Here is a 71,428-nt window from a genome sequence, read left to right on the forward strand (position 1 = left end):
ACTTACTAGATCACTGCTTATTACCAAGGATACAATTCAAGAGCAGCCCAAGGGCAGGTGTGCACAGGGCCAGGTGTGGGGAAAGGACTCAGGTCTTTCTTGCCTCTAGTCCTACTTTCCCCAAACCTCTGTGTTCTCCTATCCTTTTGTGTTTTTCATGGGGGCATCCTGCATGATTGATTCAATCGTTAACTACTGGTGGTCAATTCAACCTCCGGCCCCTTCCTCCTCCAGGAGGTTGAGGAGGTGGGCCTGAAAGTTCCAACCCCCTAATCAGGGGGCTGGTTCCCTTGGCAACCAGCCCCATTCTTTGTTTACACAGTGCTCTTTCAAAAGTCATCTCATTGACATAACAAAGACACCCTCAATGCTGAGGAAATTCCAAGTATCTTAGCATCTCCAGGAACAGATGAAGATGAAATACAGATTTCTGATTATAAATCATGATATCCTAATGCTATTCCCTCTCCCTGGAAAGCCCTGTTTTTCCCTTCCTACTTGACCCCCTACTTCTGGCAAGTATTCTTGCCCTCAAGCAGCAGACACCCTGAAGAGCACCTCCCTCTGCTCCATAGCCTTCTAAGCAGACCTCCGAGATGCCATGGTGTCCATAGAGACTAGAAGTTCCATGGACCACTCTGTTGGGCCTGTTCCCCCAAAACCAGTGGGGTTCTGGGCACAGAGTGAGACCCTGGCATCAGCCCAGCGTGTACATGCGGCCTAAACCTTTCACATCTAAAAAGTTAGAAGTTTGGGGAGAAGAGATGAATGACTTTCTGAATGAAGCATGTGGGTCTCCCCCTCAAAAAAAAACAAAAAAACAACTCTCAAACTGAGAATCACTTATTAGAACAGAATCCAGGTTCCATAAAGAAAAAGTTTTCCTGGTGTTATGGTGTCAAGACATTGATAGGATTTAATAGCTAGTGTTTACTAAGATCTTATTACAGTAGGGCCAAATGAGGTTGCCCTTCTCATCAGAGTCCCTAGTGACTGCATGGGTTGCAGGTCTGCCATGGAGCCAGCCCTGCCTATTGATAAGACAACGCCATGCATTGCTGGCAGGATAAGAAAAAGTATTCTCAACAGGGCCTTAGCTATAGGTCTCAGCTTGTAAAGAATCCACCTGCAATGTGGGAGACTTGGGCTCGATCCCTGGGTTGGGAAGATCCCCTGGAGAAGGGAACGGCTACCCACTCAAGTATTATGGCCTGGAGAACTCCATGGACTGTATAGTCTGTGGGGTCACCAAGGGTTGGACATAAATGAGAAATGTTCACTTCACAGAGTGGGAGGGACATTTAGTGGGATATTTAGTGACATTTTTATTTTTTGGCTGCACGGCCCAGCTTATGAGATCTTAGTTCCCTCACCAGGAATCAAACCTATGCCCCCTGACCTGGAAGCATGGAACCCTAACCACTGGACAACCAGTGGCACTTTTTAAAAATTCTGGCTGCACACAGGGGCATTTGAGACCTTAGTTCCCTAACCAGGAATCAAACCCACCACCCCTGCATTGAAAGGCAGAGTCTTAACCTCTGGAAGTTGCACATATTTGAAGTGTGATTTGAAGTGGGTCTTTTAATGTGCTTGGGATTGGGCAAGGATTATGATATCACAGTTTGGGATTAGAGGGTATAGAGAGGTAAGGCTCTGAAGGTAAGGAATTCTCAGAGTTCCGGGTATAAACTGTCATGATGCTTTCTGTTAAAGAATGTTCAGCATTTATTGAAAGTTCTTGGAGGGAACTAGATGTTACTTGTGGAAATGAAAAAATGTTGCCCACTCTTCCAGTTCTACAACAGCACACCCTGAAAGGAATTCAGGATGAAGCACCCTGTGTTCTGGGTACATGGGCCTCTAGACAGTTAAGATGCATATCTAGGGAAGAATTTTGATGACCCCAGATTTTCTGCACTTCCCATGTAGAACAAAGTACTAAAATCATTAACCAGAGATATCTGGTTCTTGGGATTGGCAGTCGTCTTTTACCAAGATGTAGGCTTCCCTGGTGGCTCAGTGGTAAAAGAATTTTCCTGCCAGTATGGGAGATGCGGGTTCAGTCCCTGGGTTGGGAAGATCCCCTGGAGAAGGAAATAGCCACCCACTCAAGTATTCTTGCCTGGGGAATCCCATCGACAGAGGAGCCTGGCAGGCTACAGTTCAAGGGGTTGCAAAAGAGTCAGGCATGATTTAGCAACTAAACAACAACAGCAAGGCTTGACTACATGTATTTCCCAGTCAAAAATTTTCATATACATTCTCCTCCTACTCTAAACTCTGGTAGTTTCTCAGAGCTAGCTGAGAGACTGCCTCCCAGGCTATAGTCCTCAGTATGATGACTGAGTAAAATTCAACTTACAGCTCTTATGTTGAGCTTTTTTTTTTCTTTCCCAGTTGACTCCTGCAACTTATATCTTTCTGGGCCAGTCTCCTGGGCATAGTAAAGCAATACTGATGAGGCCAGTCATGTCTTCACCCAGCCACATCTTGGCAGGCAAGCCTTGGTGCAAGGAAAGGGGTCAGGAGAGAGACAGGTGTGAACAATGAAGCACCGAAAGGAGAGAAACTGTGTCAAACAAGACTCTGCCATTCCTAATCCTGTGACTCTAGGCAAACAATCATGACCTCTCTGTATCTCAATTTCATCAAAAAAGGAGAGAATCACGAAATTAACGCGAGACCCAGTGCTTAGTACAATCACTGAGCCCAAGGAATGCTCTGCAAGCCCCCTCCCTCCCATCACTGTGATCAGTTAGCTTGTCTGTGTTCCCTGAGTACCTAAGTGCCACAGAAGATCCTACTACTTCCTGCCCCACCCCCACAGCTGGATCCTCCCCTCCTTCCAGTGCCCCAGGCCCAGCTCCAGATGCAACAATCTCACACTCACTCCTGCTGAGCAGTCCCTGTTTAACAAGTGTTTGGGGAATTTCTCATGACCATTATGACGGAGATGAGAGCAGACTTTCCCTTCTTCTAATCCTTCTGCAGCTTTTCTTCTCCCTGGAACACAGCAAATCCCTGGATTTGCCTGGACCTGTTGCACCCGGGAGAGCTCCTTAAATACCAGCAGCCAGCCTTTGTCTTGTCCTTGTCTTCAGCCCCACCACCCCGGCAGGAAAAGCAGGCTGAAAGCATCGTGGAGAGTCGGAGAGCAGGTGCCATCCGAAGTGAACCAACCATCGCTGAGATGAGAGACATGAGTGACGACGAGAGCACTGGGGATACTGTGTCAGCCCTGGGGGTAAGCCTGCCCTGGCCGGGCACAGAGCTGGGAGAACTCGGGGCTGGGTGTCTGGGGAGAGTCGCTTTCAGGCAAAGCACGGAGGGGTGCTTCTGACTTTCCTGAGAGCCAGGACCACCTGGGCTTCTGGTTAAAATGCAGGTTCTGATTTGAGCAGGTCTGGGAACTTCTCACAAGCTCCCAGGTGAGATGGCTGCTGCCAGTCCACAGAACTGGGAGACCTAGAGGAACTCTGGTTGCAGGGTCTTCAAGAGCGTGGTCAGATGCTTGCAGAGTTTGGCTTCCAGGGGGACTTAAGTGGCTAGGCAGCACCCACTGGGCTGCTGGCTTCCATAACATGCTCCTCAAGATCCTAGTTGTGTTGCTGGACAAAATCTTGGCTTTCTCTGCCCCCTGAAGCCGAATGAAAAATACGGAGACAGAGTCTGGAGGAAATAGAAAGGCTTTAATTCTCAGCCAGCGGAGAGGGGAACACAGGTTCATGCCTCAAAAACTGTGCCCCCTGCTTGAGGAGTCTAGAGGTTTATATAAGATGAGGGCTTGCAGTCAGGAGTCAGTGATGAGGAACAAAGGTGTTAGGATCTTGATGGCTTTCTCTGGCATTGTTTCCAAGACAGTCGTGGGCTGGCGCCAGTGACCCAGTGACTGAGTCTGGCAGTTTGGTAGCTCTGCGGCCTTCTTTCTGATGTGTAACTACCAGGGGAAGGGTGTTTTAAGGGTAAACACCAGATACAGGGTGTATTTAGCATACAGTCAAAGGATAATAGGTGTGAAATGTAACTCCTGCCGAGTTAGGGAGCAGAAAAGCAAACTTCGTTACAGACATGCAGAGTTAGGAGCAGTTAAAGTGAAAAAACTAGGAATGTTCAGGCCTGCTTACCATTGTCTTGACCTTCTTTGTTCTCAGAATTGGGAAAGAAAAAAACTCATTCCTCTTTTTCCCTTTTCGCTGCAACAGTTGGAAATGTAAAAACCTGTTATCTGGTCCTGGGACACCATGTGGCACCAGATTCTGCGGGATGCCCTAAACTACCCAGTCACAGACCAACTGGAGGCGAGCGTGGCACTGATTTAGAGACTTTGCTGATGTCGACTAAAAACTACACTCACAACCTGAAAGTAGAGAGTTATTTTATTTGGTGAAAATGTTTAGGGCTCTGAGCCTGGGAGACAGCATCTCAGTAGCTCTGAGAAAACTGCTCCAAGGACGCAGGAGGGGGAGTCAGGCTGTTTGTAGCAAAGGCAGCAGCCAATCTGAACATGGAAGATCAGGTGTTAAGTTAAGGAGTTTGGCATTCTTGGTATGGGAAGCTGCAAGCCTCTGGGCTCACTGAATTCGTTCCTTTCATATGCACCTCAGCTATCTGGGGCCAAATCCTATTTCCTTGGTCACCTTAAGGAGTGAGGATGTGGCAGATGGCTGCTTCTTGCATTCCCCCAGCTCCTCAGCAATCACCGTGGGGGGTGGCAGCATCCATGGGGCCCTCATTCACGTTTGGAGGCCAGAAATCGCTGATGGCTGTGACATTTCTTGTTTAGTGATATGGCAGGATATGTCTTCACTTCACACTGTTGTCTGTGATGCTCCCACCAAGATTGATTTCAAACAACTGTAGGAAAAAGCATGTGCTTCAGTGTAAAGTCGTGCGTTGCTCACAGTGTACTTCCTGTTGGCACAAGGCTCTACCCCTGTCCTACCTTTGAGCTTACAGTTCTGCAAGTTGTAGGTGCCTGATGCTGGAACTCACACAGTTCAACATCCAAAAAAAAAAAAAAAAAATTCCAATACCAAATTTTCAAATAGGCAGAGGATCTGAATAGACATTGTATTTCCAAGACATACAGATGACCAACAGACACATGAGAAGATACTCAAGGTTGCTAATCATCAAGGAAATTCAAGCCAAAGCCACCATGAGATATCACCTTATACCTCTCTGAGCAGCTATTAGCAAAAAGACAACAAAGAAGTGTTGATGTGGATGCAGGGAGAAGGGAACCCTTGCTCTGTTGGTGGGAATGTAAATTGGTACAACAATTGTTGCTGGCTGAAATCTTGGCTTTCTCTGCCAATCGAGCTGAATAAAAATAATACAGAGTGTGGGGGAAATAAAAAGGTGACTTTCATTCTCAGTTGGCAGAGAGGGGAACCCAGTGCACCCATGCCTCAGGAACTGTGCCCCCCACCATGAGGAGTCTAGGGGCTTATACAAGATGAGGGCTCACAGTCAGGGGTCGGTGATGAGGAACAAAGGTTTTAAGATCTTGTCTCCTTCCTCTTCCATTGTTTAAAAAGCAGTCTTGGGCTGTCAGTAACCCAGTAATTAAGTCTGGCAGTTTGGTGGCTCTGGAGCCTTCTTTATGGTATGTAGAAAAGAACTACAAAGGGAGGAGATAATAGCTGTGAAATGTAGCTCCTACAGAGTCGGGGGCAGAAAAAGCAAACTCAGTTACAGACATGCAGAGCTTGGAGCAGTTAAAGTAAAAAAAACTAGGAATGTTCAGGCCTGCTCACTGTTCTCTTTATCTTCTTTGTTCTCAGGGATGGGAAAGAAAAAAACTCATTCCTCTTTTTCCTTTTCACTGCAACATTATGGAAAACACTATGGAAGTGCCTTGAAAAATTAAAAACAGCACTACTGTATAATCCAGCAATTCTACTCCTGGGTATTTATCCAACAAAAATGAAAACACTAATTTGAAAAGATATATGAATCCCTGTGTTCACTGTGGGATTTCCTGATGGCTTGGTGGTAAGGAATCTGCCTGCCAATACAAGAGATGGGTGTTCAATCTCTGGTCCAGGAAGATCCCCTGGAGATGGAAATGGCCACCCACTCCAGTATTCTTGCCTTGGGAAATCCCATGGACAGAGAGGAGCCTGGCAGGCTACAGAACACGGGGTCACAAAAGTCAGACACAACTTAGTAGCTAAACAACAACAACATGTTCACTGCCGCATTATTTACAACAGCCAATATACGGAAGCACCCCAAGTGTCCACTGATTAAGGAATAGATGAAGAAGTGGTAGGAATTCACTGGTGTTGCAGTGGCTAAGACTCCGCACTTTCACCGCCAAGGGCTTGGGTTCAATTCTTGACCAGGAAGCTAAGATCCTCCAAGCCGTACAGCATGGCCAAAAAGAAGAAGTGGTACACACAGACACACACACGCACACACACTGGAATACTTCTTAGCCATAAGAGAGAATGGAATCTTGCCGATAGAACTAGACGATAATACCGTGAAATTAAATTTGACTTAATCCTAAGTGAAACAAGTCAGACAGAGAAAGACAAATCCTGTTATGCTTTCACTTACACGTGGAATCTAGAAGATGAAACAAATGAAGAAACATAAGAAAAGAGAATCAGAGTCATAGATACAGAGAACAAACAGGCAGTCGCCCGAGGGGGTAAAAGGTGAGAGGAAGAGAGGAACAGGTGAGGGACAGTAAGAGGTAAAAAAATGAATGAATCACAGGCATGGAAGGTGCAATGTGGAGAGCAGAGTCCATAACTATGTAATGTCTTTGTAGGGTGACATACTGTAACTAGATCATTTTGAAAAGTATAGAAATAGAGAGTCACTGGGTTATGCACCAGGAACAAACACAATGCTGTAGTTCAATTACACTTCAAAAACAAACTCATGGGGAAAGAGATTAGATGAGTGGCTGCCAGAGGCTGGAAAAGAGGAATTGGATGAAAGTGACCAAAAGGTACAAACTTCCAGTTTCAAAAGAAATAAGTGCTAGGGGTATAAAATACAGCAAGGTAAATAAAATTAACAACACTGTATGTTACACATGAAGATTGAGAATTGAGTAAATCCTAAGCATTCTTATCATAAGGAACATTTTTTTTTCTTTCATTTTGCATCTGTATGAGATGATGGATGTTCACTAAACTTATTGTGATAATTGTTTCATGATGTATGTAAGTCAGATCGTTATGCTGTACACCGTAAGCAGTGCTGTCTGTATGTCAACTACATCTCAATAAAACTGGAAGGAAAAAAGTCAGAATTTTCACTTTTTTTCAAAAGTTTCCTTTTTTTTTTGGCTGCACAGCATGCAGGATCTTTGTTCCCCACCCCGGGATCAAATCCTTGCCCCCTGCAGTGAAAGTGCAGAATCTTAACCACTGTACTGCCCGGGAAGTCCCTGAAAATTATCCTGTAACACTATTAATATGAGGTGAAAACTACAGAGTCAGAGATGGGCGGTGGCATACCATTCTAGAGAATTTCAGCATTTATTCCTTTGCTTTTCATTTTATTTTTTAAAATTTTGTATATTTACTCACTTTTGCTTGCTGGGTCTCTGTCGTCTGGAGGGCTTTTCTCTAGCTGTGGTGAGCAGGGGTTACTCTCTAGTTGTGACATGCAGGATCCTCATTGCGGTGGCTTCTCTTGTTGTGGGGCATGGGCTGCAGGGTGTCTGGGCTTCAGCAGTTGTGGCTCCTGGGCTCTAGAGCACAGGCTCAGTAGCTGTGGCACGTGGGCTCATTTGCCCCGAAGCATGTGGGATCTTCTCGGATCAGGGAGAGAACCCTTGTCTCCTGCACTGGCAAGTGGATTCTTTACCACTGAACCACCAGGGAAGCCCTATTCCCTTGTTTTGTTTTGTTTTTTTAAGGAGAAATTCACATAAAATTAACCTTTTTAAAGTGTACAATTTAGTTGCGTTTAGTACCTTCACAATATTGTATAATCACCACTCTATCTAGTTCCAAAGCATTTTCATCACCCTCAAAGGAAAACTCACATCTATTAAACAGTCATTCCCCCTTCTTCTCTCCCCCCAGCCCCTGGCAACCACCCATCTGCTCTCTGTCTCTATGGATTTACCTTTTCTGAATTTCCAGTGTGAGTAGAATCCTACAACATGTGACATTTTTGTGCCTGGCTTCTTTCACCTATCATAATGCTTTCGAGCTAATGTAGCTTGTGTCAGTACTTCATTTCTTTTTATAGCTGCATGATCCATTGTGTGTATATATCACAATCTGTTTATTCATTCATCCATTGGTGGAAGTGTGGGCTGTTTCCACCTTCTGGTTATAGTAAATAGCGTTATTATGAATATGCATATTCATATCTCTGCTTGAATGCCAGTTTTTTTTAAAATTCTTTTAGAATTAGAATATATTTAGGAGTAGAATTGCTGAGTCATAAGGTAATTCTATTTTTAACTTCTTAAGAAACCACCAAACTGTTTTCCAACAGCAGTTGCCCCATTTTACATTCCCACGGGCAGCCTACAACGGTTCCAATTTCTCTGCATCCTTGCCCATACGCAGATGAACCTTGAAGACATTATGCTAAGTGAAATAAGACAGTCAAAAAGACAAATCCTCCAAGATTCCACTTATATGGAACAGCTAAAGCAGTCAGGTTCACAGAAACAAAAAGTAGAATGGAGGTTGCCAGAGCTGGGGAATATTAGTGTTTGTTGGATATAGAGCTTTAGTTTGCAAGATGAGAAAGTGCTGGAAGTTGGTTGTACAACAGTGAATATACTTAGCACTACCCACTCCAGTGTTCTTGCCTGGAGAATCCCAGGGGCGGGGTCGGCTTGTGCGCTGGTGTCTATGGGGTCGCACAGAGTCCGACACAACTGAAGCAACTTAGCAGCAGCAGCAGCAGCAACTGAACCGTATGCCTAAAAATGGTCAATTTTATTATATGTTTGCTGTTTGTTTTTATTTTTAACACGATGTGGAAAAAAAAGAGTTGTCTACCCAGGGTAACGTGTAACCAACAGAAGCCACTCATGTCCCTGAGAAGCCTCGTGATCCCCTGTCTTTCACCCATCTTCTCCGTGATTCCCGAGGGTCACGCCCTTTACTGCATGGGCACCTTAATAGGTGAGGTCAAATTCTGTTCTTGGAAAGAAAACTTAGGAACCTTGTAATGTCTCTGAAGCTTACTCACCAGGTGTGTCAGCATGATTGGCAGCCTTTCTGCCTTGGAGGCATCTGATAAAATCTTGGGCCTGATTCAATGTATCATGGGCCTGATTCAATGACGGCAGAGTCTGACCTGCGGAGCGAGAAAGCTTGGATCTGGCATGTTCTCTCCCTCCTCCTTCCAGCCACGTTGCAGAGCTGGTTTCCAATGGCCAGAACCCAGCAGGCCTGGGCAAGGTGTAGTTGACCCCACTGCGCACCAGGCTTGGGAAGTCTTGTGTCAACCTCTCAGACCCCTGCACCAGTAGTGCTGCCTGTGTGGAGGGCTGGGTGCAAGCCGGGACCTGTTAATTACTCCTTCCTTATCTAGGCCTGGAATGGGGATGACCCAGAGCTGCTTCCTGCCTTCCTGCCCCTCCTCCCAATCAAACAGTGCACACACACCTTGGTAGCAGCCTCGCTTTGTGTCCTCCGAGACATGTGCAGGTACTCTAATGCGATATACATGTTCCTAAGGAAACCCCCATTCTATAACATAGCATACAAATAAAGTACAGAGCTTAAGAGGAAAACAGGGTTGAGGCGGACTGCCAGCAGTTTTAACCTCTGAACACAAACAAAAGCAAATGCAGTCTAAAAGACAACGGCCTGAATAAATCTTTACTGTTGTTTGTACCCAGCAGGCCACAGGGTGCTTGCTTGCTCCTTTAAAATGAGGGTCCTTAGGTGGTTTGCTTCTAGTAGAGAGCTGTTTCATCGCAATTTAAAATCTGATTGAAAATCCATGGTGGTCCAGTGGCTAGGACTCGATGCTTTCACTATCTGGGACCTGTGTCCAACCCCCTAGTTGGAGAAAGAAAATTCCACAAGCTGCACAGCTCAGGCAAAAAGTCAAACATCTGATTTTGACTGTAATCAATTAAAGCAAACAAACCAATATATCAGTTCAGTTCAGTCACTCAGTGGTGTCCGACTCTGCAACCTCATGGACTCCAGCATGCCAGGCTTCCCTGTCCATCACCAACTCCCGGAGCTTGCTCAAACTCATGTCCATCAAATCGGTGATGCCATGCAACCATCTCATCCTCTGTCATCCCCTTCTCCTCCTGCCTTCCATCTTTCCCAGCATTAGGGTCTTTTCCAATGAGTCAGTTCTTCATATCAGGTGGCCAAAGTATTGGAGTTTCAGCTTCAGCATCAGTTCTTCCAATGAATGTTTAGGACTGCTTTCCTTTAGGATTGACTGGTTTGATCTCCTTGAAGTCCCAGGGACTCTCAACAGTCTTCTCCAAAACCACAGTTCAAAAGCATCAATTCTTTGGCACTCAGCTTTCCTTATAGTCCAACTCACATCCATACATGACTACTGGAAAAACCATAGCTTTGACTATATGGACCTTTGCAGGCAAAGTAATGTCTCTGCTTTTTAATATGCTGTCTAGGTTGGTCATAGCTTTTCTTCCAAGGAGTAAGCATCTTTTAGTTTCATGCCTGCAGTCACTATCTTCAGGGATTTTGGAGCCCCCCAAAATAAAGTCTCTCACTGTTTCCATTGTTTCCTCATCTATTTGCTATGAAGTGATGGGACCAGATGCCATGATTTTCATTTTTTGAATGTTGAGTTTTAAACCAGCTTTTTCACTCTCCTCTTTCACTTTCAGCAAGAGTCTTTTTAGTTCCCCTTCACTTTCTGCCATAAGGGTAGTGTCATCTGCATATCTGAAGTTACTGATATTTCTCCCAGCAATCTTGATTCCAGCCTGTGCCTCATCCAGCCTTCATCCAGCCAGCACATCCATTTTGCATGATGTACTCTGCCTATAAGTTAAATAACCAGGGTGACAATATACAGCCTTACGTACTTCTTTCCCAGTTTGGAACCAGTCTGTTGTTTGGAACCATGTCCAGTTCTAACTGTTGCTTCTTGACCTGCATACAGATTTCTCAAGAGGCAGGTAAGGTGGTCTGGTATTCCCATCTCTGAAGAATTTTCCAGTTTGTTGTGATCCACACAGTCAAAGGCTTTGGTGTAGTCATTGATGAAGAAGTAGATGTTTTTCTGGAAATCTCTTATGTTTTCTTTTTCTATGATCCAATGGATGTTGGCAATTTGATCTCTGGTTTCTCTGCCTGTTCTAAATCCAGCATGAACATCTGGACGTTCACAGTTCATGTACTGTTGAAGGCTGGCTTGGAGAATTTTGAGCATTACTTTGCTAGTGTGTGAGATGAGTGCAGTTGTATGGTAGTTTGAACATTCTTTGGCATTGCCTTTCTTTGGGATTGGAATGAACACTGACCTTTTCCAGTCCTGTGGCCACTGCTGAATTTTCAAATTTGCTGGCATATTGAGTGCAGCACTTTCACAGCATCATCTTTTAGGGTTTGAAATAGCTCAACTGGAATTCCATCACCTCCACTAGCTTTGTACGTCGTGATGCTTCCTAAGGCCCACTTGACTTCAGGATGTCTGGCTTTAGATCAGTGATCACACCATCGTGGTTATCTGGGTCATGAAGATATTTTTTCTATAGTTCTTCTGTGTATTCTTGCCACCTCTTCTTAATATCTTCTGCTGCTGTTAGGTCCATACCATTTCTGTCCTTTCTTGTGCCCATCTTTGCATGAAATGTTCCCTTGGTATCTCTAATTTTCTTGAAGAGATCTCTAGTCTTTCCCATTCTACTGTTTTCCTCTATTTCTTTGCATTGATCTCTGAGGAAGGCTTTCTTATCTCTCCTTGCTATTCTTTGGAACTCTGCATTCACATGGGTATATCTCCTTTTCTCCTTTGCCTTTAGCTTCTCTTCTTTCTCCTCCACAGACAGCCATTTTGCCTTTTTGCATTTCTTTTTCTTGGGGATGGTCTTGATCATTGCTTCCTGTACAATGTCACAAACCTCTGTCCATAGTTCTTCAGGTACTCTATCAGATCTAATCCTTTGAATATATTTGTCACTTCCACTGTATAATCGTGAGGGATTTGATTTAGGTCATACCTGAATGGTCTAGTAGTTTTCCCTAGTTTCTTCAATTTAAGTCTGAATTTTGCAATAAGGTGTTCATGATCTGAGCCACAGTCCGCTCCCAGTCTTATTTTTGCTGACTGTATAGAGCTTCTCCATCTTCAGTTGCAAAGAATATACTCAATCTGATTTTGGTATTGACTAACTGGTGATGTCCATGTGCAGATTAGTCTCTTGTGTTGTTGGAAGAGAATGTTTGCTATGACCAATGCGTCTCTTTCCAAAACTCTGTTAGCCTTTGCCCTGCTGCATTCTGTATTCCAAGGCCAAACTTGCCTGTTACTCCAGGTGTCTCTTGACTTCCTACTTTTGCATTCCAGTCCCCTTATAATGAAAAGGACATCTTTTTGGGTGTTAGTTCTAGAAGGTCTTGTAGGTCTGCATAGCACTGTTCAACTTCAGCTTCTTCAGCGTTACTAGTTGGGGCATAGACTTGGATTACTGTGATATTGAGTGGTTTGCCTTGGAAAAAACAGAGATCATTCTGTCGTTTTTGAGATTGCACCCAAGTACTGGACTTCAGACTCTTTTGTTGACTATGAGGACTACTCCATTTCTTCTAAGGGATTCTTGCCCACAGTATATTCAGATATAATGAATAATTATAATTCAGATATAATGGTCATGTGAATCAAATTCGCCCTTTCCAGTCCATTTTAGTTCACTGATTCCTAAAATGTCGATGTTCACTCTTGCCATCTCCTGTTTTCCCACTTCCAATTTGCCTTGATTCATGAACATAACATTCCAGGTTCCTATGCAATGTTCTAAAGGAGATCAGCCCTGGGTGTTCTATGGAAGGAGTGATGCTAAAGCTGAAACTCCAGTACTTTGGCCACCTCATTCGAAAAGGAGAAGACTCATTGGAAAAGACTCTGATGCTGGGAGGGATTGGGGGCAGGAGGAAAAGGGGACGACAGAGGATGAGATGGCTGGATGGCATCACTGACTCGATGGACATGACTTTGAGTGAACTCAGGGAGTTGGTGATGGACAAGGAGGCCTGGTGTGCTGCGATTCATGGGGTCGCAAAGAGTCGGACACGACTGAGCGACTGAACTGAACTGATGCAATATTGTTCTTTATGCCATTGGACTGCATTTCCATCACCAGTCACATACACAGCTGGGAGTTGTTTATGCTTTGGCTCTGTTTCTTCATTCTTTCTGGAATTATTTCTCCACTCTTCTCCAGTAACATGTTGGGCACCTACCGACCTGGGAAGTTCATTTTTCAGTGCATATCTTTTGCCTTTTCATACTGTTCATGGGGTTCTCAAGGCAAGAATATTAAATTGGTTTGCCATTCCCTTCTCCAGTGGGCCAAGTTTTGTCAGAACTCTCCAATGACCCATCAGTCTTGTGTGGGCATACAAGGCATGGCTCATAGTTTCAGTGAGTTAAACAAGGCTGTGGTCCATGTGATCAGTTTGATTAGTTTTCTCTTATTGTGGTTTACATTCTCTCTGCCCTCTGACAGATAAGGAAAAGAGGCTTATGGAAGCTTCCTGACAGGAGAGACTTGACTGTGGGGGAAACTGGGTCTTGTTCTGATGGGCGAGGCTGTGCTCAGTAAATCTTTAATTCAACTTTCTGTTGGTGGGTGGGGCTGTGTTCCGTCCCTGTTGTTTAACCTGAGACCCAACTATGGTGGAGATGATGAAGATAACGGTGACCTCCGTCACAAGGTCCTCCCCACACTCTGCTGCACTCGGTGCCCGACCCTGCAGCAGGCCACCGCTGACCCACGGCTTCACTGAAGACCCCTGGACACTCACAGGCAAGTCTGGGTTGGTCTTCGGTGGGGTCGCTGCTCCTTTCTCCTGGGTCCTAGTGTGCACGAGACACAGGAGTCTGTTTCCCTAGTCCTGTGTAAGTTCGTCTGCTCAGCGGCTCTCTGGTGGGGTTAATGGCGGCCTCCTCCAAGAGGACGCATGCCACACCGACGACTGCTGCACCCAGAGCCCCTGCCCCTGTGGCAGGCCACTGCTGACCCATACCTCCCAGGAGACACTCACTCAAAGGCAGGTCTGGCTCAGTCTTGGTGGGGTCTCTGGATCCTGGTGCGCAGAAGATTTTGTTTGAGCCCTGCTAGCATTTGAGCTTCCCTCATAGCTCAGTTGCTAAAGAACCCGCCTGCAATGCAGGAGACATTGTTACGATTCCTGGGTTGGGAAGATCCACTGGAGAAGGGATAGGTTACCCACTCCAGTATTCTTGGGCTTCCCTGATGGCTCAGCTGGGAATGAATCTGCCTGCAACGTGGGAGTGAAGTGAAGTGAAGTCGCTCAGTCGTGTCCGACTCTTTGCGAACCCATAGACTGCAGCCTGCCAGGCTCCTCTGTCCATGGGATTTTCCAGGCAATAGTACTGGAGTGGATTGCCATTTCCTGCTCCAGGGGATCTTCCCTACCCAGGGCTCGAACCCAGGTCTCCTGCATTGTAGACAGACGCTTTACTGTCTGAGCCACCAGGAAAGTCGTGGGAGACCTGGGTTCAATCCCAGAGTTGGGAAGATCCCCTGGAGAAGGGAAAGGCTACCCACTCCAGTATTCTGGCCTTGAGAATTCCATGGACCATATAGACCATGTGGTTGCAAAGAGTCAGACACGACTGAGCAACTGTCACTTTCAGAGTGTCTCTGGGGGGTATGGAATTTGATTCTAAATGTGATTTCACCCCTCCTACTGTCGATGCTGTAAAGAGCAATATTGCATAGGAACTAGGAATGTCAGGTCCATGAATCAAGGCAAATTGGAAGTGGTCAAACAAGAGATGGCAAGGGTGAACGTCGACATTCTAGGAATCAGCTAACTAAAATGGACTGGAATGGGTGAATTTAACTCAGATGACCATTATATCTACTACTGCGGGCAGGAATCCCTCAGAAGAAATGGAGTAGCCATCATGGTCAACAAAAGAGTCCAAAATGCAGTACTTGGATGCAATCTCTAAAACGACAGAATGATCTCTGCTCGTTTCCAAGGCAAACCATTCAATATCACAGTAATCCTAGTCTATGCCCCAAGCAGTAACGCTGAAGAAACTGAAGTTGAACGGTTTTATGAAGACCTACAAGACGTTTTAGAACTAACACCCAAAAAAGATGTCCTTTTCATTATAGGGGACTGGAATGCAAAAGTAGGAAGTCAAGAAACACCTGGAGTAACAGGCAAATTTGGCCTTGGAATGTGGAATGAAGCAGGGCAAAGACTAATAGAGTTTTGCCAAGAAAACGCACTGGTCATAGCAAACACCCTCTTCCAACAACGCAAGAGAAGACTCTACACATGGACATCACCAGATGGTCAACACCGAAATCAGATTGATTATATTCTTTGCAGCCAAAGATGGAGAAGCTCTATACAGTCAACAAAAACAAGACCAGGAGGTGGCTCAGATCATGAACTCCTTATTGCCAAATTCAGACTCAAATTGAAGAATGTAGGGAAGACTGCTAGACCATTCAGGTATGACCTAAATCAAATCCCTTATGATTATACAGTGGAAGTGAGAAATAGATTTAAGAGCCTAGATCTGATAGATAGAGTGCCTGATGAACTAATGAATGAGGTTCGTGACATTGTACAGGAGACAGGGATTAAGACCCTCCCCATGGAAAAGAAATGCAAAAAAGCAAAATGGCTGTCTGGGGAGGCCTTACAAATAGCTGTGAAAAGAAGAGAAGCGAAAAACAAAGGAGAAAAGGAACGATATAAGCATCTGAATGCAGAGTTCCAAAGAATAGCAAGAAGAGATAAGAAAGCCTTCTTCAGCAATCAATGCAAAGAAATAGAGGAAAAGAACAGAATGGGAAAGACTAGAGATCTCTTCAAGAAAATTAGAGATACCAAGGGAACATTTCATGCAAAGATGGGCTCGATAAAGGACAGAAATGGTCTGGACCTAACAGAAGCAGGAGATATTAAGAGGTGGCAAGAATACACAGAAGAACTGTACAAAAAAGATCTTCACGACCTAGATAATCATGATGATGTGATCACTATAGAGCCAGACATCTTGTCAAGTGAAGTCAGGTGGGCCTTAGGAAGCATCACTACGAACAAAGCTAGCGGAGGTGATGGAATTCCAGTTGAGCTGTTTCAAATTCTGAGAGATGACGCTGTGAAAGTGCTGTACTCAATATGCCAGCAAATTTGGAAAACTCAGCAGTGGCCACAGGACTGGAAAAGGTCAGTTTTCATTCTAATCCCAAAGAAAGGCAATGCCAAAGAATGCTCAAACTACCGCCCAGCTGCACTCATCTCACATGCTAGGAAAGTAATGCTCAAAATTCTCCAAGCCAGGCTTTAGCAATATGTGAACCGTGAACTCCCTGATGTTCAAGCTGGTTTTAGAAAAGGCAGAGGAACCAGAGGTCAAATTGCCAACATCTGCTGGATCATGGAAAAAGCAAGAGAGTTCCAGAAAAACATCTATTTCTGCTTTAATGACTATGCCAAAGCCTTTGACTGTGTGGATCACAATAAACTGTGGAAAATTCTGAAAGCGATGGGAATACCAGACCACCTAACCTGCCTCTTGAGAAATCTGTATGCAGGTCAGGAAGCAACAGTTAGAACTGGACATGGAACAACAGACTGGTTCCAAATAGGAAAAGGAGTCCGTCAAGGCTGTATATTGTCACCCTGCTTATTTAACTTATGTGCAGGGTACATCATGAGAAACGCTGGACTGGAAGAAACACAAGCTGGCATCAAGATTGCCGGGAGAAATATCAATAACCTCAGATATGCAGATGACACCGCCCTTATGGCAGAAAGTGAAGAGGAGCTAAAAAGCCTCTTGATGCAAGTGAAAGAGGAGAGCGAAAAAGTTGGCTTAAAGCTGAACATTAAGAAAGCGAAGATCATGGCATCTGGTCCCATCACTTCATGGGTAATAGATGGGGAAACAGTAAAAACAGTGTCAGACTTTATTTTTGGGGGCTCCAAAATCACTGCAGATGGTGACTGCAGCCATGAAATTAAAGGACACTTACTCCTTGGAAGAAAAGTTATGACCAACCTAGATAGCATATTCAAAAGCAGAGAGATTACTTTGCCGACTAAGGTCCATCTAGTCAAGGCTATGGTTTTTCCTGTGGTCATGTATCGATGTGAGAATTGTACTGTGAAGAAGGCTGAGCGCTGAAGAATTGATGCTTTTGAACTGTGGTGTTGGAGAAGATTCTTGAGAGTCCCTTGGACTGCAAGGAGATCCAACCAGTCCATTCTGAAGGAGATCAGCCCTGGGATTTCTTTGGAAGGAATGATGCTAAAGCTGAAGCTCTAGTACTTTGGCAAAGTCATGTGAAGAGTTGACTCATTGGAAAAGACTCTGATGCTGGGAGGGATTGGGGGCAGGGGGAGAAAGGGACGACCAAGGATGAGATGGCTGGATGGCATCACAGACTCGATGGATGTGAATCTGAGTGAACTCCGGGAGTTGGTGATGGACAGGGAGGCCTGGCATGCTGCGATTCATGGGGTCACAAAGAGTCAGACACGACTGAGCGACTGAACTGAACTGAACTGTCTTGCTTGGGTTCTTCTTTGACCTTGGACATGGGTATCTTTTTTTGGTGGAATCCAATATTCTCCTGTTGATGATTGTTCATTAGCGAGTTGTAATTTTGGAGTTCTCAACAGGAGAAAATGAGCGCATGTCCTTCTACTTTGCCATCTTGAAAGCAAAAACCCATTGGTTTATACACACACATATATATACATAAGCTTATATATATATATGTATACATAGGCATATATATATATATACACACAGGTGTATATATATATTTATAGGCTTAGATATGTGGCAACCCACTACCGTACTCTTGCCTGGAGTATCCCTTGGACAGAGGAGCCTGGTGGGCTACAGTCCACAGGGTTGCAGAGTCAGTCACGACTGAGCGGCTGACACATACACACACATATATATATAGGCTTCCCAGGTGGCCCTAGTGGTAAAGAATCCACTTGCCAATGCAGGAAACCTAAGAGACACAGGCTCAGTTTCTGGATTGGGAAGATCCCTTGGAGGAAGGTCTTGCAACCTCCTCAAATATTCTTGCCTGAAGAATCCCACCGACAGAGGAGCCTGGCAGGCTACAGTCCACAGCTCGCAAAGAGTCGGACACGATTGAGTGTTCACTTTTCACTAGGGAACCTACAGCAGTCTCTGCAATAAAGGCCCACAACAAAACTTTAAATACTCCAGAACATTCCTAGTAGAGATGACATCAGCACTGTTCTGCAGCCCTGGTATCGTCGTCTGATCTCAGAATGATGCCTAAAACTCAGCCTCTGCACTAGCGCTGAATCTCAGAGACAGAGTTCTGAGTGAAGTAGAAAACAATAGCTTTATTGCTTTGCCAGGCAAAGAGGGACAGAGAGGACTCTTGCCCTTCACAAACTGTGTCCCAGCCCCAGAGCACTGGATGATGAGCTTTACAGCAATAGTTCAAGGAGGGGATTGCTGATAAAATTAGAGTGTGTGCCTAAACTCCTTTAAACTAGTCTCTGGTAATCTGATGGGTTTCTGTGGTTCCTTTAATCTAGAGAGCTTCTCTGGAATGAAGAATGCTGACATCTTCCATTTGTTGTGGAGTTTGGGTTCTACAAAGAGTTTAAAGATATCATTATGTGTATCCCTTGAGGCAGAACCAGGACCCTACCCCAAGGCTGTATTGTTATTTGTTGGCTGTTTCTCTTGTCTCTACTTTCCCTCCCTTCCCAGATTAGCAACAGCTCAGTTCTACCCTTTGGGACGCAGGGAAGGTCATGGAGGTTGGAGTCTGTTCCCTACAAACAAGAAATGGGGTACACAGAAAGGCTTTTGTGCCCAGGAGCTGCACAGGGTCCTGTTCAGTTTCAAGAACAGCCCAGGGATTTGCCACCCTGCTGCGTGATGCTAGTTCAACATCTCACATCTTGGTTACATTTTCCCATATAAACTTTTTCTTTTTAATTTCTGAAAAGCTTCATTTTCAGAAAGACCATTTTTATTTTTTGTTTGTATTACAACAGTAATACAAAGATCCTCTTAATTCCCTTTGGTGTCAGTCATCAAGTTTTGTCAATTTCCATCCTAAATCTCTCTCAAATGCATGTATTTCTCTAATCTCTGCCACCCTACAGTTCAAGCAACTGGCATCTCTGCCTGTGTCTGTGCTCAGTCACTTCAGTCATGTCTGACTCTTTGCAGACCTATGGACTGTAGCCTGCCAGACTTCTCTGTCCATGGAATTCTCCAGGCAAGAATACCAGAGTGGGTTGCCATTTCCTCCTCCAGGGGATCTACCTGACCCAGGGATTGAAACTGAGTCTCTTGTGTCTCCTGCATTGGCAGGTGGATTCTTGATCACTGGTGCCACCCGGGAAAGCCCATCTTTTGCCTGTTCAACAGCAAAGAATGAATCTCTCTTCTCTTCCCCAAATCCACTGGTCTCTTGTCTCCGCATCACTTCTCTTCTAGGCGGCCACAGTGAGCTTTTAAAAACACAGCTCTGATCACCCTCCATCCTCTCATGCCTTTTGTCTTCTCCTAGAACAAAACCCAAGCTCTGTCAGCCGGGCTATAAGTCTGGCCCTACCCACTTCCCCAGCCTCCTTCTTCATTCACTCTTTCTGTCTGATGCTCTTCAGCTATACTGACCTTGCCATTTCTCTTCTACCACAGGGCCTTGGCATTTACTGTTCCTTATCTGGAAGGATCTCTCCACCACCCCATCGCCATCTCATCCCCCTTTGGTTTGCTGTTGTTCAGCTGCTAAGTTGTGTCCGACTCTTTGGGACCTCATGGACTGCAGCACACCAGGCTTTCCTGTCCTCCATTATTTCCCAGAGCCTGCTCAAATTCACATCCATTGAGTCAGTGATGCCATCCAACCATCTCATCCTCTGTCACCCCTTCTTTTCCTCCCCTCAATCTTTCCCAGCATCAGGGTCTTTTCCAACATGACAGCTCTTCACATCAGGTGGCCAAAATGTTGGTGCTTCAGCTTCAGCACTGGTCTATTCATCTTTCTTTCCATTTCAGCTCAAGCTCACTTTTTTAGGGAAGACTTCCCTGACCAGCTCCCCAACCCTTCTTGAGAGCTCTTTTATAGTCACAAATTCATCAAGTGTTTTACCAGACTAAATTCTGCCTTCCCCGCTAGATTCTTAGCCACATGATATATTTACACTTTATATTAATGATGCTTAATAATAATATGTGTTAATAATGATGTGGGAATGAGATCTGGGACCCAAATTCTCTTGTCAGAATTCTTGGCAAACAAGTATTCTTAGCAAATACTTTCTCCATTGTGAGAGATTAGAGAGTACCTAATCTAGAGAAAAGGACCCCAAAATTAGTTTTGAGGTCCTTTTCTGGATAAAATCCTAATATAATTTCCCTGTAATGAATCAAACTGTATGGAAGGTGGAGAAGAGAAAATCGGGAAAGACCTGGCAGGGCTTGAGTCTGGCCACTTTTCCCTTTTACTTTATTTATTTTTTAAAATTAATGTTTATTGGAGTGTGGTTGATTTACAATGTTGTCTTAGTTTCTGCTGAAAAGCAAAGTGAATCACTTATACATATACATATATCCATCTTTTTTAGATTCTTTTCCCATATAGGTCGTTACAGAGTGCTGCAAGCTTCCTGTGCTATACGATAGGTTCTTTTAGTTATCTCCTTTTTGCTTTAAAAATGAAGGCTTCTTCATCAGAGGTAGTTTCAAGCACAGGTCAGTTTCTTGGAAACATTAGTACGTGTTCCCAGGACACGCCTTGGTCTGCTATGCGCTATTAGGCAAAATGTCCTTGGGTTAGTCAGTGTTGTTTATTATTGTCATTTTAAACCCCAAGACAAAATCGGATTTCAATCCGTAGTTTCCCTTCCTAGTTCATAAGGAGAGGAGAGCAGGGCGGGAGAGCAAGGGCCAGTGATGTAAAGAGGACACTCCCCTCCTCCCAGCTCCCCGACACCACCCCTCCACCTTCCCCCCAACCCCCACCCCACGCCTCCGTCTCCTTCTCCCAATCCCGGTTTTCAGCTCTCGAGGGTAATAAACATGGAAAGTTCAGTAAACCACCGACACTTGCAGAGGGCCATCTCAGGCCACACAGCAGGGACAGTCCCCGCCTCGGACCAGGGGGCCAGTCCGCGTTCTGATTCCCCATTATCCGTGGACGCCCAAAGGACCGCCCTCCTCCCACGGGCCTAAAGGGTCCTGAGGATCCCAGGCTGCTGGGCCCGGGGCGGGGCGGGGGGCGGGAAGGACCTGCCAGGGGACAGACACAGACGACCTGAGCGGGGACAATCCTGTTCCAGGCCCTCCGGGGTCCCCAGATGCCCTCGAGGGTCCTGGGCTGAAGAGGCTCCAGACAGGGGTGGGGGAATCCCTGGGCAAGGGTAAGGAGGGGACCGCGTTCTGCGCCCAGCGCACCCGCGGCACCCCCACCCCACCCAGCGCGTTCTCCGTTCTCCCGGCTCGCGCTGGGCTCCCGCCGCTGAGGCCGTGGTGAGAGGCGTTGAGGCACTGGTGGGAGGTGTTGAGGCCTTGGTGAGCTGGGCTCCCGCCGCTGAGGCGTTGGTGACGCCGCCCGTTGAGGCGTTGAGACGTTGGCGTTGAGGCGTTGGTGAGAGGCGTTGAGGCCTTGGTGAGAGGCGTTGAGGCGTTGGTGAGAGGCGTTGAGGCCTTGGTGAGAGGCGTTGAGGCCTTGGTGAGAGGCGTTGAGGCCTTGGTGAGCTGAGCTCCCGCCGCTGAGGCGTTGGTGACGCCGCCCGTTGAGGCGTTGAGACGTTGGCGTTGAGGCGTTGGTGAGAGGCGTTGAGGCGTTGGTGAGAGGCGTTGAGGCCTTGGTGAGAGGCGTTGAGGCCTTGGTGAGAGGCGTTGAGGCCTTGGTGAGAGGTGTTGAGGCCTTGGTGAGAGGCGTTGAGGCCTTGGTGAGAGGCGTTGAGGCCTTGGTGAGCTGAGCTCCCGCCGCTGAGGCGTTGGTGACGCCGCCGCGGTGGTGCCTGCCTGAGGCCTACAGAACAGGCCCCCCAACCCCACCCCATCCGGGGCCTGTACCGCTGTCTCCGCCGCCACCCCAACTCCAGGTGGGAGGTCAGGGCCGCAGGAAGAGGAGAGGTCTGTGTCCCCTCTCTCAGTTGTCAGCTCCCCGCCAGGCCCGCAGGGGGCCAAGTGGAAGCTTTGGGCCAAGAAGTGGTTCTCTTGATTTCCTCTGGGGCTGGCAATGACCCATGATGGCAAACTTCTGACACTGCTTTTGTTTTCCCCAACCTGTCCCCTTTCTTCACTCTCCCCTCCCCATCTGCCCCCAACTAAAGTGCATTTTCTTGGGAGAATTTTTCAAAACTCTTTTGAAATAATTGGAAACCTCTGGTCTTGCCAAACCTGAGTTGGAAATCATTGTATTAGGGCTGTGACCCAGAAGGGAAAACACAAAAAGTGAGGTTAGAGAGAGAAAATGGTCAATGCCCACCTCCCCACTTCCCCCCAGTACACCCCACGCAGATGTTAATGGGGAAGCAGGGACCACATACACACACATGGTCACTTTCCTCTGCAGCCTCCCACACAGAGGGACGTGAGCACAATTCCCCAGCTTGCCACTGATGCCAAGAACAGTGCCTGACACACAGTGGGCCCCCAGTTAACTGTTACTTGAAGGTAAACCAGGTCATGTGCCTATATTAACTGTGGGGTTTGTGCCACAGCAAATAAAACAGGGAATATGCCCTGTAAGGGTGAAAACGTTATGAGGCTTTGCTCTGGATTTTGGCTGCTTAACCTGGTGTGCCCCCATGATGGCTGAACACATGCTGAGCGCAGGAGGCCAACAATGGCCTGGCCATGAGTGAGGACCCAGACGAGCAGCTGTGACTCACTTTCCCTGCCCTGCAGATAAAGGGATTTGAAATATTTACTGCTTTTGCAATAGTGGCGATTACACAGAAAATCGCATCCCTTGGCCACCCTGAGTTCCTTAAAAAGAAAAATAAGAAACTTTCCGAGAAAGTGTTGCATGGTAATTTGGGCAAAAGCCGAGTCTCCAGCAGAGAGACTTGGCTGCAGGATTTCTGGCAGGGATCTCTTCTGAGAAGCCACTAATGACCCCATCTCTTGCCCCTGTGTTACCTGGAGTATTGTAGGGTCAGTGGCACCTGTTGCTTCCCATGTGTTTGTGACAGAAATAACCCTTCCAGTCACTCATCATGAGTCTGACTTTCGCAGTAAGAAAATACCGCAGACTGTCCCAATCAGGAAGGCATGGTGCCTACAGTCCCTGGGGGGTGCCCACTTGCTGAGCTAGACCCCAGACAGCTCCTTTCAAAAGAAGAAGTGAAAACAAGGCAAACGTCTGGGTTCCCGAAAGGGTTATTCTGCCTTAGACTGCCCATAAAAATGCTATTGGCTGTTACCTGGCTCGGCCAAAGTACATCCAGTATGTCTTCTCTCGCCATTCAGTGCATTTGGTATTTTGGCTGAAAGGAAACAAGCAGAACTCTGCACTTCCAGGGCAAAGATGGAGCCGCAAGATCCAGTCAAGAGGGAAGGGGTAAGTGTGCTATCAGGGAGGCAGTGAGGAGCAGCCCCATCACAGGACCTGTTCAGCATTGCTGGGGGATGCTCTTCAAAGCCGTGTGCACTGGGGGACCTCCCCCTCAGAGTTCACCCAACAGCTGGACTTTACAGGGACTAGAGAGAGGAGAGATTTAGAGACTTTTAGGTTTAAAGGTTCTTTGGGAAGCATTCTTCTGGAACAGCTTTTCAAAGTAGTTAGAGCAGAATTGATGGGACTCAAAAGGATTAATTTAGCACAACTTCCTTAAGAAGTTTAGGTGAAGGGCTTCTGAAATCAGCAACATTATCCTTACCCATGGCCCCTGAGAGATTTTTTTGATTTGATTTTGTCTTCTGGACATTTTTATTAACCTTTTCAGCAGGTAAATCAGCTAAGCCAGTATGCAAAGAAGATAGAAAGGATGTTGCAGGATTTGAATGTAACTCAGCTTGGTAGCAGAGATTTCCTACCTTTTCTTTAGAGACAAAAGATTTTTCTGGACTTCTCTTGAAGTGTGCTGCTGTATAATTGCTATTGTTATTTTTGATTGTCTCTTTCTGTACTTTTGATTATCTTTTGATTGAAGAAAATGCATAGGGACAGAAAGGTAACATAAAATTACTGACACTTTTAAGAAGTTTGTGTTTTATTCATTGCAACAGCATCTGCTTATATTGATGGGAGTAGATACATATCTGTGCAAATTACTGTTTATTCATAAATAATGAGACCCTTGCCATGGGCAAGTTGGACACATGTTCTGGAGTTAATAGATTAAAGCGGGTTTGGAAGGTAGAAATGCCTGAGATTCATTTCTGCTCCAGCCTATTCTAGCTGTGGGAACTTGGGCAAGTTATTTAACTACTTTGTGCCTCTGTTTTCTCATCTATAAAATGGGAATGATAGCCTTGCCACTCACAGAGGGCTGCTGGAACAACTCAATGAGATAATGCATGTAAATTACCTGGCACTGAGTAGATCCCCCATACATATTATTCTTTAAATTACTTTATTTTTGGCTGTACTGGGTCTTTGTTGCTGCACACAGGCCCTCTCTAGTTGCAGTGAGCAGGGGCTACTCTTCGTTGAGGTGCACAGGCTTCTCCTTGAAGTGGCTTCTCTTGTGAAGCACGGGTTCTAGGCACGCAGGCTTCAGGAATTGTGGTGCGTGGGCTCAGTAGTTGCATCACATAGGCTTAGTTGCTCCTCGGCATGGGGGATCTTCCCGGATCAGGGATCAAATCCGTGTCCTCTGCATTGATAGGCAGTTTCCCACCCACTGTCCCACCAGGGAAGTCCCCATGTTATTATGTTTTGATCATCCTTTAAAGCAGGGCGCTACTGACGTTCGGAGCTAGGTGGTTCTTTGCTGTGGGGCCGGGGAGGGGGTTTGTGGTGGCTGACCTGGGTGTTGTAGGTTGTTTAGCATCATCTCTGGTGTCTACTCACCAGATGCCAGTCTCACCCTCGCCCATGAGATTTCCTGCTTTAGAAATCAGTGTGTCACTCCACAGGGATTGTCTTGTGGACCTCATGGTAACAAGACCATGTTAGGTCAAATGTTATCTCCTCTATTTTACGGAGAAGAGACTGTGAGATAACAAGAACTTGGGGATTAGGGGATCAGGGGAAGCCCTGGTCCTTTCTGTGCCATCTCTTCAGAGAGTACTGCGCCACCCAACTGTGTCCCCAGGTGCGGCTGCAAAATAACAGAAATGCCCCACGTGGTGGTCCCTGAAAATGAACGATGCATTTTGAAAGGAAGTGATTAAACGGTTACATACAAAAACATAAGGGCTGATCATAGTCACCTGCTCCTGCGATCCCCCCCAGGAAGGAGGCCTCCTCCAGGTCCATCCCGGGGGATGCATGCTGCTCCCCTTCCAGGCTCCTGAGGGCAGACCTAGTCCTTTGGTAAATACGTGCTGGGGGACATCAAAACAGAACTATGCCGGTGGTGGCTGTGAAAAAGAACCTGCAAGTCACAAAGCAAAGCTGAGGGGGCATTTAGGAGCTGAGGAGAAGTGGGGGGGCAGTGAGTGAGGCCACAGAGTCTGGGCTGCCACCGTGGGTGGGGGTGCAGGCGCTGCTGGGCTGGTGGGAAGGGCCCAGCTCTCTTTCTCCCTGGTGGCTGTGCATGTGACCACAACCTGACTGGCCTTTGGGTTCCTCACCTGTAAAGAGAAAAGACACAAATTTGGTGTGCCTCAAGACTTCCCACGGGGAAAAAGAGATTCTTGGGCTTGAAAGACAAAATAAAATGGATTATAAAAATAAAATGCCAGAATGCTTTGGAAGATGAAAGCAGAGTGTTTTTGTGGCATGCCGCCACCACCAACTAGTTGAGTGTCATTGAGCAAGTAACTTCCCTCTGATTTGCATCGTTAATAATTAATATTGATAGCAAACCTCTGATGTAATGTGTAACGCTTGTAGTGTGTACCACAAGTCAGCTGTGGGTCTGAGCGTTTCACATGTATGAACTCATTTATTCCCCACATCCATCCTGTGAGGATGGCAGTATCATCATCTCCATTTTACAGATGAAGGAACAGAGAAGTGTAGGAGCTGGCCCAAGGCCACACAGCCAGCAGCAAGAAAGGCAGCTGTGAACTCCCACAGAGACAGGGCACCTCCAGTTTGTCTGTCTCTCCTCCCTTCAGCACTCAGACCTCAAGGAATGTTTGTGAAATTTTGGATTCCTTCCATAGTGTGATAAAGTGACTTACTGTGTTAATAATTCACAGGAACTCTTATTTTCCTGGGATATTTTTGTTCTGACTGGAGATGCCTGACAAGCAAAAGTCTTAGGCTTTAAGAGTGTCTCTCTGATGGTAGAAAAGAAATTGGGGCCAGATTCCTAAGAGGGATGGTTTGGGTGGGGCCTTCTTCCCAGAGACCTGGAATCACACCCTCTCAGAAGGCTTGCCCTGAGAGTGGCTGTCCTACTAGAGTTTCAAAATGTTCTCACCGTCATGAAAAACAGGAAGCCAGCTTACTGTGGGCATGAGGGAAGTGACCCCTAGCTTTTCTCTAAAGCACAAATCACAGCTCTCCCTGGGCTCGGACAACAGCCCCGTCTCATGTCTCGAGGGCGTTGAGCCACTTTTAATTTTTTTTGGCTGGGCTGGGTCTTGGAGCTTTCCTCTAGTTGCAGCAAGTGAGGCTACTCTTTGCTGCAATGCACAGGCTTCTCTTTGTAGGGGCTTCTCGTTGCGGAGCACAGTCTCTAGGGCACACGGGCTTCAGTAGCTGTGGCACATGGGTTCAGTTGCCCTGAAGCATCTGAAATCTTCCCAGGCCAGGGATCGAACCTGTGTCCCCTGCATTGACAGGCAGATTCTTAACCACTGGACAACCAGGGAAGTCCACCACAATCAATTTTACAAGATTTTCATCACCTTTAAAAAAAACTCCGTACCTATTGACAGTCACTCTGCATTTCCCCCATCTCCTCCTCTTCTCCTTCAACCCTGGGCAATCACTGATTGATCTCTGTCTCCGTGGGTCTGTCTATTCTGGACATTTCACACGGATTGAACCAGGTGATCTGTGACTGGCTTCTTTCACGTAGCCCATTTTATAGGTCTGTTCACTTTGTAGGCAGTAACAGTGCTTCATTCCTTTTCAAGGACATGTAATATTTCATTGAATGACTATTCCACGTTTTGCTTATCAGTTCATCAGTTCATGAACATTTGGGTTGTTTCTACTTTTTGAGTATGGTAAAAATGCTGCTATGACCATTTGTGATCAAGTTTGTGGGAACATATGTTTTCATTCTCTTGGGTATAAACCTAGGAGTGGATTTGCTGGGTCGTATACTTAACTCTACATTTAACTGTTTGAAGAACTGTTGGACTGTTTTCCAAAGTGGCTGCACCATTTTACATTCCCCCAGCAATGTGAGAGGGTTCTAATGTTCTCAACATCCTTGTCAACATTTATTATCTGTTTTGTTGGCTTTAATCATCCTAGTGAGTGAGCAGCAATATCACATTGTGGGTTTGATTTTCATTTTTCTCACAGAGTACCAAATCCTTTGATTTTGCTTCCTAAAATAATCCTCAAAGCTGGCACCTCTTGCCCCTGCCTCAGTCACTCCCCTACCCAAAGCCCCACCCTCTCTCAGTCACTTTCCTGACTTCCCTTTTTAACCACTTCCATGGATTTTCTACATAAACCTTGCTACAGTTCTAGTTTAAGTATTAAGTACTTAAAAAAAATGTCTTCCCATTGGACTACAGTCTTCTTGGGGGCAGGCATTTTGCTCAGCATTCTGTAGGGTGGTGCCTGGCTCATAGTTGGCTGTTGATAAATATTTGTTTAATGCATTGTCCATGAAAAATTAATCAACAGTCAATCTAAGAAAGACATGGAAATTTTTATTCACACCAGCTTGAGGATTATAACCTGGGAAACAGCCTTTCAGAGAGCTCTGGGGACTTTTCCTCCTGTTAGAAGTCAAAGCACAATTATGTAATTTCTGAGACAGAGAGTTATATACATCAGAGTCACATATTGATGGTTTACATAGCCTAGCAAGGCAAGTAGAGAGCTATTGTGACATCTTATAGGATTGAAGAAGGAATGTTATCTCCTAAGGTTTTATCTTGCTGGGGCCAGGAGGAAATTGCTTTTTTTCTTTTTTTTTAAATTTATCTATTTAGGAGTAGGCATTCCTGTGTTTTCTAAGGGGACCTAGTTAATGTGTAACACAGATGCACAATCCACCCTAAAGGGGAGGAGATAGTGACCCAAGCAACGAAGAAAATTTTACCTTAAATTTTTCTTTTCCTGCCTTAAGAATAATTCTGTTTCATCCAAAGGAAGGAATTTGGACCAGTAAAGTCAGTGAGGACTTACCAGAATGTCCTTGCTTTTTCCCCAAAGGGTGAGCTCTGATTCGCAAGGGTCCCTAGAATGTGACTGTGGCCTGAATTCAAGGAAGAAGCCAGGGACTAGAAGTTGAATCATGTGCTCCAGGCTTAGAGAATTGACAGCCTGAGATCCTTCTGATGAGTTTTACTAAGATCTTGTAAAAGCAGTCAGGGAGCTGTCTAGTCATCTGCCTGGCAAGATCCTCCCAATTTAGGGTATGAACTCAAGCCAGGGACTAGAAATTGAATCATGTGCTGCAGGCTTAGAGAATTGACAGCCTGAGATCCTTCTGATGAGTTTTGCTAGGATCCTGTAAAAGCAGGCAGGGAGCTGTCTAGTCATGTGCCTGGCAAGATCCTCCCAAGTTAGGGTATGAACTCAAGGCATCACTCAGCTCCCTGGCTGAGCTTTGCTAAGGACTTTAAATCTTAGGACTCATCAAAGCAGAATGTCGGAGTTGCCCCTGCAGAATGAATGAAACTGACTGCATTTATAGTTTTTCACTTACGGAGAAGACAATTGGAAGAAGAGACATTTTAATCAACATTTTTTCTTCCTTCCTTCCTCCCTTCCATCAAGTCAAGCAATAGGACAGCTATGAAGTGAAGTGAAATTCGCTCAGTTGTGTCCCTATGGACTATACAGTCTGTGGAATTCTCCAGGCCAGAATACTGGAGTGGGTAGCCATTCCCTTCTCCAGGGGATCTTCCCAACCCAGGGATCGAACCCAGGTCTCCCACATTGCAGGCGGATTCTTTACCAGCTGAACCACCAGGGAAGCTCAAGAATACTGGAGTGGGTAGCCTATCCCTTCTTCAGCTACAGGGGAGGGATCTTTCCTTTGTTCTCTACTAATTCTCTAGTACATAGGACCAGAACCATGCCTGACTCACAGTGGGTGCTCAATCTGTCAAATGAATGAGTGAATGATTACCCAGAGCACTTCGGGAGATGAGCTCAGTTGGCCCTATGCTACCTACTGAGTGGGGTTTTGGGGGTGGTGGTGGGTGTGCCTACCTGTGTACCCCTGTCTTTAGAAAACACCATGTAGCAACTGCCCTGGAACCCTTCTTCCCTCCTGGGCCCCATTGCCTGCTCCCCGACTTCCATCACCCACTGGCTCTACTGGCCCCAGGGAGTGGTGGGGCCTGAGCCCACTGCTCCTTGTCGGTGGCTCTCCTCATCGTCAGCAGAAACTTCCTGTGAACACAGTGTTTGTTAATTCATTCGGTGGAGGGAGGGTTCGGCTCTTAACCAGGGCCCTTGCGGGCCCCACTTGCTCTGTGGGGTGGGGGAGGGGTGTCACTAGCTTGCATGTCCCCTTCCGGGCACTAGGCAAGGCCCGGGTGACCACTTTTTCTCGGCCTGTCCTGTTTCTACTTGCCTCTCTCAAGAGGTCCTCCTTAGATCAGCAGGGATGTTGTTCAAGGAGATGTGAGGACCTCAGCTCAGCACAGGAGGTACTGAGTCCCATGTGCCAGGGATCTCAGTAGGAACGCAGGATGAAGTGCATCAACAGTGGGTTCTGAGAGCCACGCCCAGACTCACCCCCAGTCAGTGGATTCACCTTCAGGACTAGACGCTTCCATAAAATTAATCCTCGCAATAACTCCAAGGGTTGTCATTATCCTAATGCTAAAGATGAGGAAATTGAAGATCAAAGAAATTAAGCCAGAAAGTAGCAGTGAGCAAATTCAAACCGAGATCCATAGATTCTAATAGCAAAGGTCCTTCCACTTAATGAGTGTTCAGTTTCCCAAGGGTTAAAGGGGATATCACGGAATGTGTGTGTTTAAAGAGTCCCCCGAAATCTATATTTAAATTTTTTTCACTGTGCCTTCTGCTTCTTATAGCAAAGTCTAAAGGTTAAAGGAAATGAATCAGTGACCCTAAATAATTAAAAATTGTCACACTTTTTTCTCTCTGATTTTTAAGGGAGTTTGTGTCGGAGGCAACCCTTTAGACTACAGCCCACCAGGCTCCTCTGTCCTTGGGATTTTTCAGACAAGAATACTGGAGCGGGTTGTCATTTCCTCCTCCAGGGAATCTTCCTGAGCCAAGGATCAAACCTACATCTCTTGCATCTCCTGAGTTAAGTGAATTCTTAACTCCCTGAGCCATCGGGGAAGCCCAGGTGTCGTAGTGGTAAAGAAACCACCTGCCAGTGCAGGAGACATAAGAGATGTGGGCTCAGTCCTGGAGTCAGGAGGATCTCCTAGAAGAGGAAATGGCAACCCCTTTCAGTATTCTTGCTTGGAGAATCTCATGGACAGAGGAGACTGGCAGGCTGCAGTCCTTGGGATGGCAGAGTCAGACACGACCAAGCGACTAAACACAAACACACGCTTTAGCTACTAAACACACAAGCACTGTTGGAGGCAGTACTTGAGTGGATTTGCTGCAGGAGGCCAAGGCAGCTCCACAGCAGAAATGTCACAGAAGCAGCTCAGACATTGGATGGAGTGCTGGAACAGGTGACCCTTCAGTTTTGTTCTGACCCAGTGATTCTCAACCAGCGATGAGTCCCCACCTGCTCTGGGGACATTTAGCTACGTCTGGAGACATTTAGGTTGTCACAGATGGGGGAGGGCTGTCCCTACCGTGCACATAGGACAGCCCAGGACAACACAGGATTGTCCAAGCCTAAGCGCTACTGTTAAGGAACCCTGCTCTACCCAGGTGAGTGGAGGGTAGGTTTCCAGACATGGAGTGGTTGACAGACCATGGGTCTTCAAGTCCCATTACGTCCATCTTTCTACAAGACTCTGAGTAAGTCCTGAGTTCCCTGGAAGCCCGGGGCTGCTTCCTGACCTGAAGCTGTGATCTCGTCTCCTGCAGAGGCTGACACCCGTGATTGTTCTGGCGACACTGATAGCTGCCTTTGGGTCGTCCTTCCAGTATGGGTACAACGTGGCTACTATTAACTCTCCTTCTGAGGTAGGTCGCTGTGGTGGGCAAGGTGCAGCCCCCCAGGGAGCAGAGAGGCGGGTTTGGAGCAGCTGGTGTCTGGGTGGCTGCTTGGGTAGGGCTGCACACATGCTGAGGGCACACGGTGGGGCCTCGACTGAAGGGAGGGGTCACACCCAGGAGACAGCAGAACAGACTCAAGGAACCTGCAGGCATGGGGCCGTGGGGCTGCACCAGGTCCCCTGGCCTCAGATTCTTGTGGAGAGCCAGGCCTGGCTGGACACAAGGCGGGCCGGCCTCAGGGGTGGGCGGGGGGAGGTTTGAGAGGGCTCTGATCTTCTACAGACAGGGAATCCACAGCAGGGTCTGGATGGGGAAGGAATCATCCGACATTGATTCTGTGATTGGAACGCTGGAGTCATTCCTTTCTGCGGTTAGAAACATCCTGAGTGCTTTGGCTATCAGAGGCCTCGCAGCCTCCTGCCCCCGGCCCGTGGGTGCCCCCTGCTAATTGCTTTTAATCCTCACTCCCTCTCCTCCACTTCATCGTGTTGATGTCCGCATGCCCAGCTCATCCCATCGGGTGGCCCGACAGTTTCCATTGTTCTTTCTGCAAACCAGCTCGAATGATTCTGGTGTTCTGCTTTGCTCTGCTCTCCAGTTCATGAAAGACTTCTACAACTATACCTACTATGACAGAGTCGGTGAATACATGAACAAGTTCTACTTGACCTTGCTGTGGTCGGTTACTGTGTCCATGTTTCCCTTCGGAGGCTTCCTCGGCTCTCTCATGGTCGGCCCCTTGGTGAATAACCTAGGCAGGTAAGAGGCAGTGAGACTCACAGACTCCACCAGAGTTTAAAACCCAGACCAAAAAAAAAAAGTCTCACAGACTAATAAACTTATGGCTCCCATGGGGGAAGGATCCGGGCAAGGGATAGTTAGGGAGTCTGGGATGGATATGTACACACTGCGGTATTTAAACTGGGCATACTGTGTGGCACAGCGAGCTTTGCTCTGCCACATAGCATGGCAGCCTGGATAGGAGGGGAGTTTGGGAGAGAATGGACACATGGATATGTACGGCTCAGTCTCTTTGCTGTCCACCTGAAACTGTCACAACATTGTTGATCGGCTGTACTCCAATATAAAAGAAAAGGTTTCAAAAAAAGAAAAAAATTTTTTAAAGCCAAGCTTAAAGCAGAAATCATTATTGTAAAATTAAGTAATGACAACTGTGATGATTTTTGTTTTTTAATGGAGTTAAGAAGAAGACCTTGACCAAGTGTCTGGGGACTTAGGCGATGAAGGTCTCAAGGGTGGAGGTGGGTGAGGGTGACAGTTCTCTGGGCTCTGGGGTGGGCTTGGACAGAACAGAGAGTGCTTCAGAGATCAGGACTCACTCCCACTCTTGCCCTCTCTTGTCTTGAAATCTTACCACAGCGTCTTTCTGGCCTTTGGAAGAGTCAAGGGTAGGACAGCATGGCCAAGACATGGGGCCTAATGCTCCTAAACTCTGCCTCCTAAGTGAACATAAGCTAACCTGCTCTGTTCTTTTACATGGGGGTCCAGTAATATGCAAAATGTAGCCCAAGTTAAATTCCTGCAAAACTCTGCAATGGCTGAGATCAATGTCGAGCCCTTCCGGGTGAAACCATGTGGTCCCAGGGTGACCCTCATTGTGAGGGTCATGAATGCCGAGAGCAGAGCTTAAATCTTGCCTCTAACTCTAGACACATGAGAGATTCTGTATTTGATTCCCCCACTCCCTGGGTAAAAATCCACAGGCATGAGATAGCAGCCTTGTTATGAATAATGTTTTTAAGAGTTCCTCCCCTCCAACCTCCTCCCTCTGAGGATGGGCACACAGAGGCAGGTTGAGTTCAGGGCTCCATTCTCAGCCACAGATCTAGTGAGCTCAAGAGTCAAGGCCCGACTTTACAACTTGATTCCTTCCCCAGCCTTTTTCAAAAAGAATCGAAGGACTTCCTTGGTGGCTCAGAGGTAAAGAATCTGCCTGCCAACTCAGGAGACACTGTTTCAACCCCTGATCTGAGAAGATCCCATAGGCTGAGGAACAGCTAAGCCCATGTGACACAACTATTGAGCCTGTGCCCTATAGCTTGGGAGCCACAACTACTGAACCCGCGCGCCCTAGAGCCTGTGCTCCCCAACAAAAGGAGCCTCTGCAATGAGAAGCCACAACTAGAGAGTAGTCCCCTCACTGCAACTAGAGAAAAATGCTCGCAGCAAGGAAGACTCAGCACAGCCAAAAATAAATAAGTCAAGTTATATGTAAATATATATATTAAAAACACACACATGAATAGTAGAATCTGAGAATAGACACATACAAGCTGTGAATCGGGATCCAAGATCTGAAGTCTTTCTCAGTCTGGTGTTGGATGCACAGTTCTCCCTGTGGACCACCAGGGGGCAGGACATCAATCAGGCCACAGGTCTGCAGGGTGCTTCTCCTGAGTGAAGGACTAGCGTCTGGTGTGCAGATGGAGCTGACAGTTACAAGCCCAACTGAAGAGGTGATAAATACTGTTCAGTTGTTTGTGGTTTTCTTAAAGATTTGTCAGCGTTCCTTAAACATCAGTAGCAAGCTAACAATTTATTGATTTGTTTGTTTGTGCCAGGCTCTATCCTAAGTGCTTTTAGGGGATATTCAATTCACTTCAGTTCAGTCGCTCAGTCGTATCCAACTCTGCAATCCCATGGGCTGCTGCATGCCAGGCTTCCCTGTCCATAACCAACTCCGAGACTTTACCCAAACTCATGTCCATAGAGTCGGTGATGCCATCCAACCATCTCATCCTCTGTCTTCCCCTTCTCCTGCCTTCCCAGCAGCAGGGTCTTTTCCAATAAGTCAGCTCTTCACATCAGTTGGTCCAAGTATTGGAGCTTCAGCTTCAGCATCAGTCCTTCCAATGAATATTCAGGACTGATTTTCTTTAGGATTGACTGGTTTGATCTCCTTGCAGTCCAAGGGACTCTCAAAGAGTCTTCTCCAAATACTCTCAAGAGTATCAGTTCTTTGGCTTAGGGGATATTAAATCCACCAATCCTTAGAAAAGCCCCTTCCTCTTTTCACACTTGGGAAAAACAGACAAAGAAGGGTGCTGTAACTTACCCAGAATTACACAGCTGGGAGGAAATTGCACCTCTAAGCATGTGCAAGTAATGCCCACACTGGACTCTGTTATTTCAGGCACAGATATCTTCTCAATCTGTTGCTCTATTTTTAGTTGTACATAGTATTTTTTAAGCTTACTTTTGTTATGTGTTTAATGAATTAACTTATTCGTTTGCCTGTTCTGGGTCTTAGTTGCAGCTTGGGGGATCTTCGGTCTCCGTTGTGGCATGCAGGATCTTTAGTTGCAGCATATGGGATCTAGTTCCCTGACCAGGGATCGAACCTGGGCCCCTGCATTGCAAACTTGGAGCCTTAGCCACTGGACCACCAGGGAAGTCCCCATACAGTAAAAATTCAAAATCTTTAAATGTTCAAGTGGTCACATTTAACTTATTCATGATTTTTGCTTTTTGTGTCTTAAATAGTCTTTCCTACCAGATATCTAGGAGGGCATGGCAACTCCCATGGACAGAGGAGCCTGGTGGGCTACTGTCCATAGGGTTGGAAAGAGTTGGACACACTGAAGCAACTTAGCACACATGCATGCACCAGATGTCATACAGATAGTCTTCTATAATTTAAAAAATAATTTTACAACTTTGTCTTTCCCATATAGATCTGGAATTTTGTTTTGTATTTAACGGGTGAGTGGTGAGGGAAAGCCAGTTTTGTTTTTTTCATGTAAAAAAAATCAATTGCTTTCAAAAATATGTTATTCATATTCCTTTCCTCTTCTGTGTTAATTTTAACATCAGTTGATCGAAATCCCTGAAAAAGGATTCTACTTGGAATTACTTTGGATTTATCATTTAATTGGAGAAAAACTGACATCCTTACACTATTGAATCTTCTCTTTCACGAGCAAGTTATGGCTAATTTATTTATCCCAGAGTTATTCCAGTTGCTTGTCTGAGGTTTCATGTCTTCTGCTCTGGAAAGTTTTCAGCCATCATTTCTGTGAATATTTTTTCTCCTCCATTTTCTATATTCTTTCTTCGGGAAACCCCTCAGTGTCTTTGTTTTGTTACCTTTTTGACTTCTTTAAAAAATTATTTTAAAAAAGTTATGGTGAGAATTCTCAGTGGTTCAGTGGTTAGGACTGGGCGTTTTCACTGTTGGGGTCTGGGTTTGATTTTGGTCAGGAAACTAAGATCCTGCAGGGAAAAAAAATGTGGTAAAATGTATGTATAACATTTTAATCAAATTTTAATTGTGTAGGTTATCAGCATTAAGTGTATTCACATCGTTGCGTAACCATCACCACCATCCATCGCTATAACTTCTCATCTTGCAAAAATGGACACCATGTACCCATTAAACAATAACTCCCCTTTCTTCTCTTCCCCAAGTCACCAATGGATTTTCTATCTTTGTGCATTTGACTACTCTAGGGACCTCATATGAATGGAATCATGTAAGACTTGTCCTTGTGTGACTGGGTCATCTCACTTTAGCCTGATGCCCTCAGAGTACAATATTACTGTAGCACATGTTGGGATTTCTTTCGTTTTAAGGCTGATTGATACTCTGTTGTATGAGCATACCACATCTAGTTTATTCTTTCATTCATTGATGGATGTCTGGGTTGCTTCCGCTCTCTGGCTACTGTGACTCATGATATTATGAAAGTGAAAGTGTTAGTTGCTCAGTCATGTCCAACTGTTTGTGACCCCATGGACTGTAGCCTGCCAGACTCCTCTGTCTGTGGAAATCGCCAGGCGAGAAGACCGGAGTGGATAGCCATTCCCTTCTGCAGGGTATCTTCCCGACCCATGGATCGAACTTAGGTCTCCTGCATTGCAGGTGAATTCTTTACTGTTTGAGCCACTAGGGAAGCCCAATGATATTATAATGCTCCCTACCTTAATCTGTCATACTAACCTCCTCTTCCTCCTCCTTCTCTCTCTCTTGCTTTCTATGTAATTCCCCAGATTTGCCTTTCTATTCATTATTCTCTCCTCTGCTGCAGTTCATCTTCTGCATTTTTGTTTCAATGACTATATTTTTCATTTCTATAATTTTGATTCATTTGTTTTTAAAATCTATCTTTTTTTGCTATTCTTTTGGATAGTTTTGTTTTATATACTTTCTTGTTCTTTGTATACTATGCTTTGACTCCTTATTTTTTCAATTAATTTACGTTTAATTGAAGGATAATTGCTTTATAGAATCTTGTCGTTTTCTGTCAAACCTCAACAAGAATCAGCCATAGGTGTACATGTATGCCCTATGACACAACTCACTTAATACATATTTTGTAACTTCTATCTAATCCTGTTGTCTGAAGCTGTACTGTCTGTGTGGGATGTGGTGGATCGTTTTGTGTGTCTGGTAACAGTACTGCTCCTTCCCGGGGAGTAATGGGAGTGGTGGCTGTGGGGCTCCCGGGAGCCTGATGCAAGGGGATGCCTAAGAGAAGCTTTCACTTTGCCATTGGCTCTCCAGGGCCCAAGTCCATGTCCAGTCTTGACTTAAATGGGAATGCTTTGTAAGTTTCACTAAATTGGGTTTGTTTTTTTCTTTTAGGTTTTTAAGGGATGGGCTTCCCTCATAGTTCAGTTGGTAAAGAATCCGCCTGCAATGCAGGAGACCCTGGTTCGATTCCTGGGTCGGGAAGATCTACTGGAGAAGAGATAGGCTACCCACTCCAATATTCTGGCCTGGAGATTCCATGGACTGTAAAGTCCATGGCGTCGAAAAGAGTCGGACACGAGAGAGCACCTTTCACTCACTCACTCTTTTAGGGGATACCCTTCATCAGCACACATAAGTTCCCTCATTTTTATGCAAGTGAAAGTGTTAATCACTCAATCCTGTCCAACTCTATAAGACCCCGTGGACTGTAGCCCACCAGGCTCTTCTGTCCATGGAATTCTCCAGGCAAGAATACTGGAATCGGGTGCCATTGCCTTCTCGAGGGGATCTTCTCCACCCAGGGATTAAACCCAGGTCTCCTGCATTACAGGCAGATTCTTTACCATCTGAACCACCAGGGAACCCCAGCCCTTATTTTTATGCAAGGTTTTTAAAAGTCATAATGGGTATCAAATTTTGTTAACTTGTTTTACTACTTAACTTGATAATTCTGTATTTTCCCCAGTATAATGTTTAATATGGTGTTTTTAACCTTGAAAAGGGAAAATGAAAGTCGCTCTGTCGTGTCTGACTCTTTGCGACCCCATGGACTATACAGTCCATGAAATTCTCCAGGCCAGAATACTGGAGTGGGTAACCATTCCCTTCTCCAGGGGATCTTCCCAACCCAGGGATTGAACCCAGGCCTCCTGCATTGCAGGCAGATTCTTTACCAGCTGAGCCACCAGGGAAAATATTCCTTTTATTTGCTGTTTTTGCCTAGGCTTTCTCTAGTTGCGGTGAGCAGGTACTATTCTTCACTGTGGTGTGAGAGTTTCTCATTGTGGTGGTTTCTCTCGTTGCAGAGCATGGGCTCTAGGCACTTGGGCTTCAGTAGCTGCAGCATGCAGGCTCAGTAGTTGTGGCACATGGGCTTAGCTGCGCCTCAGCATTGGAGTGTGTCTGGACCAAGGATCAAGTCCCCTGCATTAGCAGGCAGGCTCTTATCCACTGCACCAACAAGGAAGTCCTGAAAGATTCTCATCTGTACTGTTGAATTCGATCAGCTAATAATTCACTTAGGATTTTCACATCTATGTTGATAAGTGAGGTTGGCCTAAACTTTTCCTCTCAAGTCCTTATCCAGTTTGGATTTCAAGATTACACTAAAAGCTCAGTAGTTTATGGTTTCAAACCCCTTTGTTGTTGTTGTTCAGTCACCCGGTCGTGTCTGACCCTTTGTGACCCCATGGACTGCAGCACACCAGGCCTCCCTGTCCCTTACCATCTCCCAGAGTTTGCCCAAGTTCATGTTCATTGCATCAGTGATGCCGTCCAGCCATCTCATCCTCTGATGCCCTCTTTTCCTTCTGCCCTCAATCTTTAGCAGCATCAGCGACTTTTCCAATGAGTCAGCTATTCTCATCAGATGACAAAGATACGGGACTTCAGCTTCAGCATCAGTCCTTCCAACAAGTATTTGGGGTTGATTTCTCTTAAGATTGACTGGTTTGCTCTCCTTGCTGTCCAAGGGGCTTTCAGGAATCTTCTCCAGCACCACAGTTTGAAGGCATCAATTCTTTGGTGTTCTGCCTTCTTTATGGTCCAGCTGTCACAACCAAACATGACTGCTGAGAAGACCATAGCCTTGGCTATATGGACCGTTGTCAGCAGAGTAACGTCTGTTTTTCAACACATTGTCTAGGTTTGTCATAGCTTTCCTGCCGAGAAGCAATTGTCTTCTGATTTCACAGCTGCAGTCGGCATCTGCAATGATTTTAGAGCCCAAGAAGAGGAAATATGTCGGTACTTCCCCCTTTCCCCCTTTACTGTATTGTAATATTTAAGTCTTTCCCTGTGTGCGCCACTGATGTCCTCCCCCTGGGAGTCATTTACATTTCCTCCCACTGAGAATCAGGCCATCCACTTGACCTGTATCTGTCTTAGGTCAACAACAAAGCGTGTAACACAACAGCAACTGCTGTAATGGAGTAGAGGCCCAGCAAACACTTGTCAAAGGAGTGAGTGAAACCTAAAACCAAACTAATTGGTATTTTGTCCTCTGCAGAAAAGGAACCTTGCTGTTCAACAACATCTTCTCCATCGTGCCTGCGCTCTTAATGGGATTCAGTGACCTCGCCAAGTCATTTGAGATGATAATTGTGGCCAGGGTCTTGGTGGGAATATGTGCAGGTAAACCATTCTGTGACTTGGGATAGTCAAGGGGAGGGAGAACAGACCTCTGGGACCTGAACCTATCTGGGGTCTCCAAAGCATGTAGGTTCAAGCTATTCCTGCACCTCTGCTGTGGATAGACTCATAAGCCCCTGTGTTATGGGGATGTGTGTTACATGCAGGAAAGGTAAGGACTGTCTTTTGAAACTTTGTTTCAATTCTTTATACATATGTGAGAACCAAGTTGGACATAACATGTATTTCTATATTGTGCCCTATGGGTTCTGGTCAAAAAACTTGAGAAACAATCTAATGTAGAATCCCCCTATCAGAAAAGAGTTGATGACTGTAAGTGCTTCAGAGTCATTCTGCCCAGGCCAGGCTGCCCTGGTTATAGGAAAGTCCCTCATCCATGATGCCTCAGACTGAAGACACATGGTTTTGGCCGTGCCGTGGCCTCCCTTCACATTGTCGTCTTCTGTAAGCAGAAGGGCCAGGGTCGTCAAAGGGAGAGAGCTGCCCACTCTCAGAGCCATACATTGCAGGATGGGGACCCAAGGGTGGTGGTGGTTGTTCAGTTGTTAAGTCATGTGCAACTTTTTGCGACCCCATGGACTGCAGCACTCCAGGCTTCCCTGTCCATCACCAACTCCGGGAGCTTGCTCAAACTCGTGTCCGTTGAGTCAGTGATACCATCCAATCATCTCATCCTGTATGCCCCACCTTCTCCTGCCCTCAATCTTTCCCAGCATCATGGTCTTTTCCAGTGAGTTGGCTCTTCACATCAGGTGGCTTGGCCAATACTTTGAGTATTGGAGCTTCAGTGTCAGTCCTTCCAATGAATATTCAGGGTTGATTTCCTTTTCTGATCTCCATGCTGTCCAAAGGACTCTCAGCAGGTGGGTACCCCTGGAAATGCTGCACTCTGGGCACTCACTCACTGCCCTTTCCCCCCGACCCCAGGTTCTGGCATCATCAAGTGACTCATTCTCCTTCCAAACACGGGGATTGGGATGAAGGGATAAATTGCCTGGACATTAGCAAACCCTTTCCCTGGAGTTTACTGACAATAGAGAAGATGAGGAGGAGCCTAGTATTGAAGGAAGTGGCAAGGGATTGCAGACCTGGGGGAATAAAGAGGAAAACAAGGTTCCCAAAAGAGAAGAAGTCACTTCAAAGAAGGGGTAATGGGTCCCCTGGCAAACTGCCCTCATTCTGGCTATGCCTGAGAGTGCCTGGACATTTATCTGCCGTCTGGGCGGGAGCCGCAAGGCACCCAGCCCCGCTCCTGTGGGTTTTTCCTGCAGCCAGGCTCAGCTTTATGAAACACAGACGATTCCTAGAAGTCGTTGGCAATGGGTAGGTGCTGTTAACATTACTATTTACAGCCAACAATTCAGAGTTGATTCCAAAAAAAAAAAAAATTAGGCTCTACAAATCACAACTTCAACCTTTCCTTTTTTTTTTTTTTTGGCTGCCATTGCATGACATATGAGAGCTAGTTTCCCAAACCAGTGATTGAACCCTGGCCCTTGGTGGTGAAAGCCCAGAGTCCTAGCCTCTGGACCACCGGGGAGTTCCCAACCAACCTTTGCTTTTAAATGAGTGTGACTTCAAGTTGGCAGTTCTGAAACGTTTTGGCCTCAGCATCTCTCTACACTCATAAAATTATTGAGGGTTCTAAGGAGTTTTTGCTCACATGTGTTATTTTGATCAATATTTACCACATTAGAAATTGCGACTAAGAATTTAAATTAATTCATTTTAAAAATAGCAATAATAAGTCCATTACATGTCTCTATGAAAATAATTCTATTTTCTAAGACCAAAAAAATTTAGTGGTATTGCTTTACATTTTTGCAAATCTCTTAAATGTCTGGCTAAATAGAAGATAGCCAGTCTCAAACCTACTTCTGTGTTCTCTTGGTGTGATGTCAGCACGTCTGTGATTGCTGAAAAACTCATCAGAGAAGGAGAATGCAAAGGACAAATAATATCTTAGGATGGTTCTGAAGATAGTTTTGATGTCACAGAACCCCAGGTGTCAGGAACCTCTGTGTCCTTAGGTCATACTTGGAGAACGCTAGTGGAAGCCTAATCCATTTGCCATTCATTTCTTCATGTTTTTCCTGAAAAGTCCAGAAAGGGTGTCATCAAACTCTGTGGTACTTTGACACCCCTATAAATGAAGTAAGTGGCCACTCTGACCAAGGGGTACAGGGTGAGTGCAGCTCAGACCCCCAGATGCTCAGTTAGCTGGTTTGCTGTTAGTCAAGGTCTTTGATAAAAACACTGCAGACTTTCACTAATGGAATTTAAACTTTAAAAGTCACTTCTCTACCAACATTTGGGGAACCCGATCTCTTCACAGCCTCCAGTGTTTGTCTCTCCAGTGTTGCTCTTAATAAAGCTGCGAAGCACTTGGCCTCGAGATGCGGTCACTAGGGCCTGAATGATGAGTGGGCACTTCCAGGGCCTCACTTCCTCCACAGCCCTTTGGGCACTGGGCCTGCAGAGTCCCTCCCCACCCACCCACAAGACAGATCTACGAGCTGCTCTAAAGACTGTCCCTCTTTGCTCTGAAAATCAGAAAGAATTGATATTAATTAATGAAAGATGATGTCCTTTTTAAAATACTGAGCAGAGATGTCCTTGGGCAGAATGCAGAGCTTGAAAACTTGTCCATCAGTGTCCTATCTCAGGGCTGTCAGACACCCTCCTGTCACCAGCAGCTCCAGCCTCCCGTCGCCCCACACGTTTTCCCTTGGTCTCCCTGTGGTCAGAGCCTCCCTCTCAGACCCCACGTCTTGCTGAGCATCAGCTTGCCTCTGGCTCTGTGTGCGGTGTTTGGAACAGTGACAACCCATCAAGGAGATCAAACCAGTCAATCCTAAAGGAAATCAACCTTGAATAATCATTGGAAGGACTGATGCTCAAGCTGAAGCTCCAATACTTTGGCCTCCTGATGTGAAGAGCTGACTCTGGAAAAGACCCAGGTGCTGGTAGGGATTGAGGGCAGGAGGAGAAGAGGGCAGCAGAGGATGAGATGGTTGGATGGCATCACCGACTCAATGGACATGAGCTTGAGTAGACTCTGGGAGATAGTGAAGGACAAGGAAGCCTGGAGTGCTGCAGGAGTCAGACATGACTTAGTGACTGAACAACAACCCATCTGACCTTCCCAGATCCTCAGCCTCTCATCGGGCTTCTCTGAGAATTAAATGAGATAATACATGTGAAAATACTTTGGAGTCTATAAAGTTAAATTCCACCTATTCATAAGGGAATCAGACTGTAGTAAGACAGGGAAACTGACAAGTTCAAATACTGAGGATTCAGAAACAGTTCAGACCTTACACAAATCCCAGAATACAGTTGGTATTGAGTATTAGTCACTCTCGGGTCCAACTCTTTGCAACCCCATGGACTGTAGCCCACCAGGCTCAGGATTCTTTACGTTGAACCATCAAGAAAGCCACAATAAATACTGGTCCGCAATAAATATTGAAGGTGTTTTTTTTTTGGTAATGCTTAATGGCGTATTATGCTCAGTTGTGTCTGACTCTTTGCGACCCCATGGAGTGGTTTGCTATTCCCTTCTCCAGGGGATCTTCCCAACCCAGGGATCAAACCTAGATCTCCTGCATTGACAGGAAAAGTCTTTACCACTATCAGCCCTTATTAAAAAGTAAAGCTTGTGCTTCGATGTCTGTGCATCAGCTTGTTGTATAAAAAAGAAAGTCAAGCTGGCGGGCAGGCCTTCTGTTAACAGGTTTTCCCTCACAAGGAGCAAGAGAGGAGAGATTGTCCAGAACACACCTGGGCTTTTCCTCTCCGAAACTGCACCAGTAGGGAGGGAATTCCTGAGGCCCTGCTGGCCTGTGTCGCCAGGTGACACCAGTCTGGAAGCAACAACACTGAACTTCTATCAGGCCATTTTCTCTTAATGTCTAAAGGACTAAGAATTGCAAAAGGTGATGTTTGCTTACTCTTGTAGTTTTGAGAAACTTTCAGCCCAACTATTATGATTGCTAAGGGCTTCCCAGGTGGCACAGTGGTAAAGAATCCACCTGCAATGTAGGAGACATGGGTTTGATCCCTGGGTGGGGAAGGTCCCCTGGAGGAGGAAATGGCAACCCACTCCAGTATTCTTCAGAATCCCATGGACAGAGATGCTTGGCCGGCTACAGTCCTTGGGGTTGCAAAGAGTCGGACGTGACTTAGCGACTGAGCACGACGACGACGTGATTGCCAAGGAAAATAAATGTATTTGAAGACACAGCTTGTCTCTGCCAGACCACTGTTTCCAGATCGTGTCTTTACTTCCACCCCCTCTCCCAGGTCTGTCTTCCAATGTCGTCCCCATGTACTTAGGGGAGCTGGCCCCTAAGAACTGGAGGGGCGCCCTGGGGGTGGTGCCCCAGCTCTTTATCACCATCGGAATCCTTGTGGCCCAGATCTTTGGTCTTCGGAGTCTCCTGGCAAACGAAGAAGGTGAGTTCGGGATGCCTCCAGACCATTAGCCCGCTCCTATGAGCTAGTCTTTTCTGTAAACCATGAGGCAGGGCTCAGCACTGCAGAGCCCTGAGCCCACAGTGCGGAGGTGGTGGTTGTGCTGAGCAGGCCTGAACAGGTTGGTGGGGACACATAGAACGATGTTCTCTGGCCCCCCTTGGGACACGTAGGAGAGGGCTTCGAGGGAGCAGGCTGAGCTGCTGTCTGAGTGGCTGCTAGACCCGGGGCCCGGTAATGAAGGCAGCCAGGGTGCCAGACTCTATGTCTAAGGCTTCCAGCACCCCTGCACTGGGGCCTCCCGGCAACTCGGCTGCCCAGGGACTTGTGGTCATCCCACTGCAGACCAGGAAAGAGGGTCACAAGACCCAGCCCCCGTGGAGGTGGTGGTGAGTCTCAGGGCCAGCATCCACCCCAGACCTGGACTCCAGAGCCACACCCCCTGCCCCACGAGCCTGGCGCCTGGCACATAGTAGGTGCACAGTAACTAACTCATAACTGTCACTGTGTTTGCATGACTTCCCCTTTCTTTGTCTCAGGTCTCAAAACTCTGAAGGGAAATCACCACTAATAAAGCACCAATCAAAACATATAAAGTACTTGTCATGGGCCAGACACAAAGCCTTTTATATTAATTCATTTAATCTTCCAAACAACCTATGAGCATGTACTGTTACCGTACCCATTTTACAGCTGTAGACCCTGAGGCCGGGAAAGATGGTATCACATGTCCAAGGTGTCGTTAGGACACAAATGCAGACAGTGCAGGCCTGGGTCGGAGTTTTAACTATCCTCTCTTCCACCTTACAATCACCCTTGTAAGGATCTGGGACCAGGAGTGAAGCAGCTAGGTTCCTGTCTCCCAGTGATGGCACATAACCAGCCAGCAGGGCCCAGAAAACCCTGGCACCTTTCAAGTACTCTGTGGTATATGGGAAAGAGCCATAGGTCCTCCCAGGGAGAGGGGCTCAGAGAGGGCCTGGGCTCTCTGGATCCACATATATGTTATATCTCACAATAAAAATGGTTAAATAGAGCATCCCTGGTGGCTCAAGATGGTAAAGCATCTGCCTGCAATGCGGGAGACACGGGTTCGATCCCTGGGTTGGGAAGATCCCCTGGAGAAGGAAATGGCAACCCACTCCAGTATTCTTGCCTGGAAAATTGCATGGACTGAGAAGCCTGGTAGGCTACAGTCCATGGGGTCACAAAGATCCAGACATAACTGAGCGACTTCACTTTCAGGGCTTCCCTACTTCTCCCTTCTTCCCTGGGAGAAGTAGGACCAGCATTCCAGTGTGAGCAGAGAGGCCAGGAGCGTGAAGTTCTTTGTGCCACCAGGGAGCTGCAGATATCCTGGTGACCTCTCACTTTGTCCCTCCATCCTTCACTGTGACTCTTCAGCCATTGCAACCTCCCCTAGGCAGAGCATGGAGGGCAAGGCTTGGCCTGACTCATCTTAGAATCTCCAGCACAATTCACAGCACATAATAGGGGCTCACTGAAGAAGGAAGGAAGGCGGGAAGGCCAGAAGAGAAGAGTGTCAGAATTTATGGAAGCGAGGGGCATAGGAGGTGAGCAGCCATAGAACAAAGGCTGCAAAGAAGTCCGGAGTAGGTCAAGATCAGAACCGGGTGTCTGGATGTGGCAGGGACACTGAGACCTGGTGAGAAGAATTTCACGTAGTGGGTGGGAGGAGGCCCAGAGGGCAGACAACAGCCCGAATGGCAGGCAGTTCCATGCTTGCTGTAATCTATGCAAGGGTGATGGAAGCGGAACTCAGATCAGCTAGGCCCTGGATTTGGAGCCAAGAGGTGGGAGGAGCTTGGGAGGATGATGATTCAGGTTTCAATGTGCCTGAGTTCCTATCTCAGATCTTCTCCAAAATAACTGATCTCAGGGTGAGGGAGCTGCACCCTCTATGCCTCAGTGTTTGCAGGTGTAAAATGGGGTTGACTCTGTCTGGTACCTGCCTCCTGACACTGCTGTGACAGGGAGTGGGTTACAGGTGAAAAGCCCTCAGAAAAGTGCCTGGCACACAGATGTCCAAGGTTATCACCTTCTGCAAATCCTAGGAGAAGAGGGAGTGAGTCAGGCATTCACAGCTCCTAGAAGGAGCTTGAACCATTCATTCACTTATTTTAAATAGTTTTATTTATATATTTATGGCTGTGCTGGGTCTTCGTTGCAGCTTGGGTTTTTCTCTAGTTGCAGTGATTCCTCTTTAGTAGCGATGTACTGGCTTCTCATTGCGGAGCATGGGCTATAGGGTGCGTGGGCTTCAGTAGTTGCAGCTCCTGGGCTCTAGGGCACAGGCTCAGCAGTTGTGACCCACGGGCTTAGTTGCTGCACCGCATGTGGAATCCTCCCGTTCAGGGAGGGAGCCCGTGTCTCCTGCATTGGCAGGCAGACTCTCCTCCACTAAGCCACCAGGGAAGCCCTGAGAGTGAAGTCACTCAGTCGTGTCCGACTCTTTGCGACCCCGTGGACTGTAGCCCACCAGGCTCCTCAGTCCATGGGATTCTCCAGGCAAGAATACTGGAGTGCGGTGCCATTTCCTTCTCCAGGGGATCTTCCCGACCCAGGGATCGAACCCGTGTCTCCCGCATTGCAGGCAGACATTTTACCATCTTGAGCTACCAGGGATGCCCTATTTAACCATTTTTATTGGTGGTCTAGCAGGAGCTAGTGATGCTGGACACCACACAGGCTCTAACCCAGCAGTCGTGCTCAGGAGTGTGCCTGGGCCACCAGGATACCAGAAGGAGAATGGGCCAAGCAGCACTGATTATAGAAGGGAAACCCAGAAACAAGGCAAACCATCGTCCATAAACGATGGTTCATTTGTGGATCCAGAACTGGAACTGACTGGCCCCCTGTGTGCCCCTCAATCACGGCCTTCTCACCCCCAAAGGGAGCTGTTGTGCCAACACTTATCATTGTGCCCCTGTTCTTCCCTGTAGTGTCACCACTTTTCTAGAAGATAGAGCTAATGTCTGTCGCTGGATTTAATACAGTGGGACCACATGGTGTGGAACCACGCTGCACCAAACACCACATTGGTGTGACAGGCTCCTGTCCTGACTTGCTTCATTTTCAGCACAGTATAAAATTCCACCTGATGAGTGAACCATCGTTTATGGACGATGGTTTGCCTTGCTTCTGGGTTTCCCTTCTATAATCAGTGCTGCTTGGCCCATTCTCCTTCTGGTATCCTGGTGGCCCAGGCACACTGCTGAGCACGACTGCTGGGTTAGAGCCTGTGTGGTGTCCAGCATCACTAGCTGCTGCTAGACCATCTCCTAAAGATGCCACATGTCCACACAGCATGTGGAGACTCCCACCTGCCCACATTCTCACCAGCACCTGGTATCATCTGAATTTTTCACTGTGTTCAGCTGGTAGGTGTGCTCTGTGCTCGTTTGCTCAGGTCATGTCTGACTCATTGCAACCCCAGGGTAGGTGGGCAGTAGTTATTCATTATCCGTTCTCTAACTGTTTAGAGTGGCCACTCTTTGTTAGGTACCATCCTAGGGGTTGGCAGACACAGGGATGAAAAAGACAAGATCTTGTCCCCATCCCCTGTGTTCCAGACCCAAAGATAACCAATCAGGATAAAAGGCCAGAGCAGCCAACAGGGCTCCACCTGGCTGGAGGCAGAGGCAAGCTGGAGCGAGGCCGGGTCTGGGGCGCTGGGATCAGCTCTCTGGTCACACTGGTTTCCTTGCAGGCTGGCCCATCCTCCTCGGATTGACTGGGATCCCCGCCGTGCTGCAGCTCCTCTTCCTGCCCTTCTTCCCTGAGAGCCCCAGGTACCTGCTGATTCAGAAGAAAGATGAAGAAGCTGCCAAAAGCGGTGAGGCTTTCCCTTGAGTCGAGGACAAGGGACTGAGGTTCCAGCATCTTTTCAGGAGGGATGGGGGTGGGCACCGTGGTCCAGCCCATGACTCGCCCTCTGCTCGCTCCCCCCAGCTCTGAGGAGGCTGCGTGGCTGGCACGATGTGGACGCGGAGATAGAGGAGATCCTGGAGGAGGACAGGGCTGAGAAGGCTGCGGGCTTCATCTCCGTGCTGAAGCTGTTCAAGATGAGGTCCCTGCGGTGGCAGGTCATCTCCATCATCGTCCTGATGGCGGGCCAGCAGCTCTCCGGAGTGAATGCGGTAGGGAGCAGGTGTTGGGGTGGGGGTGGAGCTCGGCCTGGACAACGGCGGGTGCGGGGGACACCCCGAGAGGTCCAGGTGGTGGCCTGGCAGGCCTCACCTCGGTTTCCTTCTAGATCTACTACTACGCAGACCAGATTTACCTGAGCGCCGGGGTGAAAGAGGACGATGTCCAGTATGTGACGGCAGGCACTGGTGCTGTCAACGTGCTGATAACCGTCTGCGCCGTGAGTATCCCAGAAGCCAAGTCCCCGTCTGCCACCAGGGATGGAGGGCACCTTGAGGGGGCAGGTGGTCTCAGCCCAGGAAGGAGCCGAGATCTGGGTGGCAATGTGCCCCTTGGTCCCTTCATCTCTAACTTCTGGGCTGTCCTCAGATGACAGCCTGTCTCTCCTGATGGGCAGCCTATGACTCCCAAAGATGGACACCCCACCCACTACGCTGGAAGCTACCCTGTGAGAGGCGGCTCTTCTCCAGTCTTATACATTGGGGGTCACTACCTGTGCCAGGGCCGCCGTGTGATAAACAGGGCCCCTGGACTGGCCATGCAAGGACACACACACACACACACAGGAGAAGGTGGGTGCACAGCCCACCCAGCTCTCATTGTGCCGTGCTCACTCACTCAGTCGTGTCTGGCTCTTTGCGACCCCATGGACTGTAGCCCACCAGGCTCCTCTGTCCATGCGATTCTCCAGGCAAGAATACTGGAGTGTAGCTGCCCCTTTAGAAAGGTGTTGTGTGGAACATGGAAGTGGGGCTGCCCAGAAAGGCCGGTCGGGGCAGGGAAGTGGCGGGGCTTGGGGTGGCGCCACAGCCTGCTGAGCCTCCCACTTTTCCTCACCCTTTCCCTCCAGATTTTCGTGGTGGAACTTATAGGGAGGAGATTCCTGCTCCTCCTGGGCTTCTCTGTCTGTTTCACTGCCTGCTGCGTGCTGACGGGTGCCTTGGCTATGCAGGTGAGGAAGGCGGGGCCTGGGGTGCAGCCATCCACCTGGGCCCTTCTGTGCATGCTTATCATCACGATGAGTCAGCTGCTTGGGGTCAGCCCTCCACCTGCCCCAGCAACCCACTGTTCATTTACAGTGGATATTCCAGAGGCATGCAGGTGGTGCTGCCTGTTGAAGAAGGTGCCAGGGGGCCTCCTTCCCAACTCAGGCAGAGCGACTGGCCCTCTGGGAGACAAGAGTCCTGATGGTCCCAACCCAGGTTGTCTCTGCTTTGGGTGTGATTCAGCTCTTTTTCCTTTCCACAGGACGTGATATCCTGGATGCCCTACGTCAGCATCGCCTGTGTCATCTCCTACGTCATAGGGCATGCCCTTGGGCCCAGTATGTACCCCAGAGCTGATTCAATGGTTTCACTGCCCCTCTTCTGTACCACCAGCTTAGAAACTTCTGGTCTGAGCTCCTTAGAGAGGCTCCAGGGAGGGCTAGATTCGGCCCTGAATGGCTTCTGTGCTACATTCTTGCTGCTGAGGGGTTTGGGCAGAGCATGACAAGAGGGAGGACAGTAGAGCAGCCTGTGTAGGCTGGAACACAGTGCCCATGTAGTGGGCAGAGATCTTTATGGATGGTCATGGACCCCTTTTGGGGGCATCACAGGATGTCACCTATTGTGCCCGAGTCTTGGTAGATGCCTTCTCACACTGCTTCTCCGCAAGATCAGGAGTCCTGGAGACACACTTGCTCTGCCTTGAGTTGGAGGCCTCTGGAACCTTACATGGGTAGGGCTCCAGGACCCGTGGTGGGCTTGCTTGGCCAACAGAGAAGTCAGCTATCCCTGTTCCTCCTCAGGTCCCATCCCCGCACTGCTCGTCACTGAGATCTTCCTGCAGTCCTCCCGGCCAGCTGCCTACATGGTGGCGGGTACTGTTCACTGGCTCTCCAACTTCACTGTGGGCTTGGTCTTCCCATTCATCCAAGTAAGTGTGACCCAGGGCCCCAGAGGCACAAGATACTCAAGCAGTAAATTGATAACCTTTCCAAACATGTGGACCCTCTCCCCTCCCACAGGTGGGCCTTGGAGCTTACAGTTTCGTCATTTTTGCTGTGATATGTTTTCTCACCACCGTCTACATCTTCCTGATCATCCCTGAAACCAAGTCCAAGACCTTCATAGAAATCAATCAGATCTTCATCAAGATGAACAAAGTGCCAGGGGTGCACCCAGAAAAGGAGGAGCTAAAGGAGTTTCCACCCTCGACTGCAAGACAGTAACTTGAGAGGAGGAGCCCATCAATAGGATCTGTGCAGACCTTCCCTCCTACTCTATGAATCCAGAATAAGGACAAGTCCAGCATGGAATGCAGGCACTGCTGGGACTGTCCAAAGGGCTTCTGTGCAGTTCTTAAAGCCAGGCTGTCTCTTTCCAGATTGATCTACCACCAACCCTGACGCATGGTGGGCAGCTGTCCCTCAACCATGCTGGTTCAGCCATTGTGTGGCTCCTGGTAAGACCAGCTTCTATCACAAAAATCATTACCATGATGTCAAGACAGAAGGAATCAAATGTGGTTAAAGAAGCTATCTCTCCTCCAATCCCATTGTCTTCTAGGAGCCACAGGCATGTGTTCAGAGTGGAATCCCTCCTCTCATCAGATCCATTTCCAGAAACACTAGTCTTGGAAAGTGTGATGTCACAAATAATGTCTAGGAATCTGGGAAGCAGATCCCCATGGAGAATTTAACCAAGTCAGAGATTACTGATCCCAAATTATATTATTACAGGACCATGGCATTGCTTCTGTATACTCAATAAAACAAATATAATCACTTTTCACCACGATGTTCTGTGTTTCTGTGAGCAGGTAGAAGGTGGGGGCATTCCCTGCTCTTCCACGGAGCTTGGTTGCAGTGAAGTGTCAGCCCCTTGAAGGCAGGGGTTTGACCAGTTTTGTTTATCCTGGAATCCCCACTGCCTTGAAGAGCCTGGTATGGAAGAGGCCCTCGAACAATACTTGCTGAAAGAAGGGGAGAAGTGAGAGATGAGGTGGTTACAACGTTGTGATTTTTAAAATTTAAGATTGAGGAAAACTCTGCATGTCTTCAGGTGCATAGTGAGCACTGAGGGGTCCTGAAGATGAGATGAGAAGAGAGTAGGGAGAAGGAGGGAGTGCCCCCAAACACACGGCAGAGCTGGAGGCTTTTCTTAGAGGTGTGCGTGTGTGAACAGGGTGTATACAAAATGGTGGATAAAACCAAGGCATGGGAAAGGAAAGTGCAGGGACCACCTACTGAAAGGCCTCTGGCAGGATGTGAAATCTCCCGGGAGTTGGGAGGTAGAGACCAGGGGCAGGGTGGGACAGAGGTGGAGTTGGGAGCAACTTTCTTGGGGGTGAAATGGGGATTCCCCAGGTGGTGTGTTCCATGACTTACAAAAGTAGTGAGGGCCCAAATGAATTAAAAAGCACAATGCTGTGATTGAACCAGCCTTACCTTCTGCTGCAGGGACCTACAGTGTGAGGGGGCAGAGAAAACAACTGTAGATAGTGGCTCACAACACTGAGGAGCAGCAAGGCTGGACTGCCAGAAGCGAAGGAGCTATGCCATTATTAACTCAGCTCATGCTACCTGGAGGACCCCTGACCCAGGAGAGGCTCTGGAGTTCATGATTCTGTGGATCTATTCTCTGGAGTCAACCTTGGTTCTGCCATTTAGTTATTGTGCAGCTTGGGCGACCACCTTGGTTTTTCTGTACCTCGATTTTTCTCTTCTGTTGCATGCTAAGTCACTTCGGTTGTGTCCAACACTCTGTGACCCTGTGGACTGTAAACTGCCAGTCTCCTCTGTCCATGGGATGCTCTAGGCAAGAATACTGGAGTGGGTTGCCATTTCCTTCTCTAGGGAGTTTCCCAACCCAGGGATTGGACTGGAGTCTCTTGTGTCTCCTGCATTGGCAGATGGGTTCATTACCAATAGTGCCACCTGCGAAATCCTGGTGGCTCAGACGGTAAGGAATCTGTCTAATGCAGGAGACCTGGGTTTGATCCCTGGGTCTGGAAGATCCACTGGAGAAGGAAATGGTTACCTATTCCAGTATTCTTTCTGGAGAACCCCATGGACAGAGGAACCTAGTGAGCTACAATCCATGGGTCTCAAAGAGTGAGACACGATTGAGCAACTAACACTTTCTTCTGATGAGCTAATCATAAATGTCTCATATGGTTGGTTGTGAGAAGTAAATAATATGCTTGTAGTGTTTAAATCAGTTGTAGTTTAGCCACTAAATCATGTCCAACTCTTTTGCAACCTCATGGATCATAGCCCACCAGGTTCCTCTTCCATGGTATTTTCCAGGCACTGGAAGTGGGTTTATTACTGGAGTGGGTTGCCCTTTCCTTTTCCAGGGAATCTTCCCAACTCAGGGATTGACTACATGTCTCCTACCTTGCAGACATATTCTTTACTGCTGAGCCACTAGGGAAGCCAGTGCCTGACTTGTGTTAAGCACTTAGTTATTTTTCAGTGCTTGGGAATAAGCATTGATCTGGAAGACAAATAAACCCACCGATAAAATACAGTGAGAGATCACTATACACATAAATGGATTTAACAAGTAAGTGGATGGCAGGTGCTGGGAACTAGCTCACTGTTGCAGTGGAAATTACAGATAAGCCAAGAGAGAGGGTTTAGGATGGTCCACATGGTAATAGACTAGAGTTGGAGATGTGGTTTAGCCGAATATAGACACAGATGGCTACACATAGGAATATTTACAGATCCGTGGATTTCTATGGGTTAGTCAAATACAACAGAAGAAAGGTATGGGCCTGATGCTATGGCTGCACAGAAGGAAGACGGGGACTTAAGAAAGACAAAAAGGATTTCTCCAGGTGGAGAAGATGCCATAGGGGAGAGGATGGTTGTGCCAGGTGAGGAAGGGCACAGAGACATGCGGAGGGGTTGAGGGGAAGGCCGGATTGCTTGCTGTGAAAGTGAAGGCAGAAAGCCTGAACGAGATTCTGTGGGTCCCTGTGAGCCACACTGAGCCTGAACCTTGTCGTCAAGATGAGTCTGGCTTTAGATGGCTGTTGAGTTTCAGGGAGGTCCACGGCAGTAACAAGACTGGGTGGGACTTGGGGAGGGAGGCCTACTGGAGAAGAATAATGAGGGCTCTGCAAAGCCAGCAGTGCAGGGGGGTGGTGGTGAGGCAGATGAGAGCAAGAACTCAGCGAGACTCGGTGGGATTCCGGAGCCACCACAGGTCTGGGGTCCCTGCCAGGTTTGTAACTGGCACTGATAGGGAGTGGCTTGGGGAACTGAGTGGCAGCTTTGGGGAGAAGACAGTTAACATTCTTGGCCCTGTTGAGATGGGGAGCTCATCTCGCAGGAAAGATGCCTAGAAGGAAGACCTCCCTTCTCTTGATATTTTCTAACGTAAAATGACTCTAAATTGCAAATTAGTCCAGGACAGTCTGACTCAAGTCAGCCAATGACGTCCCATTATGTTCAGAATAAAACCCCCAGTCCTCTCAGCCTGCTCAGTATCTATGTGCCTGCTACCTCCTTCCTCTCCCTTTCTGCTCCAACTCCACCTACCTCTCGTCACTCCCCAAACCATGGTCAGCCCTCTCTCGCTTCAGGATGTTTGCATCAGGCTGGTGCTTGTACAGGCTCTCTCATGGCTAGCCACCTCCATCACTCAAGGAGGCCTTCTACCTCCCCGGATGTGCACACACATCCCCACCCAAGGTGTGAGGTGTGCAGGCACTCCCTCAGCCAAGATGTATCTTCAAGTGAAGGCTTCCGGGAGGAGCAAGACTCATCATGGCCTGGCATTATCAGCTGACTTTTTGACCCTTAAGGAGCCTTTCTGCACATGTGTAGTGTCCCCAGAAAGCAGGGGTAGGGGGTGGGGGAGTGGGAGGGAGGGAGTGAAGATCACTTAGTCCTTTACCCAAACAGGATTTTTCCCCTCTCTGTTCCTGCCATGGCTGTTATCTTAAGGTGTTTACAAGAGATAAAGCCTGGCTGCTTACCCCGTTTCTGTTGTTACTTCTATTTCAGAGGGCAAACAGGAGGCTGATTGTAAATGCCTTACCTGGAGCCCACCTATCTCCTGTCTCAGGAAATGCAAACAGGAGGCTAATTGTTAAGTATCCACCCTGAAGCCCACTTCTTCCTGCACCGTGAAATGCAACCGGAGGCCAGAGGTAAATACCTAATCTGGAACCCATCTATCTCCTGCCTTAAGCTGAGCCTCCAAGAATGGGTGAGATTTTTCCTAGTTTCCACATATATGAGTTAATATACTCTCTCTCTCTCTCTCTCTCTCTCTCTCTCTCTCTCTATATATATATATATATATATATATATATACACATATATAATACTCTTTCTGACTTGTTTTTCTCTGTATAACAGGTTCTGGTTTCACTCACCTCAGTTCAACCTGACTCAAATTCATTCCTTTTTATGGCTGAGTAATATTGCATTGTATAAATGTACCATGGGGGGAGAAAGGGTGGGGCAAATTGAGAAAGCAGCATTGACTTATATACACCACCATGTGTGAAATAACTAGCTAGTGGGAAGCTGCTGCATAACACAGGGAGCTCAGCCTGGTTCTCTGTGATGATCTAGAGGGGTGGAATGAGGGCTGGGGGTGGGAGAGAGGCTCAAGAGGGAAGGGATATACGTATAGTTATGGCTGATTCACATTGCTGTATGGCAGAAACCAACACAACACTATAAAGCAACTATCCTCCAATTAAAAATAATTTTTTAAAAAATGCATGATTGATACAGCCATCATTGAAAATGGTATGGAGATTCTTCTAAAAACTAAGAATAAAGCTACCATATGTCCCAACAATCCCAATACTGGGTATATACCGTGAAGAAACCAAATTGGAAAAAGACACGTGTACCCCAATGTTCATCACAGCACTCTTTACAATAGCTAGGACATGGAGGCAACCTAGATGTCCATCAACAGACGAATGGATAAAGAAGTTGTAGTACATATACACATTGGAATATTACTCAGCTATAAAAAGGAGCACATTTGACTCAGTTCTAATGAGGTGGATAAATCTAGAGTCTATTAGACAGAGCGAAGTAAGTCAGAAAAAGAAAGACAAATATCGTATACTAACACATGTATATGGAATCTGGAGGGCTCCCCAGGTGGTGCTAGTAGTAAAGAACACGCCTGCCAATGCAGGAGATGTGAGAGATGCAAGTTCAGTCCCTAAGTTGGGAAGATCCCCTGGAGGAGGGCATGGCAACCCCTCCAGTGTTCTTGCTGGAGAATCCCATGGACAGAGAAGCCTGGCATGCTACACACAGTATATGGGATCACACAAAGCCAGATATGACTGAAGCAACTTAGCACACACGCACGGACTCTAGAAAGATGGTACTGATGAACCCGTCTACAGGGCAACAACAGAGACACGGATGTAGAGCACAGACTTGTGGACACGGGGAAGGGGAGGGATGAATCGAGAGAGTAGCATTGAAACGTATACAGTATCATATGTAAAACTAGGTAGCCAATGGAAATTTGCTGTATGACGCAGTCCAGTGCTCTGTGACAACCTAGAACGGTGGTATAGGGTGGGAAGTGGGAGGGAGGTTCAAGAAGCAGGGGACATATGTATACCTATGATTGATTCATGTTGATATATGGCAGAAACCAACAGCCTATTGTAAAGCAGTTATCCTCCAATTAAAAAAAAAAAAGAATGGGTAAGATTTGTACAGGAAGGGAGCATAAGATGTTTGGAGGGTCATGGAGGAGGGAGCATCATACATCAAGGACATTCATTCATTCAACAGATATTTGTTGAGCACCTACTATGAGCAGTGGATGTAATGGATATAATGGTAAAAAGTACCAGTAAACACTTAGGGTCATTTTATATAGTGTTCAGGATAAAGTGGTGGAGAGTGCAGGGCAAGGGGTAGCACTTACTTTCGAAAGGGTGGGCCTAGTGAGGACCTCTCCAAGGAGGTGACATTTGACTTGAGACCTGCGAGAGGTATGTTTCAAGCAGAAGGAATAGCAGGAAGAAGCTTGGTTTTGCCATCAGCTTGACCTTGTTGTCGCAGTTGACTCAGAGAAAAGGAGAACCATACAGTGTTTAATCAGTGTTAGTAGACTAGGGGCATTGTGACTAGACATTGTGATTTCTGCCAAAAGAATACAGAATTCAGGTGATAAAGCAAAGCAAAGAAAACAAAACAAAACTAGCATTTTGAGGAACAAATGGAGACAGAACTGTGGTCAACTAACCCCGAGATGGGAGATTGTTGTGGATTATTCAAGTGCAGTTAATGTAACACAAGGGACAGGAAGAACCAGAAAGATGGCAGTGTCAACTACAAATTGGCACTAACCAAGGGCATCGCCAACGAGTGAACAACAAAGGCCTTTGCCATCTGCCTCTATGGAGATGGAACCCCCCGCTACCATAGCTGCTGACCTTCAACAACCCCAGAAGGAGTTCAGGGTGGAGCGAGGCACTCTGTGCTCCAGGGAATCTAGTGGGACAGGTCTTTAGATAGTTGGATGTTTTTAGGAAAAGATTCAGTGATGATGCTTGCATCTCCTCACGTATAGATAGAGAAGCACTAAATCCCTTCACGGTGCCATCAGACCCTCACAACTAACAAAAAACTTTTTGTAAAATGAGTGCTTTATGACATTGAACTCCCCCTTCACCAAAACCTTATGTGTTGACCTTCCCCCACTGCCGCTTTGGAGCAGTCTCTCAGATATTTGAGATGCTATCTCCTGGGCTGCAGTCCTCATTTTGCCCCAGATAAAACTTCAAGCAACTCTCAAGTTGAACATCTTTTTTAGTTGACAGCAGCATGAGAAACACTCAGTCTGATGCTGTTGGCCTTGAGGATGGAGGAAGGTTTCTAGAAGCTGGAAAAGGCAGAGAAATGGATTCTCCCTTACAGGCTCCAGAGAGGAACACAGCTCTGGTGACACCTGATTTTAGCCCACTGAGACCCTTGTCAGACTCATGACCTCCAGAATTGTAAGTTAATACATTTGTGTGGCTTTAATCCAATAAATTTGTGGTAATTTGTTACAGCAGCCACAAGAAATTATTCAGTTCAGTTCAGTCGTGTCCAACTCTTTGTGACCCCCAGGGACTCCAGCACGCCAGGCTTCCCTGTCCATCACCAATTCCCGGAGCTTGCTCAAACTCATGTCCATCGAGTCAGTGATGCCACCCAACCATCTCATCCTCTGTCATCCCCTTCTTTTGCCTTCAATAGATCTTGATACAGTACTGAGAAGTGGGGGAAACTTTAACAAATACCTAAAAACATGGACATGGCTTTGGCCTTGGGCAATGGAAAGAAGCTGGAAGTGCTCTCAGGACCGTGACAGAAAAAGCCTAGATTGTCTTGGACAGACCTTGTAGAAATAGAAATGTTAAGATTTCACTGCTCATTGAGTGACCAGGCTGTGCCACCAATGTTAAAAGGCAGGTAAGGGCTCCCCTGGTGGCTCAGTGGTTAAGAATCCACCTGCCAATGCAGGAGACTTGGGTTCGATCCCTGGTCTAGAAAGATTCCATGTGCCACGGGGCAACTAAGTCTGAGAGCCACAACTACTGAGCCACGAGCTGCAACAAGAGAAGCCACCGCAATAAGAAGCCCACCCACCACGACTAGAGCAGCTCCCACTCACCACAACTAGAGAAAGCCTGCGTGCATGCAGCAGTGAAGACCAGTACAGACAGATATATAAATAAATAATTTTTTTTTAAGGCAGGGAAGTGCCCTCCCCCAGGGGGGAGATGAATGTAAGATTCAAGGTCTCTGAGGACAAACCTCTCACACTAAACACAAATGGTACAGCGTCGACTTACTGCAAGAAAGGAGAGAGGGGGTATGCCAGATGCAGCCCCTGGCAAAGTGTCCACCCCGCTGGAGGGCGGTGTGGCTGCACAGACCCCACTCTATGCTGTGTGGGAGGGTCCCACCTCCTCCCCCGTGGGGTCTCAAATACAGAAGCTGGGGGCCTGCCTGTGGGTCACTGCCGCATGTGCTTGAAGCAGAACCCAGGAGCACACTCTGAGCTTAAGCTGAAAAGCCCAGCACAGACTGTACGGGCCCTTCACCTCTTGGCAGGAAGTGTCCCAAGCCCAGGCCTGTCCCAGGAGTTAACACTCTGCTAGGGAGGCCTGAGAATGGATGAAGGGCACAGCAGACAATACATTTAGATTTAATAGCCCTTGGGAGAATACCTAAAGTGTCATGAGCAGACCTTTAGGAGAAATAAGGAACCCTTTTCTCCTCTCCCTATGGCCATCACGCTACTGTCCACGTGCCAACATGTTTTTACCCAGGCATACGAGTGTATTTTGCTTTAGTCACCTAATATGACTTTCATAACATGTCTCCATGTCCCTAGGTAATTTTCATAATTATCCCTTGAAACGGCAGCCTGACATTCCAGTCTGTCATAAGTTATTCAGTTATTCCCTAATTATTTTGCTAATAGAGATATTTCTGAATTGAGCAACTTTGTTCAATATTTTAGTGACTTATTTAGTACTGATAAGTATGCATGCTAAGTCGCTTCTGTTCTGTCCAACTCTTTGCGACCGTAGGGACTATAGTCCTCCAGGTTCCTCTGTCCATGGGATTCTCCAGGCAAGAATACTAGAGTGGGTTGCCATGGCCTCCTCCAGGGGATCTTCCTGACCCAGGGATTGAACTTGAGCCTCTTACATCTCCTGCACTGGCAGGCGGGTTCTTTACCACTAGTGCCACCTGGGAAGCCCCATCTGGGAAGCCCTAATAAGTTTAAGTAGAAATAATCTAAAGATATTTAGCGTCCTCTTTCCCCAAAAGGAACAAGTCGTCCAAATTCCTAAGAGGAAGCACATATGGAGAGAGAACACAAGAGACACATAAAAGACCCAGACAATCAGGCCTGACTTGGTTTCCAAGATGCCTCGTTTCAAGGGACCCAGGGCAGGTGGTGTTTTTCTTCTCCTTGGTGCAAGGGAGAGTTTCTAATTTGAGGCTTGGTGGAGGCAAAGACAGAATTCACACTGTGACCCTTTATCTTATCAACAAGTCCCAGGAAAATGTTCTCCTGGGGGAAGTCAGCAGAGTTCAGAGACCAAAGGAGTAATAAAACCTCACAGGCCCCAGGCGGTCTGCACAGAGCAGGACCCAGGTGTCGCTAAGGAGGCAGAGTGCACCTGTTTTTCTGCTGAACAAGCATGGAGAAAAAAAGAGGCAGGGACTCCTCTGCCCACCCCACCCAGGGAAGGGGTTAGTGCCAAGTCTAGGAAACTGTCACTCACTGTCCCTTTGCCACCAGGTGAGGGGACTGTGGAGGGAGGATGAGGACAGCACCGGCCGTGCCTTTCCTGGGGAGCCATCAGCCCTGGGGGAGCGGTGGGGAGATGCAGCTTCCTGACTCAGAAACAAGATGACGTGGGGTGGAGGGTGAGTCCAGCTGTTGGGAAGTGTGTCCCGATCCTGTCCCCCCAGCCTCTGAAGTTGCCCGAATTCTGTTTGCTGGCTGCCAGGGTTGAGGACTGTCGCAGTCAGGCAGCTGATGGTAGGGGTGGGGGTTCAGAGGCAACAGGCAAGCAGAGGCGCAGCGGCATGGGGGGGATGGTCTGGGGAGGTGACTTGCGCCAGCTGCCAGCTGGCTGCTCGGAGCCCTGGGCTGCCTGGATTCAGGGAGCCACAGACCCCGCCCCAGTTCCGCCACCACCTGCTGGGACTTTGGCCCTGGGGCCAGGTCCCCGGAGCTGCCCTGGGTGTTGGGGAAGCCATGGAAATGTGACTGCCTTGGCTTTCCCGACAAGCCTTGTGCCTCCTTCAGGGGCTCTGTTTGCTGAATACCCTTTCCCCAGATGCTCACAGGCCCACATCATTCATTCAGGTCTCAGTTCAACGGCACCTCCTCAGAGAGCTGTCCCCTCCCCCCAGCCCTGTCCCCTGTTTTCATGTCTTCACAGCATTATGGTTATTTGGAAGTCTCCTATTTGTTTGTGGTTTGAGGGCCGGGGGGAGCGGGGGTTGGGGTGAAGGTTAGTCTTTTGTTGGTTTTTGCCCCCCCTCCCCGGGCCCCCTCTAGAATGTAAGCTCCCCACGGGCAGAGCACGGTGGACCTTTTTCCTGAAGCTTCCCTCTCTCCCCTTCCAGAAGTTCCCAGGACTAACCCCAGAGGCCCTGACCATAAACCTCTCTGGCAGCGCTGCAACCCATGCTGGTGTTGGACACACTGGGCGCAGGCTTTGGTTCCGCCTTGCAGTACAGCTACAACGTTGGGTGGTCAACAGGCCACACAGGTGGGCAGGAGAAAACTGCCATCTTGCTCTGTGGAAGCTGCCATCTTCCTCCCAGAAGTCACCCTCTTCTTTCCAGAAGCTGCTGTCTTCCTCTAATACTCCCTGGAGGCTGGCCTCTGAAGACCAGGGGATGACTAGAGTTGTCCCACCTCCACTCTGCCCTCCGACCCCCCACCACAGGAATGTCATCCTTTATAGACACATTAGGAAGGGGGTGGGAGGGGACGGGCATGGATTCCCTGCCCAGTTGCTTTGGACCTTAGTCCCACTGCTCTTCCTCCTGCGAAGGCCACTTGCAGATAGCAAAGAGAATGGAGTACAAGACGAAACCCTTAGGGCTTGGGACTGTGGTGAGAAGAAGCAAAGAAAAGTGTCTCCATGGCCTGGTAAAGCATGTGAGTCAGGAGAGAGGGACAGGGCCTGATGAGGAGTCAAGAGAAGGACTGAGAGTTGACCACTGGCTTTGACCTCATGGAGGGCATGGCTGACTTGGACAAGAGCAGCTAAGGGGAGATCTGGAGACAAGCTTGACTGGAGTGGATTCAGGAAGAATGAGCAGGGTGAAGGATAGACAGCTTTTTGAAAGTGTTTTGCTGTACAAGGGAGCAAAAAATGAAGCTTAGTGAAGAGAGGAGTGGGTTATGTTGGCTTTTTATAGGGCAAGAGCCATGTATGTATTGTGGTGTGTGTGTGTGTGTGTGTGTGTGTGTGTGTGTGTGTGTTTGCTCGTGCACATGCTCAGTTGCTAAGTCATGGCCAACTCTTTGGACTGTAGACCGCCAGGCTCCCCTGTCCTTGGAATTTTCCAGGCCAGAATCCTGGATTGGGTTGCCATTTCCTCCTCCAGGGGAGCTTCCCAATCCAGGGATCAAATCCACATTTCCTGAGTGTCTTGCACTGGCAGGCAGATTCTTTACCACTGAGCCACCTGGGACGCCCTTATTGTGATGAGGATGCAGTAAAGATGGCCCAGAGATGCAGGACAGATAGGGAATGTGTCCCTGAAAGGGCAAGAACAGGGACCAGTGTCTGTCCCCATTCATGTGGGTATCTGAGTCCTGCAGCACTTTAAACATCACTGTCATTACAGGAATTCCTTGGTGGTCCAGTGGTTAGGACCCTGTCCTTCCACTGCAGGGGGCATGACTTCTATCCCTTGTTGGGGAACTAGGATCTCATAAGCCACTCAGTATGGCAAAAAAAAAAAAAATCACTGTTATTCATTTTTAGCTACACTTTATCCTGCTTTATAGGAGCTACTGCAATAGTTGCTCATGGATTATATATATTATATTAATATAATTATTACCATTGGAGGAATACTTTTTCTCAGTCAAGCAATGTACCACCACTATGTATATCACAGTGAAAGCTCACATATTCTCTATTAAATACATATTATTTCTATAATTGATGAGGAAACTAAGGCTTATGAAGATAGAGCTCACACAGTCATACTATTAGTAACAATATTTCTTATGTTGCCTCATGTACAGTAAGGCTCTATGAAGTTTAACAGTAAATTTGTTAAAAAAAAAAGAACTCTACACCAAGGCATATCATTGGTTTTTTTTTTTTTTTTTTGACCATACTGTACAGCTTGCAGGATCTTAGTTCCCCAAGCAGGGGTTGAATCCAGGTCCCCTGCAGTGGAAGAGTGGAGTCCTAACCACGGAACCACCAGGGAAGTTGCGATAGTGCATTTTTCACAGCATTTTGTGCAGTCTGGTTCCTCGTCTCACCCCATTGGACAGTAGGGTTTTTTAATCTCCAGCAAACAACAGAGAATCAACTGTGTCCCAAAAATACTGGCCGAAACATTCTGTAGTACAGTGACTGGAGGCAATTAAGAATATTACCTCTTGGTCTCTCATGAGTTGCCCAGTATTCTGGGCTGTGGATGGGGCAATGTCTTCCAGGTCTTCAAGTCCTTTTATAATGAAACCTAGTTCAAGCAACATGGAGCCTTCCTGGACAGGAAAGTCACGCTACTGCAGGGGTCCTGCACTGTGTCTATGTTTCCTGTGGGAGGCTTGGTGGGGTCAGCACTGCTGGTTGACATATGTCGTAGTTTGGGGGGGAGGGGCTGCTCTCATTCAAAATTCACATCAGTAAACCATGATGTTCTGGTGATCATGCTTGTGGTGGGGAGCTGTGCGACCTTAAAAATCAGGAGGCCTGAAGTCCAGCCCCCACTTTGCCATAGATATCATAACCTTAAAGGAAGTCCTTGAATTTCTTGGGGTTTCTCCCCCTTGTCAGCTGCACAGGAACAGCAGCCCCTCTGTCGTCCACTTCGTGGAGGTGGTTCAGCCTTTGAGAGCAAAGCCTGGACGGTACTCAGCAGAGGGGCCTCATTAGCGCTTCTAGCAGGTGTTCAATAAATGCTTGTTGATGGGGTTTAATTTGAGGTCAGGTGACCCATGGCTCCAAGTTGTAATAGCTACAGCTCTTCCTGTGCAGCCTCAATCATGTTCTCTGAGCTGTGGGGTTCAGACTGGGTCACTCTGCATGCCCCTGACTCATGTCTTGTTTGAGGATGAAGCATAGTTTTTATACTTGGCTTGGTTTACAAGGACTCACTGATCTTTACACCTAAGCCCTTTGCTGCAAAGACGTGACTCTGCAGATAAAGAGGGATGCCTGGGTCAAGATTCCCAGGAAGGAAGTGAGCCAAGGTCTCAGGGTTAGGTCCCATGGAATTCCATTTGACCAGGTCTCACTCTTTGGAATTCACAGTTATACTTGGAGTTGACATGTTGGCATTTTGAAGGGAAGGGTTGGAAGCCCTCTAAAGGAAACTAGATTTTAAAGAACCATACCAATTCAGTATTCACGCATGAAAGAAAATATTGGGGAATTCCCTCGCAGTCCAGTGGTTTGGACTCCTTCCTCTCACTGCCGGGTGACCAGGGTTCAATCCCTGGTTGGGGAAGTAAGATCCCACAAGCGAGGAAGGCGTGGCCAAAAACAAAAAAGAGAAAATATTAGCAATCGAAAGTCATTTATTGAAACAGGACTCATATCACCTCTTCTTAGAGTTACGTGATTAACAATTAATTTTCGGGACTTCCCTAACAGTCCAGTGGTTAAGACTCCTCACTTCCATTACAGGGGATATGTGTTCAATCCATGGTGGGGGAATGAAGATCCCACATGCCACGTGATACAGCCAAAACAACAAACAAAACAGCAACAAAACAAAACAAGACCTGACTAATTGCCATTTGTTGTATACTTGAATGCAGGAAACATTCACTATATTGCAATTATGCCATGATCCAGACTTTTTGGAATTCAGAATGTGCTGTTCTCAGCTATACCAGGAGTGACTGGATTGTTCTAGAAGCTTGGCCCCCTCCTCCTTGTCTGAACCCAGTGTCCCAGAACTTGGGACTTCAGAGATGGCTTTACCATTGCCCTTGTTCTGCAGATGACAACCCTGAGACCAGCTGGTGTGATGGAGCTGGCCTCGTCTTAGTGGGGTGTGGACAAGCCCCAACCTAAGCTAAGCCTCTTGTCATCAGGAAGGGGCTCGTGTGGGCTCTTTTAGTCTCTCTGGGCCTCAGGTCTCTGGGCCAGCTGATCCTCTGCTCTGAATTAGAGCTCTAGTGGCAGCTGTCTCAGGGGTATAGCCGCCCCAAGAGGAGAAAAAGGGCCTGAGAAAACCAGTCTGTGTATCTGATGAGTCATCAGTGTTGCCTGGCAGGGGACTTTGGTGGAACTCTTAGGGCTAACCCCACCACCACCCCAGAAGGGGTGTCTGAGGCTCTGTTTAGAGATCTCTGCTCCCTTACTTCTGGCATCAGAGCCCCACCCCCCTGGCTGATGCACCTGTGTCAGGGTCCTGATGGTCCTCAGGTGGGCAGGACCAGGTGGGCAGTGTGTGCAGACATCGCCAAGGGTGGTGCAGCCAGTAGGCCACCCCTATAGTGGGGGCACCATCTTCCTTCCTGATCCACTGCTGTTTTCTCCCTTGGCAAAACCAAAGCCAAATGTGGGTGTGAGGGGGCAAGGGAGCCACTGGCCCAAGTCAGCAGAGGGCACAGAACACAGTGGGGAAGATTGGGGTGGATCCTGGGGGGCCAGCAGGGGACATCCAGCCTTGTTCTATTTTTCAGACACTCCCTCCTTTCCGTCATAGACTCATGAGTCTTCAGCCTTGGAAGGAATCATAGACATCATCTAATCCAACTCTGTCTCCTACCTGTCGTGGGGCTCCCCTGTTCAACATTCTTGACAATCTTCCTTGTCTAGTCTTATCTCTGCTTGATTACCACCAGTGACAGGAAACTCCCTGCCTGTACAGACAGCCCATTCTCTTTCCTTCCCTACAATTTTCAATCAGCTCCAACTGTTAACATGCTCCCACTCGTCACCCAACTCCTGCTGACCCCAAACCTCTCTCTCTAGGACCTCTGCCCACCGTCTTTGCTTTCTGTCCTTCCCAGACGTCAGCCCTTCTCCGGCACATTCTCGACACGTCTATTGTGTAATAGCTGCCCTGGAGAACAGGAGTTGGTGTCGGAAGAGCTTCTGCCACTCCAGCCCCCTCCCCTCTGGGCTCTGCTGTCCTTGCAGACAGGGACCCTGCAGATCAACAGTGTCTTCACCATCATCCCTGCCATCCTGATGGGAGTCAGCAAAGTGGCCAGAGCTTTCAAGCTGATCATCTTTTCTCGAGCAGTGCTGGGAGTCTGTGCAGGTACCTCCAATGATGGCTAAAGCCCTAGGCCCATTCTCAGGGTCATCCATGGAAGAAGGTACCACTAGTCCTTTCTCCTCTGAGATGAGCTGAAGATCTCTGGACAAATTTCCAGTTCCCAGGGAAGGCAGCTGATGGACACAGCTCAGGTCAGGAGCCTGCCAGGCTCACTCAGGCTTGACCATTGATGGCATCACTCTCAGTGAATGTGGTTCTTTTGCTATGACTGCATCTGTCAATGGTATGGGAGGATGAGTGGAGATCTCCCAAAACAGAGATAAGGGGCAGCTTCCAGAAACATCCAAGGCTGGATAGGTAACCCAGATGGTGCTCAAGGAAGGTGTCAGAGAGAGGTGGCATCCAGCCCTCGGGGACTCAGGGACGCAAAGCAGGAGACACTGAGTGACGCCCAGCACAGGCAGGAACCACGGCTTGTGTTGCTTTCGGAAGTGCTGCCCTGCCCACATCCTTGGGGCTGGGCCAGAAGAGAAGCTGAACTTGGGGTTGGCGAGGCCCAGAATCAAGGATGGGGCCTGAGATGATAGACTAACAGAGCGACAGAGGGAAACCTCTCGGGGTCGGCTAGTCCAGCTCCATTTCACAGACGCAGAACCCGATGCCCAGGAGGGGAGGGGCTGTAACCTGCGCTCCAGCAGAGCCAGGCTCCACCCTGGTCTCCTGACCTCAGGTCCCAGCTCTGGGCTCCCACCTGCTGCCTCCTTCCTGCTCAAGGGGCCCCCTGGGCTTTTAGGACTGTGTATTTCAGTCAGGAAATGGCCTGGGCCTTTGAGCCTCTTTACAGCCCTCATGCTTTTGTTTTAGGTCAACTACTACAGGGACGTGTTCTGTGCATCCACTGGTGTCGAGGCCGCTCATTCCCAGTGTGTAACAGTGGGTGCTGGTGTGGCCATCATAGTGATTACCAGCATCTCGGTGAGAAACCCCAAAGTGTCCTTCCCAACGGGCATCTCTGAGCCAGTCACCCCCAGGCAGACAAGAGCCCCCCGGAGTCCACTGAGAGCTGCTGGTCCTGGGGTTACTGGGGGGACATAGACTTTCAGATGTGCACATACTTAGTGCTTGTCTGACCTTGACCAGGCCACTTGAAGTGAAGTGACAGTCGCTCAGTTGTGTCCAACTCTCTGCGACCCCATGGACTATAGCCTGCCAGGCTTCTCTGTCCATGGAATTCTCCAGGCAAGAATACTGGAGTGGGTTGCCATTCTCTTCTCCAGGGGATCTTCCTGATCCAGGGATTGAACCTGAGTCTCGCATATTGCAGCCAGATTCTTTACCATCTGAGCCACAGGGGAAGCCCAACAAGCCCACTTAATACCTTGAAATTCATGTTTCTTCCTTTGTGCAATGGTTATGGTGATTATAATACCTAGCATACTGATGTAGCCGTTATTTATTGTTGGTATAAACTACTATTTCAGACTTGTATATTTAAAATCTGAACTACTTTTGCTGGTATTAAAAAAGTGAATTGACAGAGGTGTGCTCATTTACAAGGTCAAGTGACCATCATGGCCCTTTCTCTAGAACTTTTCCATGTTATCTCACTATGATTTTGGTTCCTGTTTTCTTGAGCTACCTTGGAGGTGTTTTAGCAAATTATTCGATACTTATCTATGGTTTCCCCAGAGGCAGTTTTTAAGCCCCAATCAACTTTCAGAGTATTTAGCATGATGGGGAGGACCAAGTGAAGGAAAAGAGCAGGAAATGGGAGGATTACTGGAGGAGGTGGGAGACCTGCAGGCCCAGTTCTCCACCCTTCCTGGAGTCTGTCCACCCCTTCCTCCTCCTGCCTTTAGGGCAGGGTCCACCCTCTGCCCTCACAGCCCCCTTCCTCCAGGGTACATCATGACTAGGACCTTCTTCCCCATCATCCTACCTGGAGAGACCCAAGCCGGAAAGACAGGGCGCATGGTACTTACCTGGTGGTCCAGTGTTTCAGACTCCCAGCTTCCAGTGCAAGGGGTGCCGATTCAATCCCTGTCAGGTGAACTAGGATCCCACATGCCTCAGGCAAGGCCAAAATAAGTAAGTTTATAAAATAAAAGAGATTCGAAAGAAAGAAAGGGCACCTCCCTCTCTCTCCCTGAGGAGTAGGTACTAGGTACTAGGTACTAGGAGTAGGTACTGGGTACTAGGCATAGGTGAGGTTGGTCTTACCTGTAACTCGTTTATGCAGTTTTCCTCCAGGATTGCTGTTTCGCTCTTGTTGGGCCCTCGGTGAATGGCAGTGATAATCCCTGCATGCAGGGTTCTGGGGAGGATGGAAGGGACACGTGCAAAGTGACAGTACAGTGCCTGGCATGATGATGACGATGGAGATGGTGATGCCTGGATGACGGCGCTGACGTGGCTGCTGCTGGTGGGCATGGAGTAGGATGATAACAGCATTAGAGCAAGAAGGAAGTGAGGCAGGCTGCCAGGCTGGAGCTTGGTGCAAGCTCAGAATATTCGAGAAGGTATAGGCTGAGCAGGAGGTACATGTCAGTGCCAAAGGAAGTGTATGGAGTGAATAAGACCCTTATGCTGGAAGGCCAGGTTCTGGGTGGTTTTGGTGTGAACTGAAGCTGCAGATTATAGGAGGGGGCTAGTTTAAAATGTAGGTTTTATTATTTGGGGGGGTTGTGAGATGGTTGCCACTGAAAAGACAGTTTGTTGCTCACTGCTCCTGAGGGAGAGAGGGACACATAGGGCCCCATGGAGAAGTACCTGGGGTCGGGGGTCAGGAGGTAGTGGGTTGGCACCTGGGCAAAAGCCTTTATGGTGGTTTCCGTGGGAAGGAACAGGCAAGGTAGGATAAGCAAGTTTAGGACTGGCTAGTACTTCAGAGATTCCCAAGGCATCAGTGCTGGGCTGTTCCTTGTTGTCTGGTACCTGCCCTGGGTGATCAGGCAGCGGGCACGGGCTGGGGCTGGGAGTGGCGGCGAGAGCCTGATGGAGTGGAGGGGGGTGCTCCGGGTTGGTGTCACGTGAAAGGGGCACATACAGGTTGAGTTGTTTGCTGTCTCTAGAAACTGGCTAACGGTAGGAGGGCAGTCCCTCCAGCGTCAGCAAGGCCCTCAGACGCCAAAGCTTCCGACGCGGAAACTAGAAAACTTAGTAATTACGGTGGTGCGGGGCACGGAGCTGAGATCCGGGGTCTGCGGATGCCAGAGACAGGGAAGGTGCCGAGTCTATGCCACCAACGTCAAGTTCATGTTGGGATAAAGGCCTCTGTCCCACCGAGCAAGCAGCAGGGGAGAGAGGGCACTTAAGGAGGGGCTGAGGATGGAATGAGGGGGCCAGGCCCAATAATTCAGGGCGCCCTCCGCCCCTACCCCGCGCCATCACCGCCCTCTCTTCCCTTGCAACAGGCACTGGCGAGCGACCAGAGCGGCGGCGCCTCCTGCTGGTCGGCCACGGCATGTGCAGCGTGGCGCAACCAACTGCCCACACTCCACAACCTAAGACTCGACACAGCCAAAGATTAAAAAATAACATAACCCCCCAGGTTAAAAAATAAATTAAATGTTAAGAAAAAATTTGAGGGGAAATTCCCGGGCGGTCCAGTGATTAGAGCTCGGCACTCTCACCACCAGAGCCTGGGTTTGATCCCTGGTCAGGGAACTAAGATCCTGCAAGCAGTGCAGTCAATAAATATAATAAACAAATAAACCCCAGTTATAAACGGGGCAGAGCTCTTATTTGAAATTCTACCACGTGTCAAGATGTATGTCAGTCTCTAATATATAAATATCTTGGAGCCCAGATCAGAAAGAAGTGGGAAAAGAAACAGTGAGAAACTATGGGGTAACTGAGAATAGTATCAGAGTCAGAATAAAATGGAGCTTCTCAGGTGACACTAGCTAAAGAACCCACCTGCCAACTCGGGAAATGTAAGAGATGCCGGTTCAATCCCTGGGTCAGGAAGATCCCCTGGAGAAGGGCTTCCAAGCAGGCAATATATCACTTTATCATTTTCTTAGCATATGTTTATTACCCGTGTTCTACAAAAGTTTTGAAGATACACAGGATGGCCATTGTATGAAATATTCTGAAAAAGGCATCTTATAGATCCTTGGCTGCTTCTCCCTGTCATTGCTTTTGCAGTAATTGAGCCTTTACAAGGAAAACTACACACAGGGCTTCCCTCGTGGTCCAGGGGTAAGTGGAGGTCCACTGCCAATGGAGGAGACATGGGTTTGATGCCTGGTCTGGGAAGATCCCACATGCCGTGGAGCAACGAAGCCTGTGCAGCACAACTATTGAACCTGTGCCCTAGAGCCTGGGAGCCACAACTATTGAGCCCACATGCCACAACCACCGAAGCTTACACCCTAGAGCCCATGCCCCACAACAAGAGAAGCCGTTGCAAGAAGAAGCCCACCCACGGCAAACAGAGAGTAGCCCCTGCTCACCACAGCTAGAGACAAGCCCAAGCACAGCAATGAAGACCCAGCGCTGCCAAAAATAAAAAAATAGATAAATAAAAACCTAAAAACCTTCTTGAAAACTGTGCACAGATGGAGTGAGTTTGTTTTTTGTTTTTAAAAACTATATACAATTCCTCCTTGACTTACAACAGGGTTACATCCCAATAAACCCATCATTTGTTGTTGTTCAGTTGCTAAGTTATATCTGACTCTTTGGGATCCCATGGACTGCAGCGCACCAGGCTCCCCTGTCCTTCACTATCTCCTAGAGTTTGCTCAGATTCATGTCCATTGAGTCAATGATGCCATCCAACCATCTCATCCTCTGCCACCCCCTTCTCGTCCTGCCTGCAGTCTTTCCCTCATCAGGGTCTTTTCCAGTGAGTTGACTCTTCACATCAGGTGGCCAAAGTATTGGAGAAACCCATCATAAGTTGATAATATTGTAAATCAAAAATACATTTAACATCCCGACTTACTAAACATCATCGCTTAGCCCAACCTACTTTTAATGTGGTCAGAAAACACATTCATCTACAGTTGGGCAAAATCACTTAACATAAAGCCTATTTTATAATGAAGTGTTGATTAGCCCATGTAAGGTGTTGAATATTGTCCGTGAAGTGAAAAATAGAGTGATTGTCACTGACCCTGGTGAGCACGTGGCTGCCAGGAGCTGCCTAGTATCACGAGAGGATTGTACTGCTTGTCGATAGACCAGGGAAAAGATCAAAATTCAAAGTACAGTTTCTAGTGAATGTGTATCATTTCACACCATTGTAAAGTCGAAAAATTGTAAGTCGAACCTGCTCAAGTCAGGGAACTCTGTTTGAAAACACAATCTTATTGAGAGAGTCAATTCTAAGGTAGGTTGATAAGAAGTCTGGGGTCCCCCAGGAGGAGAAAGGGGTATGGAGATCTTCAGGAGGAGAAAAGGACAAACTTTTTTTTCTACATTCCTTCATTTTAGTCACATAAAATGTTTCTTTTCTTTAAGCCCAGAGCTAAACAACTCCTCTTGCTCAAGGATATGTTTTTCCTTAAGCTCTGTACCAATGACTATATAACAAAAACGTATCCTGCCTGAAGACATGTTTCTCCTTCTTAAGAATCTTCTGACTAATCTGGTCATCTTAAAGTATGTGTCGAGGGAGGGGGTCTGGTAAGACTTTTACAACCTTGAGACTTTCTTTGGATTTACTGTAATAATCAGTTGAAAAAGTACATAACTCCCTTGCTAAGACTAGTGAGTGGGAGCACTCTCTGTCCCCCTTCTGATGTCTATGTCAGAAGCTTTCTCTGTCCCTTTTTATATATATATATATATTTTTTTTTTTGCCTTTCCATCATATTTTATTCTCTTTAAAGAAAATTTTAATTGGAGGCTAATTACTTTACAATATTGTAGTGGTTTTTGCCATACATTAACATGAATCAGCCATGGGTGTACACCTGTTCCCCATCCTGACCCTCCCTCCTCATCCCATCCCCCTGGGTCATCCCAGTGCACAAGCTCTGAGCACTCTGTCTCTGCATCGAACCTGGACTGGTGATCTGTTTCACATGTGATAATATACATGTTTCAATGCTATTCTCTCAAATCATCCCACACTCGCCTTCTCCCACAGAGTCCAAAAGTCTCTTCTATACATCTGTGTCTCTTTTGCTGTCTTGCATATAGGGTCGTTACCATCTTTCCAAATTCCATATATATGCATTAGTATACTGTATTGGTGTTTTTCTTTCTGACTTACTTCATGTTGTATAATAGTCTCCAGTATCACCCACCTCATTAGAACTGATTCAAATGTATCCTTTTTAATGGCTGAGTAATATTCCATTCGGAGAAGGCAATGGCACCCCACTCCAGCACTCTTGCCTGGAAAATCTCACGGATGGAGGAGCCT

At 47.5% G+C, this 71,428-nt stretch overlaps 1 protein-coding gene across 1 annotated transcript; it reads left to right on the forward strand.

Moving 5' to 3' along the window:
- Nucleotides 1-3,172: 3,172 nt before the first annotated feature.
- LOC128061883 (solute carrier family 2, facilitated glucose transporter member 5) lies at nt 3,173-50,319 on the forward strand. Its single transcript, XM_052654282.1, has 12 exons — nt 3,173-3,247; nt 31,469-31,567; nt 32,199-32,359; nt 39,322-39,446; nt 43,770-43,922; nt 47,671-47,796; nt 47,913-48,100; nt 48,217-48,327; nt 48,958-49,059; nt 49,356-49,431; nt 49,897-50,024; nt 50,116-50,319. Exons 1-12 carry the CDS (start codon nt 3,194-3,196, stop codon nt 50,317-50,319), a joined length of 1,527 nt encoding a protein of 508 aa, XP_052510242.1. The 5' UTR covers nt 3,173-3,193.
- The last annotated feature ends 21,109 nt before the right edge of the window (nt 50,320-71,428 follow it).

The sequence above is a fragment of the Budorcas taxicolor genome, chromosome 16 (genome assembly GCF_023091745.1).
Source record: "Budorcas taxicolor isolate Tak-1 chromosome 16, Takin1.1, whole genome shotgun sequence".
NCBI classification, from domain to species: domain Eukaryota; kingdom Metazoa; phylum Chordata; class Mammalia; order Artiodactyla; family Bovidae; genus Budorcas; species Budorcas taxicolor.

What these genes read in the sequence shown, in the direction of transcription:
- LOC128061883 (XM_052654282.1), top strand. Translation starts at nt 3,194, where the DNA reads ATGAGAGACATGAGTGACGACGAGAGCACTGGGGATACTGTGTCAGCC. An exon ending in TTGGTGAATAACCTAGGCAG is followed by an intron (nt 32,360 to 39,321) that starts GTAAGAGGCAGT and finishes TGTCCTCTGCAG; the next exon opens with AAAAGGAACCTTGCTGTTCA. An exon ending in TGAAGAAGCTGCCAAAAGCG is followed by an intron (nt 47,797 to 47,912) that starts GTGAGGCTTTCC and finishes CGCTCCCCCCAG; the next exon opens with CTCTGAGGAGGCTGCGTGGC.